A 72089-nucleotide genomic window follows, 5' to 3' on the forward strand; every position below is an offset into this window, starting at 1 on the left:
ATGTTGTGTGTGTTGAATATACGCCCTTCTACGAATAAGAGGCTGATTTTATATATAATGATTGCTTGGATTCAGTAATGAATATCATTTTACTTAAATTACATAGAGAAACTCTACGTTTCTACTTCTCTCCTACTACTTTGTGTTCTTATGCTCAAAGCTGCTATTTTCTATATTGTGTATCCACTTATATAAAAATAGTTACTGCATAATCTCATTTATGTGTGAAATCTAAAACTGTCAAATTTATAGAAGCAGAGAGTAGAATAATAGGAGCTGAAGGACATTAATTCTTATTACAATAAACATTTTAATATTTTCTTTCTTTTTCCTATGGGAATTTTTAATAGCAAAGTCTTCAGGTTTCTCAAAATATTCTCTGGAGGTTGAAAAGAGATTTTCTTTTTGTATCATAGGATGTGGAAGGTCATGTGGGCTGCTTCAGTGATGTTGTGAGCAGTGTTTGTCACCTGGCTGGGTTGTGAGTGTGGACGAGGGCTGGGGTAAGTTGCTTCAGAAGTTGACAATGAGGAGTGGGCTGGACTGGCTCAGCACTCCATCGCTCACTGAGATGCCATTCAAGTACTGCTTGAGCATCTCCCATAGCCTACCATTGATACCTAACACCTGGGCATGCCTGTACTGGAGGCTCAGCTGCTCCAATTTCACTTTGTCATACCTTTTCCAGAAATTTCCCATCCCTGTGTAGTCAGTCTGCTATCACCTTTGCCAGCTCCTCAGTAAGCTCTTCTGGGCCAGTTTTCTCCATCTCCTCCTGTTCTTCAGGAGTCAATGCTGATGAATAAAAAGGCAGTACTTTTTCTTCTGTTTCAAATTTCCTACATATTTCAGCAAGCTTAAGGATTTTTTCACCCTTATGGATAGTCTTTCTCAGGGCTTTGAGGGTGGCCTTACTCTCCAGGGTGAGGTCGATGAAGTTCTCCTGAGCTGTCCTCTAGGCCTGAGTCCTTTGGGTCTTAAGTTTTCACAGTTGTACAAGGGCCAACCCTTTGTCATTCTAAATGTGCTGGTTTTGTTCTTCACTCTCATGGCTGTGCACCATGATCTTGTCTTTTAAGATAACTATGGAATCCCATAGTCTGTGTGGAGCTCTTCTCAGCCTTCACCTTCAGGGTCTTGAAGGCAATCTTTCGATCCTCTGTGGCATCAATGTCATTCTTGAATGCATTCTGCAACCACCTCCACAAAATTTCTACATTTTCCTGTTGCTGTCTAAGAAAGTGCTTCTCTTTCAACTTCTTGTTTTTGAGATCATCCCACATGCCCTGGAACACCAGCTTGCTTTCATACTCAGAATCTATATGGTTCTGCTCCATGGCCATGAAGAGATCTTGTAGGTACTGAGTCTCTTTCTCGTATTGGCCAATAATTGTTTTCCTTTCTGTCCCAAACTCCTTGGTTAGGGTCTCCAGCTCCATGTTGTAATTTTCCTCTAGGGTGTTGAGTCAGCATCCCTTCAGGGCCAGCATGCTAGTGGTTGTGCCGGGCATGAGCATGCTGTCCTCAGCTGCTGACAAGTCCTTAGCTAAAGACATGTGTCACTTGCAGCTGCCCAAAGTCTACTGAGTTTTTTCCTCCAGGGTTTAGGCTTGATGATACTGTCTTTGCAGTTCACCACTCGTTCAAATGTTTGGCTAAGGATCTCAATATCCTTTTGAAGCTCTCTGGTCTTGACTTCTTGAAGATTGGTTCTCCACTGTGTATTAATCTTATTAAGATCAGAGCATTATTGTGCTCCTCCTTGACCAGCTTGTCCTGTGTGACGGAATAAATACACCTGCAGGAGGTCAGGGCTGCTCTCCCTCCTCCTCTGCCGTGGGTCGTGGGCCTCCATACTGAGCTTGCGATGCATGGACAGAAGGGCAGCGGTGCCCGTGGCGAAGGACGCTGCGACCTGCAGCAGAGGCGCGAGGGCGTGAGGGGGCTGATGGCTGCCAACGTGGCTCAGACCCCACTACTTTTCTGTAGCCTCCCTGCCTCAGCAGCAGGGCTGCCGCCACCACCGGACCTCAGCTGAGCATCTCAATTTTATTACTTTCTTACAGAAGAAACTTCTCCAGCAATAGCATGATGTCATACTTGAACATTTATCTGTATTTAAGTCCTATTTCCCCCTTCTTTTTTTATTAAAATAATGATCTTCGTAGTGTGGCTAGGATGGAAACTAACCAACTCAGATCTCTGGATACTCAGGATAGTGGTCACATTATAGTAATGGGTCTTTAATTTGCCCTAAATTACCATAATGAAAACTGTAACAGACAAAAATAACTGTAGATAGAACACACACACACGCACACACACACACACACTAGAAGCTTTACCTTCATTAATTCACCTGAACCTAATTATGTCTCAAAGTCCGCACTTCCTAATACCATTATGTTGAAGAAAATGGTTTCAATACATGAAATTTGGGGCACACAAACAGTCCAGAATGCATGCTCATATTTGTACATATGAGTTGTTTTGATGATTATGATAACAGGGAACAAAATGTTTGTTGCATCCACAAAAATACTAGTTCTTACCTAATTCGAGTTTGCTGATCTCAAATCTGACATTAGTTTTTCTCTGTAAGCTACAGTTTTTTTGCAATTCAAGATTTTAGATTTTCATCTTGTAAAATTTTCAACATTTAGTTTAACATAATGAAGTAGAATGTCTTCTTGGGCATCATCTTTGTGAAAATATAATAATTTATATAATGCAGTAAATACGTGAATACACTAAAAGATATGATTGCATCAAAATTTGTCTACAATTTCAAAATAAAACATATTAAACATATAAGTATATTTTAATCATAAAATTTGCGCAAAACTTATTTAAGTTCTATTTAGGCAAAAATTTGCGTTTGTAGCTCTTGTGTTTGTGTACTTGTTGAGGACAATCTCGTTTGATGTTCCAGCAGTAGTCTGCTCATCACTAACAGCTCCAAGATTTTTGGGAAACTTATCAAGGTGATGGTCAGGAAGTGAATCTTAACGCTCATGTTATATCCAATGTCGTGGAAAGCCAGCAGCATCCTTTGAACCAGAAGTTCATAGTTTTCTGCTTTTTTGTTGCCAAGGAAGTTCTTTGTAACTGCCATGCAAACATTAACAAAAAATAAAAACAAAAAAATAGGAAAGTGGTTGCGATAAAAAGAATGGAGATGTCCCAGAAAAGTTGCATCCACAAAAAATATTTACACCAAAGGAATTCTTAAAGATATTTCATGACATTTCAAATACAAAATATCCAATGTTGGAAGCCTGTTCAAACTTCGAAGTACAAAAGTTTGAGAGAGCATAGAAAAAGTGTTTGGTTAATATAGTAAGTTATATGACAAGAAGTCAACCTGTTCAAGGTACTAGATTCTTTTTAAAAAAAATTAAACAAAGCACTTGAATTCTCAATGTTTCTAATGTTTTAAATATATTCTAAAAAATATTAGTTGTGTTGGTTTTCTATTCCCTATATGTTTTTGAGGGAGAGTAAAAAAGTTTTCAATGTTTTGATAATAATTTTTAAAAGTTAAGCAACAATCATAGTTTTTACTCTGATTATTAGAATAATATGACATAGTTTTAGTTTGCACAGTCATTTCTGTCATTGTTTTACTGTGCAAAGTGAGGGCTTCCTGTATGGGAAATGAACCTTCATTCAAGTACTGTGGAAAATGTAAGAACAATGGGTGTGTTTCCCCAAATATCCCTAAGCAGTCCACAGGTAAACTTAGAAATCAGAAGTTAAGAACAGAAAAATTTATTTTTTTAAAAAGTGAGGGATAGACAGAGTCATTTTGTAGTACTGGAGACTGCATAATATACAAACCAAGAACCCATATGTTGTGAAATTGTCTCAGGTTTGAAATTTTAGGCATCAAAAATGGGGAGCATGGGCCTTTCCATTCTCTGCTTTGAATAGTTAGAAAGTGGGGCTAGCAAGAGCCAATCAGAGGTTGAATTCTCAATCTTCACTGTGCTCCAGCCAATCCCAGGCCGGTTGTTGCTTGCTTGGTAACCCTTCCTGCCCCAGCCTCTTAAAAGTGTCAGAGAAAATAGCAGTTGGAATGGGCTGCTGGTGGCAGCATCTGGACCAAGTACAGTCATGGACCTGAGCAGAAGATGTTAGATTGATGTGTTGTTTTTCCATTTCAGTCTTGCAACACCACTGTCCTAAAAAACTAATATCTGGGTTTCTTGCATGTGCACCACATATAATTAGCAATTCACAATTCATCCCCAGAATTATCCCAGCAACTGTGACCACCCATGAACTTCTCCATTATCATATGAGAAGTGGAGGGAATAGGGCCTGAGAATTTGGATGGGACCGAGGCTGTGGAGCTGGAGCCCAATAGGCCAGGTTAAGGGAGAAACAGATCCTGGTCTTGGAGACCGAAACTAAGCTTCTTGTTAATATCCTAGCATTATTTCTTGGTCCCAGTTTGCACCCTCAACATATATATATATATATATATATATATATATATATGGATAAATAATATATATTGTGATAATAATATATATATGTGGATAATAATATATATATTATTTATCCACAATATGATCTTTAAATACAACCTTACCTCCCATCTCTCCTGTTCATTTAGAAAAGGTGGTCTTTTATTAAAAAGACCTAGGTGTTGAGAATTTTAGCATCTAAGTTCATCAGGGATATTGGCCTATAGTTTTCTTTCTTTGTATTGTCTTTGCCTGGTTTTGAAATCAGAATTATGCTTGCCTTATAAAAGGAGCTTGGAAGTTTTTCCTCCTCTTGAATTTTTTGAAATAGCTTGAGGATAAGAATTAGTTCTTCTTTAAATATTTGGTAAAATTAGCCTGTGAAGCCATCTGGCCCAGGGTTTTTGTTTGTTGGGAGTTTTTTGATAACTGTTTTGATCTCATTTGTTATAATCGGTCTGTTTAGGTTTTTTGATTCTTTCAGATTAATTTTTGAAAAATTATATTTTTCAAGGAATTTATCCATTTCACCTAGGTTGTCTAATTTTTTTGGCATACAGTTCTTCATAGTATTTTCTTACAATCCTTTGTATTTCTGCTGTGTCAGTTGTTACTTCTCCACTCTCATTTCTAATTTTATTTATGTGAGTCCTCTCTCTTTTTTTCTTGGTGAGTCTGGGCTTTACTGCCTGTTCTCTTTCCAGTTCTTTTAGATGCAGGGTTAAATTTTTTATTTGACCTTTTTCTAGCTGCTTAAGTTATGCCTGTAGTGCTATGAACTTTCCTCTCAGGACTGCTTTTTCTGTGTCCCATAAATTAGGAGTTGTTGTATGTTCATTTTAATTTGTTTCAAGGAAATTTTTTACTTCTTCCTTGATCTCATTGTTAACCCACTCATTATTTAATAACATGCTATTAAATAGCATATTAGTGTTTGAGTGTTTTTCAGTTTTTCTATTGTATTTGGTTTCTATTTTCATGCCATTGTGATCTGAGAAGATGCTTGATATGATTTCAGTCTTCTTAAATTTATTGTGACTCATTTTATATCCTAACATGTGGTCTATCCTAGAGAATGTACCATGAGCACTTGAAAAGAATGTATATTCTGCTGCTTTAGGATGAAAGGTTCTGAAGATATTTATTAAATCCAGTTGATCCAGTGTGTCCTTTAAGTCTGCTGTTTCTTTGTTAATTTTCTTTCTTGAGGATCTATCCAATGCTGTTAGCGGGGTATTGAAATCCCCTACTATTTAGTATTGCTGTTGATCTCGCCCTTTATGTCCATCAAAATCTGCTTTATATATTTAGGTGCTCCTATATTAGGTGCATAGATATTTATAATGGTTATAACTTCCTGTTGGACTGCTCCCTTTATCATTATGTAGTGACCTTCTTTATCCCTTAGTATACACTTTGTTAAATAGATTTAATTTTGTCAGATATAAGTATTGCTACCTCAGCTTCTTTTTTCATTTCCATTTGCATGAAATATTTTTTTCCATCTCTTTACTTTTAATCTATGTGTATCTTTTGTTTTGAGGTGAGTCTCTTGTAGACGGCATAAGTACATGTTCTGTTTTCTTATCCATGCAGCTACTCTATGTTTTTTGATTGGAGCATTTAATTCATTTACATTTAAGGTTGTTATTGATATGTAGTTGTTTATTGCCATTTTATTCTTTAAATCAACATTCCTCTTTTACTAGATTTTTTTTTTAAACTTTACTGTTTAATATAATAACTACAATTGTTTGGCCAATTTACTCTTCTTATTTTTAATGTTTTCCTGTTTATAGAAGCAACCATTTTTAATCATGCAATATTAAATATACACAAAACTATATAAAGACTGACACAATAAACTTTAGGAGCCTCCTTTCTGAAGAAACAAAGCATTACTGATACACCTAGAAGGTCCCTTATATCCTTCTTCTTAACCCCTATCCACACCCACCCAGGAGGCAAGACTATCCTAAATCTGTAATTTTTTGAAGGGGAAGTCAGGTGCATTGAAATAAAAATAAGTATGATAGTGTCATTTCTTTAACTCAGCATGAACAGACATTTGCCTCACACAAAATTTAAGCTATGACTTCATTTGTTATTTAAAATTGCATAATCTTTTACTAGATTTTTTTCTTGCTTTGTTCTGTTTACAGGAGGCCCATTAACATTTCTTGCAACATTGGTTTGATTGTAATGAATTCTTTGAGGTTTTGTCTTTTTTTTTTTTTTTTTTGTCTAGAATGCTTTTTATTGCTCCTTCAATTTTAAACAATAGCCTTGCTGGATAAAGAAATCTAAGTTGTAGGTTCTTGTTCTGCATTACTTTGAATATTTTTTTTGTCATTCCCTTCTGGCCTCCAGTGTTTCTGTTGAAATGTCGGATGTCATCCTTATAGGGGCTCCTTTGTAGGTGATTGACTGTTTTTCTCTTGCAGCTTTTAGTATTTTTTTCTTTAATTCATTTTTTTAAAGACTTTATTTATTCTACTTTTTTAGAGAGGAGAGAGTGAAGCAGGGAGAGAGAGAGAAAGAGAGAGAAGGGGGAGGAGCAGGAAGCATCAACTCCCATTTGTACCTTGAACTGGCAAGCCCAGGGTTTTGAACCAGTGACCTCAGTGTTCCAGGTCGATGTTTATTCACTGTGCCACCACAAGGCAGGCATTCTTATGAATTTTTTAAATTTATTTTTTTCCGGCTTCTATTTTGAGAAATAAAGCTACTAGCCTCCATGGTCTACATACACATCCTACCAAAAACAGTGCTTAAAATTCAGCAGTCAAGGTGAGGACAAAAATGGCGACAGAGTAGGTGGACATTACAACTCCCACCTCCCAGAACCAAAATGGATTATAACTTAACTTAGAAACAATCATCTTGAAAAACCAACTTTGGACTCAACTAAAAGGGATCTGTAACCAAGCATCACTGAAGGAACCACACCGAGCTGCTAGGAAAGGCAGAGATGCAGAAAGGGCTGCCCCACTCCCAGGAGTGAGCAGTAGCTGGGAGGTTCTCTCACCACAGGGTGGGTTTCCAGGAGAGTTGTGGACCCTCAGCCCTAGGACCGGAGCCCCAGCCTAGAGCCCCAGAGACTAGAAGAGGTGTATGAACAATATTTAGTTGAAAGAAGAGCCGGGTTACTGTTTGCGAGAGGGAGACAGAACTCTCAGACCCAGGGACCATGCAGAAAACCTTGTTCACAGCCACTTACCCGGGGCTCTGGGAGCAGGGAGAGCCAAGAAGACTAGAGTTGTGAGAAGACAGTATAGTCTTGGAGGCACAGGGAGAAGCTGTGGGGGACAGCCACCTTGACCCCTGTACTGGGTCACTCCCCAAACCTAAAGTGCCTATTCTTCCTGGGAGAACCAAGCCAGCAAAGGGAAGCAGTTACCCCACACACCAGAGGCTCTCCCACTCCAGTCAGTGCAGAGAGACACTTAGAAGCAGGGAGCGCATCAGGAACACAGGATTTGAGTGCTGAGGTCTTCACAATACGGCTCTCCCAACCTGCTGAGTATGGACTACTCAACCATTGTGGGGTAAATGAGTTTGTAAAATTTGTCTTTTTTGAGTCTGCTCACTTTTACTGTTAAAAAATGGCTCTGGGCAGCCATGTGTGTGGTTGCCCTCAGAGCACGGCCTTTGATTGCAAATTGTGGATTGCATTTCTGCTTGGGAAGGGCCATTGTTTTGCTATTGTTTGCTGGAGGAGCAGTCTTTGTGGGCTGAGCCAGTTTTGCAGGGAGAGTGGAGAGAATGCAGGGTGCTGAAGAAGAAGCCAGTTTTGCAGAGAGGAGTGCAGAGGTGGAACCAGAGCTGAGGGGCTTTTTGAGCTCCATTGAGACTATTGGGGCCCTTGATTCTAGGAAGAACCAGAGAAGATTCTTCTGGTTGTGGTACCGGAGAATGAATCAGGGCTTTGGGAGCCCTGAATGAAAAGGAAGTGTTTTTCCTGCCTCTTTGCTCATCGGCTGTGAGACATTAATAAAGGAATGGCCCACCACTTTTTGGCTCCACTGTTTCTTTACCATCCGCCTGAATCCAATGAGAACCTGCATGGCTATGACGGTGGCAGCCTCTGGCCATACAACCACCAAATGGTCTTTTTTTGCAGACAGAGGAATTGAATTCATTCACCATCCCATGAATAAAGTTAATTTTACAGGTTTCAAATCATGGGAGTAAAAAGGTAAAGTTGATTCACTAGAATGAGTAGAAACATGTTTTAACTTTTCTTTTTATTTGATTATTTCTTTTCTTTTCTTTTTTTTTTACAGAGACAGAGAGAGAGTCAGAGAGAGGGATAGACAGGGACAGACAGACAGGAACGGAGAGATGAGAAGCATCAGTCATCAGTTTTTTGTTGCACGTTGCAACTTCTTAGCTGTTCATTGATTGCTTTCTTATATGTGCCTTGACCGCAGGCCTTCAGCAGACTAAGTAACCCCTTGCTGGAGCCAGCGACCCTGGGTCCAAGCTGGTGAGCTTTTGCTCAAGCCAGATGAACCCATACTCAAGCTGGCGACCTCGGGGTCTCGAACCTGGGTCCTTCCACATCCCAGTCTAACGCTCTATCCACTGTGCCACCGCCTGGTCAGGCTGTTTACTTATTTTATTTCAGGATTAACTGCAATAACTGTAACATATCCCCACATTATGAACTGTACAAAAGAATGGATTGGAGTAAGACAGAAGTGTTTTTGTTTCTCTGATGATACCAGAAACTGAACAGCCAGTAAAAGATTTTGCGTTTCACAGGGAGCAGAACTTGCTCAAATTGTTACACATAAAGATATGGTAAGAAAAGGGAATAGTTTTCAATCATACAGCTTAAGTTTGTATAAAAAGAGAGTAAAAATGGGAAAAGTTAATAGTTAATAACATAATCTTCAACCAATGCCTATGAAGTAAATATTCAAGTACCTCTCTTTTAAAAGTGAAGAAAGTGTTCTGTAACCTAGTCATTGTCACACAACCATAACTTGTTGAAGTGGGATTTGAACACAAGCAAGTTAGCGAGTGATATTATGTCCTTAATTGCAATGCACATTATTCATATAGCTAAATGTCTTTATTTAATGTTTTTAGATTTTTTTATTAAATATTTTTTGATTGATTTCAGAGTGAAAGGAAGGGAGAGAGAGAGACAGAAATATGGACCTGTTTCTGTTTGTGCCCTGAGTAGGAATCAAACCAGCACCTTTGTATAACAGAATAATGTTCTAACCAACTGAGTTATCCAGCCAGGGTTCAATGTTCTCAGATTATTAAATAGATTGCTTTTAATACCTTTACAATTATATTTTTCTCAAGAACAGCCTGAGCAAATGGAAACAAACAAAAGATATGGCTCTTGGAATTTAGAAATGAAGATGTAAAGAAAATCCATACAGTTTGAAGAACGAGACAGTGAATGGAATAAGTAAAAGAGGGTTGTATTGCAATAAACGGTGTTCAGAAGTAGTTAGATTTATGATTCTATGAAAAACCACAACAGCAATGACATTCTTATTCTGTATCTAGTCAAAGTAGTTTATCACTGAATTTTACTAGTTTAATAGTACTTATACTTTCAATCAAACCCTTTTCCCCCTTAAATTCTTATTTTATTATTTTTGAGAACAAAGATAGGCACAAAACAAAATGTAAGCCTTAATCTTCTGTTTCCTTTAAAGAACATGCTGTAGTAGTTTCTATAAAAACTGCTTAGCTACTACTGATTTTGTTATCCAGACAGATATAATCAGTTTATAGTCTTTTTCATCCACTCTGTGACTAAAACATAGTTTATGCATTAGAACCAGAGGCATGGAAGTCAAATGCTTTTCCAGTGAGACATAAAAGTTACCTTTGAAGACAATTCAAGTCAGGGCAGTCAGAGAGTTTCAATGACTTAATGAAAATCACTCTACTACTTAGAGACATTTAAAAGGTAAAAGAGTAAAGTAAAAATCTTTCTGGTAAAACTAAACTAAGCATCTGTGCTGGGTTTTTTTGGTTTTCTTTGTTTTGGGGGTTTTTTTTTTGGCTTTAGAAGAATTAAGACCTGCAAATTAGGATGTAAGTCATAAAATCTGGCAGGGATGAGAAGCATGTTTAGCAATGTGCTTTAAAATATTAAGTCAATAATGCCTTGGTTTTTGTGAAAGGAATTTTTGAAGAAGCACACAGGAATGTTTATGCAGTGAATTGGGTTGAGCAGAAAACAAGGAGGGTGTTGGAAATGGACAATGCTTGGTGAGTTTTAAATTTAGTAAGAAGGGTTTTATTCTGGTTGTACAAAAAAAAAATCAGTTTGAGTTGTGACACATGCTTTTCGCACTGAAACATACCTAGAGAAACCCATCTTTTTTCTACCTCATTAAATGACAGTGAAATTTTCCATTTTATTTTTGTTTCTTATTTTATTTTCTCACAAACTCTTGCTAATCAGCCCTCTTACTGCTAATTCAAATTCAACTATTTTGCAAATTCCAAGCCAAAGCATGTGTATTTCTTGAACCTTTTTTCCAACTACTTAAGTTTATGCAAGGTCTTTCTTCTTGAAATAGAGACTATATAGTTGTCTTTGACTTTCCAAATGTCCATCATAAGCAATATTATTTATTTATATAAGCATGTCTTGAGTGAGTGTTGTTTCCTCACTTATATACCATTTCACCTATAAGAACTGTACTACTTTTCCTTTGTATGCATGTATTCCTGCCTTAATATTTCATTAAGTGTTAGATAAAAATTAAATAAGTATTGAAATATGTGCAATAAGATAAATTATATTTATTACTAAAAAAGGGACATTTTGGCCATCAATAGAGCAAATTAATAAAAACAATATTATAATTAGTTTCTGGTTTTTATCTCAGTATGCTGTAAAACTACCAAATAAATACTTTTCTCAAAAAGGAACATTGGCTAAAAATATGCCAGGAAACTGTTTATTTATTTATTTACTTACTTACTTACTTATAGTTTTCAAGTACAGTTTCTATTCAACATGATTCTGTATTAGTTTTAGATACACAGTATAGTGGTTAGACAACCATGTACTTTTCAGAGCATTCCCCCAGTATTTCCAGTACCCACATGCCTCTACACATAGTTATTACTACACTATTAACTATATTCTTTATGCTGTGATTCACATTTCTGTGACTATTCTATAGGTCCCAATTTGTACTTCTCAATCCCTGAGCCTTTTCACTCACTCTCCCCACCCCCTCTCTCCCCTGTCAACCTTCCATCTGTTCTCTGATTGTCTATGAGTCTGAGGACACTGCTTTTTAAAAATATTCTAGAGATCTTTGGGTCCAACTCTCGACTGATAAATGGATAGGTAGATAGATGATAGATAATAGATAGCTAGATGACAGATAGACATAGATAAATATAACAATATAACTGTATCATTGACTTATTCATGTCTGTCTATATTTGTCTTTCTCCCTATTATTCTAAATAAGGTTAGAGATTACATTAATAACACATACTTACATTCAGCCTTATATTTCTTTAATGTGTACTATATATTTTTGTGTAGCATATGGTAATGGATGAGGATGGAGCTCATTGTTTTGTATGAACTGTTTCAAATCACTCTATTCTTAATTTTATGTTTGATTACAGCTATAAGTGGTTTCTAAACTGATTTTGGTGGTTCATTTTTTAGGTTTGAAATTAAGGGGAATGGAGTCTTTGCTTTTCTGAATGCTGATGGAGTCTCCAGGGGATTTGTTGATATCAAGTGGATTTGCAGCAAACCTAGATTTTAACAGAGCAAAAGACTGGGAAAAGATAATTAAAAACAAATTAAAAGCCTGACTGGTGCTGGCTCAGTGGATAAAGCACCCCAGGTCCCAGGTCTCAGGTCAAAACCTGGAGGTCACAGGCTTGAGCATGGGATCATGGTTGCTGGCTCTAGCCCAAAGGTCACTGGCTTGAGCAAGGGGTCACTGGCTTGGCTGGAGCCAAGGCATGTATGAGAAGCAGTAAGTGAACAACTAAAGTGCCACAACTACAAGTTGTTGCTTCTCATCTCTCCCCCTGCCTGTCTCTCACTGAAAAAAAAAGTAAAAAAATAAATTAATTAAAAGACTGAAGTCTTTTAAAGTTTGTTTTTCATTCTTTTGGCTGTGAAAATGAGACAAGATAGGAAGAAGTTAGGAAAAACACCCAACAAGTGGAATGAGGAAGTTGGAGCTGACATTAAAAGCCCGTAAGCTCCTAGGTGCCCTCATCAGATCTGACCTCCAGGTATGATTAAAAGGAAACAGTTTGTGGCAGGAGTTTGCTGGTGGTCACAGAAGTCAACAACAATAAAGATAGTTACAACCAGATCAATTTAAGATTAAAGAAAAATTGACCAGAGAATGATCCTAGAAGTTCTTTATATTATCATGATAATGAAAACTACCTGAATAGAACTTGCTTTTTGAGTTAAGAGCCTGGAGGTCCTGGACTGTGTGGGTGCAGGGCTACCTCAGAACTGGTGACAAAAGGAACTAAAAATTTGAATGAATGAATGAATGAATGAATGAATGATTGATTATGGCAAAATCTCATCAATTCAAAACACATAGCTGCCATTATGAGCACAAGTCAGGAAACTTCTAACAAGCAGGACCAAACAAAGTAACAATAAACTATTAGATGACCTATGACTGTGATGATGGTTATGAAAAGCAAATTGAAATCAATCTGTATTGACAGGTCAGCTAACACTTATAACTTTAAAGTTAGAAAAATATAAGTGTTTTATATGTGTAAATATTATAAAAGAACAACAACTTTGACTTTATCCTAAAAACAAGGGAAAACCAAGCAGGAAGGATTCTAATCACTAATAAATAATTAACATTACACTTTAAAATTACAAAGTTTATACTGTAGACCATAAACTAGAATATTGGACAAAACAATATATATATATATATATATATATATATATATATATATATATATATTTTTTTTTTTTTTTTTTTTTTTTTTTTTTTTTTAACAGAGACAGAGTGAGTCAGAGAGAGGGGTAGACAGGGACAGACATGAATGGAGAGAGATGAGAAGCATCAATTATTAGTTTTTTTCATTGCGCATTGCAACACCTTAGTTGTTCACTGACTGCTTTCTCATATGTGCCTTGACCGTGGGCCTTCAGCAGACTGAGTAACCCCTTGCTGGAGCCAGCGACCTTGGGTTCAAGCTGGTGAGCTTTTGCTCAAACCAGATGAGCCCGCGCTCAAGCTGGTGACCATGGGGTCTCGAACCTGGGTCTTCTGCATCCCAGTCCGACGCTCTATCCACTGCGCCACCGCCTGGTCAGGCAATACAATAAATTTTTGTAAAAATATAATTTTACAACTAAGAACGTGAAAGTAGGATGAGCTACTTTCTTTTTATAGGATGATACAAAGTATGACACTTACATGGTTGTATCATAAAATTCTAACTCTGCAGATCATGTAAACAATTACATCAAATCTGCGTTTGTTACATTAGCTTGAGTTTATTTTTTTGCCTAGGTAATTGTAATTTATGAGTGCAAGTAGGAATGTGAGTGTAAGGAAGAGATAGATACTGGTCAGGGTAATCTAGGAAAAAAGAGTTTTTAGGTTACAGGGCAAACACATTTAAATAAGCCCTTCTTTTATATCTTTAATGGAAGTTCAATTCCTTAACTGCACCTGAAGTTTTCTGATAAATGATTGAAGATTTTTTGAGCCCCCTCATCAATGTTTTTACTTGCTACGTTATGTGCATGCAAAGGATTTTTAGTAATACTGGTAAATGTCAGCATATAATCAAGTATGGACATATAACATCTTTGCATCATTTTGTAACCAAAAAAACTTGAAAATTATCATTTCTAGACATTATGTATATTATAGTTAGATGTATTAAAATTTGGTTCATAATATGTTTTATTTTTATTGTTAGTTCATGGTTACAAGTTAATTTTATTAATTGCTTTGCAATTTAAAATAATTCAACCACTTTTGTTGTCTTTCATTCACAATTACTAGGGTAAAAATTCTTGATGATTTAGAATGAATTACATGCAACTTCCTTAAGTTAAATAACTACCTCACTTATATGGTGGATACAAAACTGCTATATTTATTTTGAAATATATATTTGTTTTTAATAAATGAGGAAAAATTAAAAAAATACTTTTTATAGAATTTCAATTAAAAAACTAAGGGAGTAGGACAGTTCTCAGTATAGTATTTAAAATAAATTTTGCCTGACCAGGCGATGGCACAGTGGATAGAGCGTTGGACTGGAATGCGGAAGGACCCAGGTTCGAGACCTCCAGGTCACCAGCTTGAGCGCGGGCTCATCTAGCTTGAGCAAAAAGCTCACCAGCTTGGACCCAAGGTCACTGGCTCGAGCAAGGGGTTACTTGGTCTGCTGAAGGCCCGTGGTCAAGGCACATATGAGAAAGCAATCAATGAACAGCTTAGGTGTCGCAAGGAAAAACTGATGATTGATGCTTCTCATCTCTCTCTGTTCCTGTCTGTCTGTCCCTATCTATCCCTCTCTCTATAAATTAAAAAATAAATAAATAAATAAAATAAATTTTATTAAAGGAGAATAAATTGTGAAATCACATTAAAAACAAGATTGTATATTACTTGAAATAGACATCTTATGCTTACGGCATCTGAATACTTTTATTATAACTTGAGAATTTGATTTCTTTTTGATAAAAATTAAAAGCAATCAACTTGGAGTAAAAGCCCACTATGAAGGAAAAAATGGCATATCTGCATTTATGTGCCTGGGCTGTTACTCACCAAATGCTCAGAAAGAGTTAGGGACCAAGGAATGGAACATACATGGGGAATAGGCAAGATTAAGAAAAAATTAAATTTAATTATTTTTTAGACATTAAAACAATAAGGAATTATGTTTTCTGGTTTAAAAATAAATTATAAATTTTTATTTTGAAGACTTATTTCTGTATAAAATATTTAAAATTTTATATTTGAATAAAAAGAAAAAAAATTGTATTCCTCCAAAGAAAATGAATAGCCACTACTAACATCCATACACCTGTCTTCCACTTTTTAATTTTAATGCACAGATTTGCTTTTATTGTTCAGACAATCTCTCTGTCAAATGCCATTAAATCTGGAGTTACAGTCTTCAGAATACACTTGATTTCCTGTTATGGCAGCACAGCTCATGCTATCAGTTGGTCCAATAATCAAAAAACTAGGAAATAAAAGACAAATCTTTGAGAATTTATCTTATAATAATAGTAGCATTTATTAAAGATTTCTCCAGCTATAAGTAAATCCTCAGCAGTCAACATATTGCAAGGTTTTCAAATGGACCATTCTATTCTTGCCAATGACTATATTTAGGCACTCTTGATTTGCTTGCCCTTTAAGCCCTCCCCTCAAACTCTTGAAAGTCTCCCTTATTTGAGTAACATCATAGAAGCAAGAATAGAGGCATCCCTGTCTCTTCCTTTACTCTCAATTCTTGCTTCACATATACCAGCAAGTCCTAGGTATTCTATCCCCAAGTAAGTCCTCATATTCATTCATTTCTAGCTCAGGCTACTGGTACTTCTCTCTTATCTTTAGTCATTGTCTGCTAACCAAACTTTAATTTCAATTTTGCTTCCTATATATTAATTTTCCATATATTAACATAAAGAGTTTTCTTAAAGAGTAATTAGATGTTAAAATTAAAGTTTTGGTATATGCTGCATGTTGATGAATATATCAATGGAAGCTACAAAACCAGAAAAAAAAGAATTTCTATTTAAAGTTAAAGTAAAAACTGTTTAGCTTACTATTCACTTCCTTGTTTAACTTCCATGGTATGATAGGGTTAGGGAATATGTGGATAGAATATTTTTGGAGAAAGCTATTTTCTTAAGTATTATTTTAGTTGCTGATTATTGTTTAAAATACCAAAACTAAACACAATTATAACCATCTGCACATATTTTTTTAAAAAATAATTAAATAAAAACTTCTAATAGATGTGTTTCCCTAACATGTTGGTTTTCAAATACAATGGAAGAGCCTACATATTTCATACTAATTTTTTTAAGGATTATAATCTTTAAAAAAATTGGTTCAAAAATTTAATAGTACTTCCTACATTAGTTCTATATTCATGAAAGAAAACAAAAAATTTTATATAAATATCCAGACTGAAATGAACTACCACTCTGTGGCCTTTGCCCTAACTTCTCAGGAGCTCTAGTAGTATAGTGTGTAAAAAAATGAGAGGCCCAGAGGAGAACATGCAAACATATATGACACTTAAGAATTTTAAAAGATTCTTTCAGTCATTACCTTATGTTATTCACACAAGAACACTTTGTGGAAAGTTTCATTCTTTTTTTCATACAAATGAACCAATTGATATCAACAAGTTTGGGAGAATTTTCTAAGGGCAAACTTTTTTTTCCCCCCCTAAGGGCAAACTTTTAAATTCATACTTTCTGATATCAGCTCAAAACATAATTTTACACTATTATTTATAAGTGAATTTTATTTTTGCATTATTATAAAGGAAATATTTGTTTAAAATTATTGGAAATGAGCTTCAAGTCAGCTCATATTTTTTAAAAATAATCAGTTTTTAACAATAATTTCCAAATGCCATAATAAACACTTTCTAACCCTATTTCTCAACATTACTAAATGTTAAAAAGAAAATAAAAATAAGCAAAGAAGAAAAGGAAGAAATAACAGAAGTAAAAGATGAATAACAAGAAAAAAAAGAGAAAAATAATTTTTAAAAAAAGGAGACAAGAAAGAAGAAAGATTAAAAAACTAGGAAATCAAGGGAGCTTAATTAAAAAAGTAGTTTTCTATAAATAAAACAAAATCATTACACCATCATCCTTCTCCCTCAAATAACTGCTCACATTTTTTGTTCCACAAAAGGGTGTTCATCTATCCATATCCATTGCTTTCTTGGGGATATAATGCATAGTCCAGTCCAACTAAGGTGTCTGGGTTTTAAATTCTTCTGTATAAATTCCTATAGAGGAAATAGTATATTCATTTATTCAAAAATATGTCAACGCCTTCAATAGAGTAAGGCACTGTGCCAGGCATTGATGAAGAAATAAATAATCATTGTTTTCACAAATGATATATATTTTTTTACCATAAACAATATTAGTTAAATGTATTAGGGCTAATGAATGTTCAAATCAATGACTATAAACCATCTACACTTTTTAGAATTGTACCTAGCAGTTTTCCCTTGGACACTTTCTCTTTTCTTCTTTTCCAAGTGAGAGGAGGGGAGACAGAGAGACAGACTCCTACATGCTCCTGGAGTGCGATCCACCTGGAAACCCCCTTCTGGAGCCGATGCTCTGCCCAACCTGGGCCATGCTGGCAATCGAGCTATTTTTAGCACCCAAGGCAGAGACTCCATGGAGCCATCCTCAACCAATGTACTTGAACCAATTGAGCCATGAATGCAGAAGGTGAAGAGTGAGAATGAGAGAGAGAGAGAAAGAGGAAGGGGAACGGCGGAGAAGCAGATGGGTGCCTCTCCTGTGTGTCTTGACCAGATATCAAACCCAGGACATCTACACTCTACCACTGAGTCAACTAGCCAGGGCCCCCTTGGGCACTTACATCCTGGTTTCGAGTACTCACCATCTCTTTCAAATTGTGAATCACTGGCAAATGTGCCTGGAACTTAGTATAATCACATTGACTCTCATCCCAAGTTTTAGAAGAAGTTGAAAACTTGTAACACTTTTCTTAGTTTAATAGCCAGCTATTTGGGCACATAGAATTATTTTCTGGAAAAAAATGTAGAAAAAAGTTAAACTCTACAGTCAATAGAGAAAGTGTGAATAGTATCAAATATGATTGACTGGTTAATAGGCCCTTGCCAACTCAATTTTTTTTTGTGATTAAAAAGCAGCTTAATGAAATTAATTCATTTATTTGTGCATTACCTAGACTGGGAGCAGGGTTTTGGGTGATGGGTTGGAGAACAAATGTTTTGAATTCTGACTTCCATAATTAAAGTAAATAAATATATAATATTTTCATTGCTTCTTACTAAATGAAAAAATAAAAGCCTGTTGTTTATGTTCCTCCACTATTGGTTCCAATTCCTTTTATTCAAGGTTGTCTTTACAATGGGCACTTCATTTCTTTGAGATTACTTACCACTACCATTACTTATTTCATTGTACTGGATACTTTCATCTTCCTAGTGTTTTTCCTTTGCAGAGTTTCTTTAGCCTTAAATGGCCTTCCTTTCCTTTTGTATCCTCTAAATTATATTTATTTTTTAATGTTCAATCATATATCCACTTCATAAAATAAGCCTTTATATGTATATATTGTATATCACATTGACTCTCATCCCAAGATGTATATATACAGAATAGAATATTAATGATAAAGAATGAAATCTTGCCATTTACAACAACATGTATGGATCTAAGGGTATTATGTTAAGTTAAATAAGTCATGCAGAGAAAGACAAACATTGTGTGATTTCACTTATATGTGGAATCTAAAAAACAAAACAAAACAAAAACATGGAAACATAGACTAAAGGGATGATTACCAAAAGGAAGGGTGTGGGAGGATGATTAAAAAGTATAAAAAGAATTTAGTTAATAATATTGTGATAAGTTTACAAGGTGACCAATGATTACTAGAATTAGTAGTGTGCCCACATTGTAAGGTACAAAAATGTTAAATCACTATATTGTACACCTGAAACTAATATGACCAATAAAGGGTTGTGTACCAACTACACTTAAATTAAAATAATTTTTTAAAAAGCCTTTAACCAGTCATAATTTCTGCTGCCTCTAAGACTCATAACATGTAAGTATGATTTAGCAAAGGATTGCTTGTCTATATCCTAGTCATTTACAATTATCTCCATGTCTTTTACTTGACTAGATGGTTCCTCAAGTGACTGCCATATTCATCTTTGAATCTCTTATTATGTAACACTTTGATTACCGTGTTAATGATTAAAATAAATATCCATAAGTAAAAGATGTCAAAATTTTCATTGCTAATATTTTCATCTGTCATCTCTATGTTTAAAATTATGATAAGAAAATGAATATATATGTTCACCTAAGATGGGAGAAAAAAGTAACATCAGCAGATATCACTTGAAAAAGACTACCATAAACTAATTTTCAATACATAAAACTTTATGTGTGTGTATCCTTACTTTATTAATATACTTTGTACCAGGTCAAGAGTTGTCAATCTTGAATAGTTATAATTTTGCAAAAAAATATTTAAAGACTCAAGATCACTGAATTTTAATTTTAGCTGTACAAGTACACAATCATGTGTTAAAAGGTATAAAATGGCCTCCAATATCTCTCCCAATTTAAAATTAGAAGAGCTATTTATTTACTATTATTAGTGAGAAAGAGTCATATGGACCAAGTGATTCCATTAAGTGAATATTGATAAAAAGGGTCAATAAAGTATAGCTAAGAGCTGTAAAACACATTAAAAATAGTCCAAATAATCAGTGTAATAAATTAAAATACCAAAACATGATGCAAAATGTAAACAGCAATTTTCCAAAGAGTTATTACAGCTTCAAGTGCTATCTTCTATAAGAAGAAGAAATATTATGGGGATTATGTTTTACATAATAATAACAAACATACAGCCATTATTGTGGGCAAGGCAGGTTTCTAAGTATCTACCATATATTTAGTTTTTAAAATAACTTTATAAAATAGTAGAACATGTTAGATGACATGATGAAAATATAAACAGAAAAATATCCAGAATATGAGATATACAAAAGCATGACCCATTTCCCCCCCCCAACAAATATATGGTAAAGAGGAAATAAATGAAATAAAGAGGATCTAAACATTAAGAGATTCAAGAGACATTGAGATATTTTAACCAAATACAATTGTGGTTTTTCTTCTGATTCTGACTCTAACAAATCAAAGGAAGAAAATATTTTTTTAATGCTGATTAGATATTAGATAATATTTAAAAAGTTATTGGTAATTTTGTTAGGGATTGTGGTGGGCAGAACTCTAAAAATGGCCTCCAAGATTCCTGCCCGCTGTGTACATGATCTGTGTAATTCCTTTTCCACAAGTGTGAGTCAGACCTGTGAAAATGATGGGCTATCACTTCCATGGTTAAATTTTATTATATGGCAAGGGAAAGGATTTTGAAGAAAAAAGAAAAATTCCCAGTCAGTTGATTTTGAGTTAATGAAGGGATATTATCCCAAGAGGGTTTGACTTAGTCAGGTACAAGACCTTAAAAGGGGGACTGGGCCTTTCTTGAAGAGAAAGAGAATTTCTATTGGCTTTTGAAAAATTTAACTTCCATGTCTTAAGAGCTGTGTAAGAGTACAGATGGCAAGACAATGCAGGAGTTTAAAGCAGCCTTAGATGAAAGCCAGCAAAAAAAGATAATGATCTTGGTCCTACAACCACAAGAACTGTATTATACTAACAACTACATAAGTGTGTAGGAGAAACCTTAGCTCCAGAAAGGTGTGTGGTCTGGCAAACACCTAAACTACATTCCATGAAACCATGAACAGAAGACCTAGTTAGGCTGTGCCCAGGCTCCCAAACCACAGAGGTTGAGTATTAAACAATTGTTGGTTTAAACTACTAAGTCTGTTACATATCAAGAGAAATCTAACACAGGAGTTATAATAATGTTGAGATTGTGTTAAGCAAGAAGAGCCCTTAACTGTAAGAGTCATTCACAGGGGATCCTCAGGTTATGACACAGTTCTGTTCCTATGACAGTGACATAACTCAAATTTTGGTGTAAGCTGAAACACATCTTAGCCTAACACAAATGGAACATGTGAGCTTTTAATAGTCCAAACTGGCGTAGGTAAGTGTACTGGGGAATGCCAACCACAACACTGTGTATTCTCAACCATGGCAAACAAATTAGTTTGCCCACATAGTCCATAAGTACAATGCTAACAGTGTAAGCCAAAACACTCATGTCTCAATTTTTAAAAGTTTTTTATTTATTCATTTTAGAGAGGAGAGGGAGAGACAGGGGGGGGGGGGAGGAGCTGGAACTCCCATATGTGCCTTGACCAGGCAAGCCCAGAGTTTTGAACCGGTGACCTCAGCATTTCCAGGTCAACACTTTATCCACTGCACCATCACAGGTCAGGCCTCAATTTTTAAAAGTTTTAAGAGAGTTAGCATTGTAAACTCGAAACGTCATATGTTGAGACTGTCATAACCCGAAGACCCCCCCCCATACTGAAGTATTTAAATATTAAATGGCATGATATCTGATAATTGCTTTAATAGGTTGAGAGAGTGATAATGGTAGAGATATAGATGAAATAATATTGATTGTGTACTAACAATTTTTTTTTTTTTCTGAAGCTGGAAATGGGGAGAGACAGTCAGACAGACTCCCGCATGCGCCCGACCGGGATCTACCTGGCACACCCACCAGGGGCGATGCTCTGCCCACCAGGGGGTGATGCTCTGCCCCTCCGGGGCTTCGCTCTGCCGAGACCAGAGCCACTCTAGCACCTGGGGCAGAGGCCAAGGAGCCATCCCCAGCGCCCGGGGCCAGCCATCTTTGCTCCAATGGAGCCTTGGCTGCGGGAGGGGAAGAGAGAGACAGAGAGGAAGGAAGGGGGGAGGGGTGGAGAAGCGAATGGACACTTCTTCTATGTGCCCTGGCCGGGAATCGAATCCAGGTCCCCAGCACGCCAGGCCGACGCTCTACCGCTGAGCCAACCCGCCAGGGCCTGTACTAACAATTTTTGATGTTGTTTAAAAGGTAACTACTTTTACTTCTAGTTTTCATAATAAAAATCTAAGAATATAATAGAATAAAATCTTCAGAAATAAATTGTATTATCATCACAATTTATAGATGACAAATGAAGTCATATATTGTATAATTTTTTTTTAAAGTCATATAACAGGTAAATATTAGAGCTAAAATTCCAACCCAGGTTGACTCATAGCCAAGTTGACACATAAAATTAACCATCACTGCTGGTTTAAACTGCACTAAATGTTCCATGATGCAGTTATTATATCCCAATTTGAAAGTTTTAAAAAACTGATATTTAATTTGCCTAAATTTATGGGAACAGTAAGTTGAAATATCTTGCTTCAAACATAAAATAGCATATTACAGATAAAAACAAAAACAAAAATACATTACCTGCTAGTCTGCTGACATTTACTTTCTGTGAGAAATCCATTTTTTTAACTGTACTCAGTGCAAAGAAAAAATTTAATGATAACATTTAAAAATAAATAGCAATTTAGGTATATGAGAATAAAAAATACTATTACAAAATAAAGATATACAAATAAAAACTGAAAATATTTCTTTTCTACTAGGCTTCTATTCCTTTACTTACCCAGAATTAGACACTTTTTATCATATTTATTTTTATTCCTTTGAGTGTTAACCATAATTTAAATATTGATTGTAATGCATTCTTAAACTTTATACTATTACTTTTTTGTATATTTTCTTTTTTCAACTAAACTTTTTTGTTTGTTTATTCATTCTCAAGTGCACCACATACTGGTTAGACAAACATATTCTTTATTATGTGATACCCTTATATTTCAAATACCCACTATGCACCATATATAGTTATTGCAATATTATTGACCATATTTCTTATGCTGTACTCTACATTCCCATGAATATATTTTTTAAATTTTTATTAATTTTAATTTATTGTGTTAACATGGATTCAAGTGTCCCACTCAATATAACACTCTCACCCCCATCCCCATGTCCTCCCTTTGCCTCCGTCTCCCTAACTCCCTCCCCTTTCCCTCTGGGATTTGCTGTCCTGTTATCCGTATTTCTGTGTTATGTATATATTATAATTTAACTATAACGGAACAGAACAAAAAACCCAGAAATAAACCCAGAAATAAACCAGAAAGAATCAATTGCCTTTATGGTCAATTGATATTTGACAAAGGAGGTAAGAGCATACAATGGAGTAAAGACAGTCTCTTTAATAAATGCTGTTGGGAAAATTGGACAGGTACATGCAAAAAATAAAAATAAAATAAAACTATACCACCAACTTACACCATTTACAAAAATAAATTGAAAAATTAATAAAATACTTAAATGTAAATCATGAAACCATAAACATCTTGGAAGAAAACATAGGCAGTAATAAACTCTCTGATATCTCTCATAGCAATATTTTTGCCGATTTATATCCATGGGCAAGTGAAATAAAGGGCAAAATAAACAAATGAGACTATATCAAACTAAAAAGTTTTTGCATGGCAAAAGACACCACGAACAAAATAAAAAGACGACCCACACAATGGGAGAACATATTCACCAATATGTCAGATAAAGGGTTAATAACCAAAATTTATAAAAAAACTTCTAATACTCAACACCAGGGAGGCAAATAATTCAATTAAAAATGGGCAGAGGAATTGAATAGACACTTCTCCAAAGAAGACATACAGATGGCCAATAGGTATTTGAAAAAATGTTAAGCATCACTAATCATCAGAGAAATGCAAATTAAAACCATGAGATACCACCTCACACCTGTCAGAATGGCTCTTATTAGCAAACCCAACTAAACTTTTAAATTTGTTATTTCTTCTTGTTTTTCAGATACCTCCCAAAACAACTTCTTTTTACTATATCAAGTGTCTTCAGCTTAGCTGCATTATTAATAGACTGTTTTCATACAGACTGAATTAATGCTTTCTAGAAACACAGAACAGTACCCCTACGCCTTTATTTGTTCCAAATGAGTATATGAAAAAAATTATTGCTTGATTACTCTTGTTTTGAAATTAAGTTAAATCAAGTTTGAAACTTTGAAGGCATTACTACAATGATATCTTTTTATATACTTTTAAAAATGTATTTAAACTAACAAGAAGTCATTTGCTCCTAAATGTTAGGAGCTTTTCAAAAAGTTTTAATGTTACAATATAGTCAATTTCCTAGAATTACTGGCTAAATGGTGGCTACATAGATAAACTCACAAAAATTAATAGTCAACTAATATTGAATACTAAAGAGGTGGAGAATTTCATATTTTCAGTAATTGATTTCAATGTAAGGGTTAAACATATCTGAGGGATATGATTGGTTGACAACTTCTCAGACAAAATGTTGTTCAAAGCACAGAACAATTATCTTAAGAAGAACATTTATTTGGTCTTAAACAAGTTTGACATTCCATTGTTGTATTAGAAAAAACCAAAAATATATAATTGCTCAATAAAAAATAGACTTTTTAGTTGTCTCTCTTAGAGAAGTTGCTCATCTGTATCTAAATATCTCATTGCAAAGGCCCTCAGTGTTTATGTTTTGATGTCAGCATTATGTATGACAGTACCTATTTTAACCCCACGTTTTCAAGAATCACAGTTTCAAGAGAAATACAGAAAACTGTAGAACGGATCCATGCATTGGTCTGGTTATATAAAAAAAAAATGAACACAGAATACACACATTGAATACCACTTCAGCAAAAGAAAGGTATAGAATTCATCTAAAATGTTTTGAAACAGGCCCTTTTTTTAAACTAGCACATTCTTTCATTCAAATTATTACCTTTCCAAGTGATACTAATGAGTACATAATATTCTGCAAATATACATCACTAATTTTTAATAAAATAATCAACCTTTTACTGAAAGTTTTTCAAAAGAAAAGATACAGAATAAATGTTTATTTTATATTTGAGTGTTTCTTAATTTTTCTTAAATTTAAATAATTTTCTACCATGACATATAGCTGGGAAGTTTAATTTTTTGGACTACATTGTGGAGCTGATCTTGATATTAAGAAGAACTGAAATCAATTGATTTTCTGAAAGTGCAAAAATAAATAAAAACTCCATACTCACCTGAAAAGTTCAGAATAATCATTGTTATCATGAAAATAAGAACCCCAATGCATTCAAATACTAGAAAAATGCAATAATCATGTGGACACAAGGAGAAATCTGAAATGTTGAGATTTTTTTATGAATTTTAGAAATGTTGTGATTATTCACTTTGAGTACATTTTCCTGTCTTGTTTGATAATTATTTGGTTATGTTTTTTATAACAAAATTACTTATTAAAATATGCATTACATAAATATACTGCTTACAAAAATTAGGAGATAATTCAAAATGATTATGAAGCTATGAAATATCCCCTAAGTTTTCTGAGCAGTATACATATAATTTATCATGTATAGCTATATATTATATATTAATATATAAATAATGTAATTATATTAAATTTACATTATGTTCTATATTATATATTTAATATATAGAAAAATAAATAATACTATATAATATATAAATATATAATATATATTCTATATATACTACATATATAGAAAAATAGAAATTATATATAGTATGTGATACATGCTGTATAGTGTTATTATAAAGGGAATTCTTCTTAATTCAATTTTTAGATTGTTCAATGCCAAGTGTATACATATTATATGTATTATTTATTTTAATGACTCACTGTAAGAAATAAAATATGGAAAGGAACATTTATTGAAGTTTTTTTTTTTTTTGTATTTTTCTGAAGCTAGAAACGGGGAGAGACAGACAGACTCCCGAATGCACCCGACCGGGATCCAACCGGCACGCCCACCAGGGGGCAACGCTCTGCCCACCAGGGGGCGATGCTCTGCCCCTCCGGGGCGTCATTCTGTTGCGACCAGAGCCACTCTAGCGCCTGGGGCAGAGGCCAAGGAGCCATCCCCAGCGCCCGGGCCATCTTTGCTCCAATGGAGCCTCGCTGCGGGAGGGGAAGAGAAAGACAGAGAGGAAGGAGAGGGGGAAGGGTGGAGAAGCAGATGGGCGCTTCTCCTGTGTGCCCTGGCCGGAAATCGAACCCGGGACTTCTGCACGCCAGGCAGACGCTCTACCACTGAGCCAACCGGCCAGGGCTGAAGTTTTATTATATGCCAGACACTATACTAGGAATATTGACATATCATTTGGTATGTTATATGGGGTGAAAAAAAGTAGGTTTACAGTTGTTCATATGGAAAATAATATAATAATTTTAAATAATATTACAAGAATATACTGTTTTGCATATTTACAACTATAAAGCTACTTTTATCCTACTGTATCTATCCTTGGCTTTGACAGTTTGGACAGAAATCAGTGTCAACTTATGCAGCATAGATCTCCAATTAATGCTGCTTATATGGAACTTTTGCCACAGTACTACTTTGGATCAGAGCTGGTAGGAATGGTTTCTTTAAAGAGGAATAAATGGAGAACCTCCAGATATACAGAAATATTATTTAATATGCTCATAGAAATATTATTTCAATCTAGAAGCATTCTAGCCAATTAACCTTGATAGAGCCAAAGACAAAGTCAAGTAATTTGATACTCAGATAATTATTCTCTTGTTTTTATTGGCTTATAAATAGGCATATACTTAATTTCATCAACATAGTGATACATTTCACAAATAATTCTAAGTCAACAATTTTCAACAAGTGTGCCTCAAGAACTTTTTAAGTATGCTATACCTGACTATTTAGTCAGGGACACTGACCTGTTTTCTCTTAGACTGTCAAATAAAAAAATGACAACAGCCAAACAACAAGAGCCATTTGGTGTGAAAGAGTCAAAATTATACCACTATTATTTTGCCATATCAGGGGAAAATTTTTTTTTAAGTATGCTGGAGAAAGTATTAGTGTGTGTGTGCCATGAAATGAAAAAGGTTGAAAATTACTGTCTGTAAGTCATGACAAAATAAAAAGTTCTTTTTCTCAGATATGGATAGTGTCTGGATGTTTTATTTCAATTGCTTTATGGACTTAGTGCACCTCTTTATTTCTATAATACATAGTTATATAATAGAATGTGCTGTGTGTTGTAAAACTTTTGAAATTTACTACCTGCTGTATTTCCTCATGTATAAAACACTGTGTTTTTTTTAAAAAATTGGGGGTCTAAAAATTAGGTGCGTCTTATACAGTGGTTATAGAAGTGTGGCATTTCAAATGCCACAGATGGAACTGAGGCGAGGCAATATATGAAGACAGTGATTTGTCATTGACACAGAGGATGACAAGCTAATGGATGGTAGTTTTGACAGTGATGAGGAGTTGTATGAATTTTATGATGAATAAAACTTGAGTTCAACAATTTTATGAAATACATATTTTTTCAAATTTCTGGCCCCCAAATTAAGGTATGTCTTATACAGTAGAGGGCGTTATATATGGTAAAATACGGTAACCGTCCGTTACAAAATAAATCCAAAGTAAGTTCCTATATTTTTTTCTTGTCTGTGGGTATTTCTTTACTCAAGCAAAAGTAGAAAGACTTCTACTTAGCTACAAACACTCAAAATGTATTTCTGCTAGTAATGAGGGACTACCTATCTTAGGCATATTTATCTGCAGTTAACTGGTTCCATTCTTACCAGAAAAGAAAATTTTAAACTCATTGCTAAATCATATTATAGCTATAAATTAAAAATGAATATTTTTTAAATCTAAGCTACAATGTACATACTATATCAAACCAGGTGAATAGAAAGATTAGTATTGACCCATTTCATAATTGCTCAATGGGATGGCATTGGTATCCGTGGGACAATAATAAAAAAATTGTTCTATGAAACCTGTTATGTATTATCACTACAGTAAGAACACTAATTGTATTATTTTATCTGCTTTGTGATAGGAACTTTTTCTCTCTGGATTTAGGAACAAGATTAATTACATCAACCTTTTTTCATAACTGTATTTTTTTTTTTGTATTGAGAAAATATATAATTGTGATAAGCGCTAGTGAGGAAATAACAGGAACTGTGAGAACAGCAATCCTTATGTTGCTCTCTAAATAATGTTCAAGTTGTTAATTTGTCCTAATGGTTAAGCGTGTTTTATATAGATCAAATCTCCAATTTCATCCCTAAACTACCAGCTGTCTTTTCAACTTCAGCTCTAACTTTCTATGACCATCTTCTTTTAGATATATCATTAATACCAAAAGTATTTTTGTAAAGTCTACCACAAGCAACCACTTACATCCATTCGAGAACTTCCATGTTCACTGAAAGCTGTAAGTGTTTTTCTCCTCTTTTCTCTGTCCTCAACTTTAACCTCAGACTTGCTAATTCTCTCTGACCTTTTTCCTGATCTTGACTTTGGGTTTTATTCAGTTCTTATGCTTTTCTAATCTTGTTTCACTTCAGATCTTGTTCTGTTAATACTTTTAGTCTCCTCCCATGGTAGGTATGATTATATCTGTTTTAAGGAATTGGTCTAACTGTCCTACAATGTGTGTCAAATAACTGGTTTGGGTTACCTTTACTCATCAGTTACAAAGAAGCTTAGAAACAGATTTGTGACAGGCAAAAAAATATTTACAGTATGTGATTTTTGCTTAATCATGGGCTTAATTTATGTTTCTAGCCCTATTCTTCTTTTACTCCTAATGTAATGTTATCTTGTATTTTATGTACCTACCTCAAATTTTATATATTTCTATAAGGTGGTTTATAAATTGCAGAAAAAATAGTTAATAATTTAGTCACTACATCTGTGAGTTCAGAGTCCAATTCAGTCAATTTAACTCCCACGATCCTAGTTTTTACTATAACGAAAGAAGGTACTAATGAAAAAGGAAGTGTTTGTTTCCTGATATTGAGACCATGTAAACGACCTTGAGCCTGAGAGGATAAGAAAATATCATGTTTTTATTTTTATTTTTTTATTTTTTTGTATTTTTCTGAAGTTGGAAATAGGGAGGCAGTTAGACAGACTCCCGCATGCACCCAACCGGGATCCACCCGGCACGCTCACCAGGGGGCGATGCCCTGCCCATCTGGGGCATCACTCTGTTGCAACCAGAGCCATTCTAGCGCCTGAGGCAGAGGCGACAGAGCCATCCTCAGCGCCTGGGCCAACTTTGCTCCAATGGAGCCTTGGCTGCGGGAGGGGAAGAGAGAGACAGAGAGGAAGGAGAGGGGGAGGCGTGGAGAAGCAGATGAGTACTTCTCCTGTGTGCCCTGGCCTGATGCTCTACCACTGAGCCAACCGGCCAGGGCCAAAATATCATGTTTTTAAAAAAATTATTTTTGCATTTGCTAGATGAAAACTGGCATAGTACATGAGGATATTCAACAAGAATACATATGGAGAGCTGTATTTTTTTCCAGCAATTCTAAATTGCTGACCCATGGCATCCCAGCTTCGATCCTGACTATTTCAACAGGATTATTTTAAAAGTTTATTTTACACTTACTGAATTTAGTCATTGTACATTGTATACTAAACTTATCAATAAAACCTATAACATATCTGAAAATGAAACAACCTTGACCAGATACAGCAGACTTAAATAGCAAAGCTTTGTGTTTTCTTTTATTTTGCCCTCTCTTTTCCCTAATGGGCTATTCTGCCACTCCCATGGCCCTTTGTGGCTGATTAATAAGCTACCATATGTAAACACAAAAATGCTTGTTTTAAAGTATAAAACACTATAGGAGCACTGCTACTCCCACCATTAAGACTAGAGCTTTCCCTCTGGTATAATAGGCATATTCATACAGAAACCATCACCAAATAGTTGTTTTTACTTTCATATTCTTATTACCACATTGAAGAGATTATATATTATCCTATTAACATTTATCTTGCCCAAGGTTGCAAAAAATATGTTTTTGTGTGTGTGTTTTGTTTTGTTTTTATTGTGGAAGCTTACAGGGGTCTAAATAACCTACTATAGACAACTTATAACCATTTTTTAAAAATTCCAGAATATAATTTTAACACTTTGAATTTATTCAAAGAGAATAGCCTTCTTAAGAGAATAATATAATTTAAAACTGAAGTCTGCCTGACCTGTGGTGGCACAGTGGATAAAGCGTCGACCTGGAAATGCTGAGGTCGCTGGTTCGAAACCCTGGGCTTGCCTGGTCAAGGCACATATGGGAGTTGATGCTTCCAGCTTCTCCCCCCTGTCTCTCTCTCTCTCTGTCTCTCTCTCTCCCTCTCTCTCTCCTCTCTAAAATGAATAAATAAAATAAAAATTTTAAAAAAATAAAAATTTAAAACTGGAGTCTGAGTGAAGAATAACACTATTCTTACCATTAGATCTCTGATGGGATTTGAAAGGATTCTTGCCCTTCAGCATCATGTAGCCATCTTCAGCTTCCATCTCCTCAAATGTTTCCATGTGATAGTACCCCGAAAAGAATAAAAGAAAATGGAAAACAGTTTCAGCCTTGGATACCTGCATGTGAATGGTCACGATGGCGGTGGCTTCTGACCTTCCTCCCCCTTTTGAATTTATGATAGAATGCTGTGGCATATTTCAAATTTTAGGATCCATTGGGTCAAATTAGTCACATAAGATAGGTTCTTGTTGGTGAACAGTATGGCCTATAGTTGCCACTGTCGTTGCTGCCAGGCAGGTGAGGTTCCCATTAGATTCGGGCCGATGGTAAAGAAACAACAGAGCCATTCTTTTATTCTAGCCTTGCAATGGCCAGTAAGTAAAAACACACAGGGCACCAAAACCCACTCACACATTCTCTGGTTCCACAACCAGGAGAATCTTTTTCAGTTTTTCCTAGAATCAAAGGCCCCCACCAGTCTAAGTCTCCTCTGGTTCCTTATCTGCCAACATGGCTTTTTACTCTGCAAAACTGGCTTCTTTCTCTTTCCCTTCCATCTTGGCTTCTTTTCCTTCTCCTTCCTCCTTCTAAAAAACTACCTGAGCCCACAAAGACCTCTTCTCCAGCGTACATTAGCATAACAATGGTCCTTCCCAAGCAGGAAGGTAATTAGCAGTTTCACATGGGCAGTGCCATTTTTAACAATAAAAGTGAGAAAACTCAAATAACACAAATTTTACAAACTTATTTGCCCAACATGAAGAAATATCATACTAAAGTTATGAAATATTTATTGTTTTTCTTCTCCAGATACAATTAGCATAATATCATCAATGCAAGGAATCTATTTTATATAATAGAGTCTAAGCTATTCTAAGACATGTTAAGATGACCTAGTTCTCCTTAAGGTATCTTATGGTAGAGATCAGGAGAACTGACATGTACCTGGGCAAGACAGTAAAAAAATATTTTTATGAAATTTTATAAAAAAATATTCTGCAAATGGTGGAATGTATTTTTAATATGTATATCTGACAAAAGGATTGTTTCCATATTATTTATACATTACTTTACAACTCATTATATAGATATATTTATATATCTTATAACTCAAGAAAACAGTCTTATAAAAATGGGCAAAATATTTAAATAGAGTTCACAAAAATACACATATTAATTTCCATAAGCATATAAGAAAATGCCCAACAGATCATTAGAAATGTGCAAATTAAAACTACATTTAGATATTATCACAGCTTTATTTAAATATACTTTATATACAAAACACTGCACATCATATTTAATGTGTGCCATTTGATGATCTAGACATATGCAAACATCCTCGATACCAACACCACAACCAAGGTAACAGATACTTTTATCAACTAACAGAAATGACTAGAGCTAGATATTTGGAGCCACTCAAAAGAATTTAATCCTGCACTTCTTAGTCTCTTCACATTTTCTTTTTACTCTTGTGCTCTACCTTCCTCTGTTCTCATTTCCTTTCTCTTCAGAGTGTCCCAATCAGAACAACTGCTATATTAGTCATGAGGCAGCTTATGAGACATCAACTATTTTTCTTTAGTTTCCTTTTTTTACATATATGTATATATAATATTTAGGGGGATTTGAAATAATTTGGAAAATCAGATGAGGGCAAATTAAAAAAAAAAATTGTGTCCTGGTGCAGGCCATTTAGAGCATTCTCCGGATATGCAGTTTCCAGATCCCCAGTCAGGGCACATACAGAAACACAATGATGTTTCTCTCTCTCTCTCTCTCTCTCTCTCTCTCTCTCTCTCCCCTCCCTTCCTCTTACTCTAAAATCAATAAATATAAATTTTAAAATAATTAAAACTGTGTTCTGTTAACATAACATCATGTTGGGCAGATAAAATGTATTATGCTCACTTTGTTAAAAATAGGCACTGCCCACGTGAGGCCGTTACCCAGGTGATATTATTGTGTGTTGAGACTCCTTGTAGCCTGGGGCTTGGTTTTGGGATTAAGCCTTTCCCACCCTTTTTTGATGTGGGGTGGTACAATCCAATCATGCCTCAGAGAAGTGACTTTGTATTAGAGACTTCCCTATTTTGTATATTGGATTAAGAGTTTGGATTTCTACATTATAAAATAGGGAAGGAGCAGGAGCTTGCGCTCTTGGTTCCTGGGATGATTAGAGGAGAGAGTAGAGCCAGCAGCAGAAGGAGGCCACGTGGAGGAGGCCAGGAGAAGCAGCCAAGATGGCGGAGTGCTGAGTGAGATGCCAGTTTGTGTAGAGTTTGTATTTGGGATAAGGAAGGAAATGGGGAACAAAGGTGAATAAGTCTGGTGAGATAGAAACCTTTGATTCTAGGAAACTCGGATAAGTCAGTGGCTTTGTGAGCACTGAATGTGATTGGGATTTGGAGCCCAGTGTGTATTTTTACTTGCCCGCTGGGTGCAAGCTAGAATTAAAGACTATGGCCCATCAGTTTTTGGCTCCATTGTTTCTTTACCGACTGTCCGAATCCAATGCGAACCTGCATGAGCCGGCCTGCTTTGATGCTGGCCGTGCCTCCTGGCTTTACATTCATCATCTCAGTACTTTTTAACTACCTTTTTCTTTTTCTCTGTTTTTTCTTTACATATGTGTGTGTGAGAGCATGTTCTTCTTTACATGATGTTTGCATTTGAAAGAGGAAGTGATTTTTTGCTCTTGTTTCAGTAACCACTTTAAAGCATAGCTTTTTGTTTTTTGCTTTTAACACCTTTAAGGTGGACTTTAACACATGATAATTAAGTGATAACATCCTAAACTGTGCCTTTTAATTAATTAGCATTTTTATCTCCTATGGTCTGGAAGGACATTAGTTGAGTACCACCCTTGGGAGAATTGAAAGACTTTCCACTTGAGTATATTTTCAGATGTGTATTCTCTATTGAGAGATAAGAATATATGAGATCTAACAGCCACCCAGGAGAAGATGACCACCCCAAAAGTGTCTGGGCTCTCCTGGCAAGTGGGAGGCTTCAGTACATTTGTGGTCAGGCTGTTTTTTAAGTTTCTGAGGTACCTGTTCATATATCTGGTATGGAAAGTCATTGTACCCATGCTCTTTATTCCGCCACATCTAATCAGAATAAACTGGAACAGATAGATGAAAAAGGAATTGTTGAAAGTAGCACAAATCTTGAAGAAATCTAATATAGCTGCTTCAGTTATGAATCCCTATGCAAAGCGTTCCATTAAAGTGAAAAGCTTAAGTGACATTGTTAGGTAATATAGATAGCTATTAGGGGAGGGTCAAAATCAGGGTTTATCTCACCCACTGAAGAGGGAGTCAGCAGTCCTAGGGTCTGCCAAAACAAAAGCACTAGATGTTCAAACGGCCTTGAAACACTGTATCTTAGTCCCAATATCAGAGAAAGGAAGCCTTGTAACTAAAGTATATCACTGCTAAGCCCCCAACAGGTGAAGTGCTCAGGCTAGCTGAGTTGCTCACTGTGTCTTGTACCAAGTGTATAGCTTTGATTAATAAACTGCTTGTTTTGCTTCCACACTGCACCCTGTCTCTCACTTGAATTCTTTTTCATGAGCATGACAAGAACCGAGGAAGGAGAAGTCCCCTTGGACTTGGGATTCTGTTATGAAAACATGATCACAAAAGAGAAATTTTCTTCATCATGTCTCATCTGTTCAATTTGCTTGCTGAAAATTGTCGCTTGAACAGTAGTAGCTTTGGAGTGATTTCTGCTTTTTCTACTAAAATGAGTGTATACCATGGAAAAGTGCCTTCTACAGTTATTACTGCATCTCTTTTTTTTTTTTTTTTTCTACAGAGAGAGAGAGAGTCAGAGAGGGATAGACAGGGACAGACAGACAGGAATGGAAAGATGAGAAGCATTAATCATTAGTTTTTCGTTGCACAGTGACACCTTAATTGTTCATTTGATTGCCTTCTCATATGTGCCTTGACCTCAGGCCTTCAGCAGACTGAGTAACCCCTTGCTCGAGCCAGAGATCTTGGGCTCAAGCTGGTGAGCTTTTGCTCAAACCAGATGAGCCCTCACTCAAGCTGGCGAGCTTGGGGTCTCGAACCTGGGTCTTCAGCATCCCAGTCCGATGCTCTATCCACTGCGCCACCGCCCGGTCAGGCTTACTGCATCTCTTTTAGATGAAGGCATTTTTTTCTGAATTCAAGATGATCTTGAAGAGCTTCCTAAGTAAAAGCCAAATATTGAAATGGGAAGTTAAGCTTGATCTGTCAATCATGGGAGGAATGATAGTCTATATTGAAGAGAAATATGTTGATATATCTGCAAAATCCAAGATTCAGTAGTTGAACAAGTTTATGTGGGAAGCTTTCTGAAAGTGTTGATTTTCTTTCAGTGAAAACTCTTAAATTTGAAGCAGCAATTAAATGCTTCTTGAACAAGAAAAATAAAGAATATATGAGCACCTTATTATTTGCTTTACTAGTTTTTGTTTTACTGAACTTCCTTTATATATATTTTTCTGTTGTTGCTGTTACTTCCTTTCTACTTTTTTTTTGTTACTGACTTCCTTTCTGCTTTTTTTTTTTTTTTTTCACAGCAAGGCGAAGTCTGACTCTTCCTAATCATATGGTTACTTTCGTTTTGAAAAATACTACTTACCAGTTTATTTTCTTTTACAAAAGTAGCATAGCATGGTTTAAAACTGTTGTGGAAATAGTAATAACATTTTTGTTTTACAGTAAAAACTTGGAAGAGAAGTTTTGGAAGATATGCCACAAAACACCGTCTCAGCAGCCTTGTCTGAAGTGCTGCCAGGAACCAATAATAACAACCAAAGTACTGATTCAGAAAATAATGGTAAGACCACTTTTAATTGTTCAGAATGAAGACTATTTAGTGAAATGATGAAGCATAATGTTAAACAAAAATCTTAGAAGACATGAAATGGGTTTTGTAGTTTTTTTTTAAGGCAGAAAAATATGATTTTTTTTAACATCTCCATAAATGAAAATTAAAACAAAATTCAGATTTATAATAAACTATTTTGTTCTTTCAATTCAGATTCATTTTGCCTTATCTTAATTAATAATGGAGAAGGATTAACCATAGCTTAAAACTGTTCAAGATTGTTTCACTTTAACTTAGTATTTGATGATAGCTTTACTAGAGAAGATGTTACATATAATCTACATACTTTTTCAATGCCCAGAATATACACAAGATATGGAAAAATTGATCCATATTTGTGTCACTTAAAAATATTGTTTATGGGCTGTAAAAAAGTCAAGATAACTAAACTTTAGAGTTACTTAATAACAGAAAGATGATCTCCCTATCTCACTCTTATTTAAGTAATTGCGGGAACCCTGAAGAAAGTGTACTTAAAAAAAAAAAAAGGCTTGAAAAACAACTTGGTATTACTGGATGTATTAAATAACAAACTCTGAGTATAAAAGATCCCAGTTCTAAATCTAACAGGAAAATCTTTTAAAGTTATTTCAACAGGGTTCTTTATTGTCAAACTATGGTGAAGGAAGGAGGGAATGAATGGGAGGTAATGAAGCTAAAATGCATTAAATACAACAACCCATGGTTTAGGAACTATAGCGAGTTTTAAACATTCGCCATTTAATTTTATTTCAAACTACCAGCACATGTAAATCAAAAATTATGATGAAGTTCATATCAGTACACAATTGTATGATTTGTTTCTCTCTCTCTCTTTTTAAATCTTTGCTACAGTGGAGGCAGGGTCTTACCTAGGAACAATCTTTCTATTTGTACTTCAGACTACAACCCTTTTAGTCTAGTCTGTGCAAGAGTTCTTTTTTTAAAAAAAAAATCTTTTTAATTTAACGATTCTATCCCTCTCCTACCTGTGTCAGCAATCCATCCCTTTTACATGAAATTATCCTCAAATGCATAGAAACATTATTTGCTATGTCTGTTTTCCCTAATGTGGCCTTTATCATTAAATTTTTAAAAAATTTTATTGATTGATTTTTTAGAAAAAGCAGAAGGGAGGGGGAGAAAAAGAGAAAGAGTGAGAGAGAGGATCATCTATGTGTTCCCTTATGTGCCTTGACCAGGGATCACACTGGTAACTTCTGTGATTTAGGATGATGCTTTAACCAGCCAAGCTATCTGGCCAGGATTATTTGCTATATCTTTTTACAAAATCCTATTATAACCATTCATCTCATTTCCCAACTCTTCACTTGTTTTCCATTCACATAGCAAAGGTTCTCTGAGAGACCACTGAAGAATTTCGCTTTCTTACCTCTAGCAATCTAACTTCCTTTCACATTACTCTGTAAAACCACTCCAGCAAAACACGAATGACCTCCATTGGATTTATTTATCTCCACTGCTATTATAATATTCTTGTTTAGCACAACACTATATTTTGATTGTTTAACATTATAACCTTGTAAATAGTCTCTCCACCCCATAGTCATAAAATTCGTTTTTTAGAGTGAAAGGGAGAAGCACTGATTTGTTGTTCCACTTATTTATGCATTTATAGGTTGATTCTTGCATGTGCCTTAACAGAGGATCAAACCTTCAACCTTAGTAGATAGGGACAATGTTTTACCAGTAGAGCTACCCAGCCAAAGCCTGTAGCGAATTTTTAAAAACATGGATCTGGTAATGCCAAATACCCACTAAAAAAATATCCAAAGGCTTCCCATTATACTTACAAGAAAATAAAGTTTTTTTTTAGAAAGCTTAGCATCGTTTTGCTCCTGTACTACCTCTTATCTAGTCACACTGGTTATAATTTGCTACATGTTTATTTTAATGGTATGGCCATATAAAAGACAAGTATCAGCCATTAAATTGTGATATGAAGTTACACATTTACATGAAGGATAAACTTATCTCTTGCTCTGGATGAACAGCTACCCCAAAGTTTTCATGGCATAACACAACAAATTATGATATTGCTGGTGGTTCTATGGGTTAGGACTGTGGACAAGATTCATTGGGAATTGTTCTTTTCCTCCATGTGATGCCAGCTGGTACACTTGGGCAGGGACTGAGGATCCACATGTCATCTCTCACAGATTTAAAACTTAGTGTTTAGATTCAACTATTTATCCTCTATATTTTCTCTCTCACTCCTCCTCTCTCTACTTCTTTAGGTGATGGCTTCACTCCAAATGAGTGAAAGTAGAAATTGCATCTATTCAAGCCTGGGCTCTAAAGTCCCAGACAGTTACTTCTACCATATTCATTGGTCAAATCAAGGCATGTTGGGCAAATGAGTATGTTAGGCTTGCTTGCTTGTGCTTTGTCTGGTGCATAAGCACGTGGCAGCACCACATATGTATAGTCTATGTAAGGCTGCAGGTGCTTGCCCTCAGGGCGGCAGATTGTAGATTGAGGATTGCCTGCTACCATTGGGAGGGGCCATTGTTTGCTGGAGAACAGATTTTCCCCCAATCTGTATGCTCATCAACCCTGAGAGAGAGAAGCGGTTTTCCCTGCTTGCTTTCTTGTACATTATGAGACTTTAATAAACAGAATGGCTTATCATCCTCTGGCTCCACAGTTCCTTTACCATCTGCCTAAATGCAATGTGGACCTGCATGGCCACAGCCACCAGCCATACTAGGCATAAGGCCAATTCATATTCAAGTGTCCAGAAATACAGTGTACCTCCAAATGGGAGCAGTAGCAAGATCATGTGTGTGAGGCACAGTAGACACAGGGAAGGCATAATTCACTGGGAGCAACCTTTCACAGTGTGCCGAACATGGGAAGACCAATCTGGTAGCTATAAACATTAGACTACAGAACAATGGGTACATGATAATTGTACTCATTTAAAATTAAGTGTATTTAGGAGAGAAGTTATATATGTGAAAATAGGATTCAAGAGATACATAGATGGAAGGATGTTAACCCAAATGAGAATGCTGTTTATCTCTAAGTAGAGTAAATTTGGATGCATTTTAAATATTGTTTCTTTAATACATATAGTATGAACAAATGTATTTAACAAAAGAATAGTCCTTTACTAGATGAAAAAGATAAGAATGATAAACATTCTCAATAAGTTCATAGTCTACTTTAAAATAACTTTTATAATTTCTTAAAAATTTTTAAGGATAAATTATTTAAAATAACATAAAATAAAAATCTTTTATTTCAGAAAACTTATGTACTATTTTTTCCCAAAATGAGCACTGATAAAAGAAAAAAAATTTCCAGCTAGAGATGAATTCTGTTCTACTGAATTTGCAGACAAGGAAATAACAGGACCAGAAAAAAAAGAAAAAAAGACTATTGCTGGTTTGTGGCAAAAATCTTAATCCCAAATCTTTTGATTGATTATTCTATGACCTTTCAAATATACTATACCATCTATCATTTAAAATAACCTTTTTATTTTTAGAAAGTAGATTTTCTTAGAAACAGTCAAAGACTATTAGGATGTGCTCATATTTCATCAGAAAGGAAGAGTAGTGAAGGTTGGTGGTGGCTTAAAGCCTGAGTAAATTCTACATATTTGAATCCTTAGAATGTGACAGTAAAATCCATAGTAACACTAGGATTGGATATAAGAATGTCCTGAGAAATTTCAACCAACAGAAAAAGTTTTTTTGTGTGTCATCTCCTGTGAAATACCAGAATAAAATTGCCTAATAAAGTTTGTTAGATACAGTTATGGATGCGAATTTTAGCTTTTCTTAATCTAACTGTATTCGTTTTTTTTGTTTTTCAGGTATTGACAAGTGTAAGATGTCTATTATATTAATAACACTATCTGAACTTATTGTTTTATTAGTTCTGTTAGGTAAGTAAATTACATGCTTTATTTCTTCTCTTTTTTCCCCTGCTCAGAGTTTCCTGTTGTATGATTCTTTTTCTTTCAGTCTCAATCATGATCTTTTCTTATTATTCTCACTCCTTTCCTATTAGTTACAATATATAGTTAAGGGATATTAAAAAATAAATTATTATGAAATATGTGACCTATGTGAGGCATTGGGAGATGCAAAGATTAAGACAAAATTGTTCACACTGATAATGGAAAACACTATTTTGAATTCTGTTGTATAGGTCAGTTTTGTTCATTCAAAAAATTTATGTAAGCCTGACCAGGTGGTGGCGCAGTGGATAGAGCATCAGACTGGGATGCAGAGGACTCAGGTTGGAAACCCTATGATCACCTGCTTGAGTGCGGGTTGATCCGGCTTGAGCGCCAGCTCAACAGATTGAGTGCGAGGTCGCTGGCTTTCACTTGGGGTCATAGATATGACCTCATGGTGGCTGACTTGATTCCAAAGGTTGCTGGCTTGAAGCTCAAGGTCACTGGCTTGAGCCCAAGGTCACTGGCTTAAGCAAGGGGTCACTCACTCTGCTGGAACGCCCCCTGTTCCCAAGCATCAGGGCACATATGAGAAAGCAGTCAATGAACAACTAAGGGGCTGCAACGAAGAATTGATGCTTCTCATCTCTCTCTCTTCCTGTCTGTCTGTCCTTATCTGTCCCTCTCTCTGTCTCTGTCATGATAGATTAATAAATAGTAAATAAATAAATAAATAAATCACATAAATAAAATTGTGCAATTTGCATGAATCTTTTGCATCTCATTTTTTTGTTTCACATTATGCCGTGTTATTCTTCTAGTTATACGTGTGGAATTTCATTGATTCATTCTTGTAGAAGGGGACTGGAAAATTTTTTATACAAAGGGTTACATAGTAAATAATTCAGGCTTTCCTCTGTGTTGTAACACAATTGAACCTGAAAATTTGAATGTCATATAAATTTTATGTGTCACAAAATATTATTCCTCTTGATTATTTTGACTAATACTTTTGATTGTTTTTATTATTTTAAAATGTGATAAGATTTTTAGCTCTGAATTTGGTCTCAGGTATAATTTTCAAATTCTTTATGTAGAGTATTTTATGCTATATATCATTACTAATTTTACTTTTGATGGATATTTAGATTATGTCACATTTTGACTACTGCAAATTGTGTTGCTCTGAATATTTTTATAATTTTGATCTCTTAGTAAATAGTTGATATTATTTGAAATATACTTATAAAAGGGATAATTAAGCTTTAAGGTATACATTAGTCAGATTTACTAGAAAATGCAAAGATAGTAGATAATCCAACTCAAAGTTTTTGAAAATGTAAGTTGCTGATCATACTTGTCAAAACTTTATTGTCAGTTTTGTTTATTTTTATTATTCTGATAAATATTGTGGTAACTTATTGTGATCTTAATTAGAATTTTTCTGATGTCTAATACTATTAAACTTCTTTTTCATATTTATTGCACATATAACCACAATATTTTGTGATGGTCATGTTTAAATACTTTGCCTATATATATATATATATATATATATATATATATATATATATATATATAGAGAGAGAGAGAGAGAGAGAGAGAGAGACAGGAAGGGAGAGAGATGAGAAGCATCAACTCATAATTGCAGCACTTTAGTTGTTCATTGATTGCTTTCTCATATATGCCTTGACCGAGGGGTCTGCAGCCAAGCCCATTGCTCAGGTGAGTGACCTTGGGCTCAAACCAGTGGCTTTTGGGCTCAAGTCAACTACCATGGAGTCATATGTATAATCCCATGCTCAAGCCAGCAACCCTCTGCTCAAACCTATGTCCTCAGAGTTTCGAACCTGGGTTGATGCTCTATTCACTGTACCACCACCTGGTCAGGCTTAATTGTGTCTTTCTACTTTGCTTTTAATTTCCCACTCCTACTAACATTTGAGGTAGATCATTCTCTTTCTAAAAAGTTTTCCTTCTTTTTTAAAACATAAATTTAAATAAAAATTTTCTCTAACCTTTTAAGAGAATGTTTTATGTTCTATAAGTTTAATTGTAGCTTATAAGTTTTGATATTATGTACATATTACATGTATGAAAATATATGCAACATTTTTTAGTTCAAAATATTTTTCAGTTCTCTTGTTTCTTCTTTGATTCATAAGCTATTTAGCCTTGTTTTACTAAATTTATAACTTGTTGATATTTAATTTTTATTTTTGGTATTGATAAATGGTTCAATTTTACTGCAATCAGGTGACATACTGTAAATGTCTTCAATTTTTAAAAATTTGTTATTACCACTTTATTGTTTTTGCATTTTGGTAAATGTTTCATGTACACTTAAAGAATGTACATTATGTAGTTGTTGCATGTAGTTCTCTATGTGTGTCAACTGACTTAGTTTGGGTAATTATGGTTTTCAGATATCATTGTACTTAAAGTTTTTGCACATTGTTTATCAGTGGTTATACTCACTGAGAGGGGTGTTATGAGCACTTGACATCAAGCGACTATAGCTGATAATTTAGCCAATTGTTTTACTTTGGTGCATCTTTAACCACTAGCATCCCATTCACCACTGGTGATTAGATTAATGCCTTTAAAGCTAATGACATTGGAAAATCAATATGATGATATTTCATCCTTAAGGTTCCGTTTCTTTAGAACCACTTTTGGTGCAAAAATTTGATTCAGTCTGTGTGTGTTCAGAAAAGCAGAAATTATAAATGTTTCAAGACCAGGACCTTAATAAAGGAATTAGAGATAACATGATTGCAGGAGGAGCTGGAGAGTGACCATCTGGAAACTCTATTATTGAAGAGGAAATAGTCACTAATAATTTTGGCTTACAGCACTAATGTGTTTGGAGAACTCAAAGGTTAGATGAAAGTCTAAAAAGTAAACACATCTATGTGCCAAATTACATAAGGGACACTCATGAAAAGGCCTGTGAACTTCTGATGCCCAAATTCTTTAAGAATAATGGCATCTGCTTCACTTTCACCTTCTAAATCTCATGTGGGTTCTTTTCATTAGTTAACCCAGAACCATACCAAAATGGTAGTACCTACTTGACCACAGGCAATCCAACACATACTTTGTTAGTTTTATATTCTATTTGTTATTTCCAATGCTTCCCTATAGTTTAACTTTAACACATTTCCTAGATTTTTAAGTCTCATATAAATTAGTATTTTTATTACTTGCAAAAAATGTTAATATTTTATTATATTTCATTTGCTCAGAAATGCCAAAGTTGACTTAACACAAGTGAAATTAAGACAGGTAACACTGTTACTATGGAATGCCTGTGTATCACTGACATTACAGTTGAAGGAATATGAGTGTCCTGTTAAACACTGAACTACTGTCACTTAAGATAACATACATTTTTTAAAAAAATTTGTTATGTGATAGATATGAAATTCTAATCAGGATCATAATCTTTTACATCACAGTCTTGTCTTACTTTAATAATGTCAAATACAAAAGCATATTATTTTATCTGGTTCTGAAAATATGCATTTGTCTCATTTCCAGTTATACAACCTTCACCTACTCAATATTGTTGTCCAGATTATTGGATTGGTTTTCAAAATAATTGCTATAATTTTTCTAAAGATGAAGGGGATTGGAATTCAAGTAGAAAAAACTGTTTGACTCAACATGCTGACCTCACTGTGATTGACACTAAAGAAGAAATGGTAAGTAATCTAATACACATTCCTTATGAATTTTTATTGTGTGGGGGCATTGGAAATATTTGAATTTCGTTATGATTTTTAAAACTTCTGCACAGAGTTTTTAAAACTTCTGTTTACAGAATATTGAAGGTGTTCATAGCATACCTTGGATGGTACCTGCTGGTGTTTTTTTTGTATAGTGTAACACATCAAGTAGTAGATTTGATAGTTATCCTTATATTTTAAGGATTATAAATAGAAGAGCTTGATATTATTTGAAAACCTTTTAAAAGCCAATGGTCCACAAAGAGAAATGCCTTAGGAAGGATGAGATTCTTCATTCCACCTTCTTCTGACTTCTCAGTCTTGCTTTGCCAGCCATGTCTGAGGTCCCGTGGCATCTTCCATCTCAGCACTCACTACCAATAATGCAATGGGTGTGCAGTTGAATGTTTTCACCCAGCCTGGAGTATGAGATTCCAGTGAACAGATGCTATGTTTTATTCAAAATTGTATTTTTTGTTGTAACATAAAGGCAGATAGAAATAAAAGCTTAATGGATCTTTGTTGAATAAGTATTAATTTACATGGCTAAAATTTTATGAAGAAAGAGAATTTCCAAGAACTTTAAAAAGAGATTATGAAACTCTGTAGCTTTGTACATATGAAATCTGTTATTTCCCCTTGTCACTTCTGTGGTAAGCATGTTTTTGCTTTTGTTTAAAAATCTCTTTAAAAGGGTCAATATAAGAGATAATGTAACTTTATGGATAATGTACAATTAAGAAGTAATTGAAATGTAAAAAGTACAGCACAGCAGTGAACATTGTTAAAATTGTGTTATTTCTGTGGTGAACAAAGTGTATTTATGTAATCTCCCTGAAGATTGGTTTAAATTTAAATGGATGTGAAACAGGCTAGGACAATTTGTAGTTCAGCGCAAGGAAAGTAAATTATTTTGGAAGCAAATAAAGGTATTGGAAATCTGAATAAAATGTGAAAAACTAGATATTGTTAAGAGCAGACACAATCAAATGTGCAACCTCATTTAAATGGGAAAAGCTTCTGTGGTGAACAGTTTCACCCCTGAATTTTGCAAGACTTTTGCAGTTATTCTGATGACTCTTTAAATTGCCTTTTACAGTTCCTCTTGGGGAAAAAAATATAAATTAGGAGTAAGATGAAAAAATAATAAACATTAATAAAATTTGGGGGAAATAAAGAGATAACAAGGCAAACCATTTTTAAACTCTTCACTTGCAAGAAACATGATGGCAAAAGCTGAAAAAAAGAGTGAATATCATGGAACTCAAAGAACAGAAGTACACAACAATAATTAATTTTGAGCTTAAAAGAAGTCATTAAACATATCATCTAAGAATGATTGTATTGTTTGGTTAAGAAAAAGATTGGTCATGTAATATCTTGATGCATTTTGAAGTTTGTAGATGAATATTATGTACTACACAATCTGGGGAAAAATTTAGGTAACAAACAGAATAAAGTAAAGTTGTCAGTGAAGAAGTGATAAAAGTATACAAGAATTTTAAAAGACTGTATATTTGAAATATATATATTTACTTAAATTATAAAGTGTTTTCTTAGTTAAAATGAGATATAACATGCTTCATGAGATATGTTTTGTATTTATTTCTACCTTCTTTAAATTATCTTGCATTTTTGCCTGACCAGTGATGGCACAATGGATAGAACGTTGACTTGGGATGCTGGGATGCTGAGGTCTCAGGTTCAAAACCCGAAATTTGCTGGGTTTGAAAGCAAGCTTGTCCTGCTTGAGCACAAGCTCACTAGTTTGAGCATGTGGTCACTGGTTTGAACACGGGATTATCCACATGATCCCCAGGTAACTGTCTTGAGCTCAAAGGTCGCTGGCTTGAGCAAGGGGTCACTGTCTCAGTTGGAGTCCCCAGTCAAGGCACGTATGAGAAGCAATCAGTGAACAACTAAAGTGATGCAACTATGAGTTGATGCATCTTTCTCTCTCTCTCTAAAAAAAAAAAAAAAAAAAAAAAAAAAAGATCTTGCATTTAACAAAGGGTTACATGGACATTCCTTTGTTGAAAAAGTAGAAATTAATATTTTTCATAAGACAGGTTCTAGAAAATGCACCTTCTAGTTGCCTGCCACCAAGACCCAGCTACTGAACATTATCCAGTTTTCCCTATTGTCCAATAACATAAATGTATGTATATATAATATCCTGCCAGTTTCTAATATATTTATCTTTTCTTATATATATATTTTGCCTTCAAACAAGCTTCTTGCTAGGTCAAGACTATGAATGTCCTTTTTTCCCTTGTCCTCTATATTTATTATAGAATCTTCCATTCCTGATCTACCTCTTAGACTCCCATAAAGACCAGATACTTCTTATAAATTCAAATTTCAATTTGTATTTATTATACTCATTATCTTCTCCTTAGGTAGTAGGATATTTTCTAACTCTATATATACATAATTTTTCTCACTAAATAAAACCCTTTGAATCCAGGGAGAATATTTTCTTAATCAGTTCCCTTGTAATCCCAAAGCTTATCTCAATGAATTAAAATTTAAAAAAATGAACTCATAAATTCCTGCAGAAGATGATATATTAAAATGCCAAAGGTTACTAGTGTCATTGTTATTAGATAAAAATGGACCATAAGTGTTATGATCTGTTATGATTTCTTTATATTTATCATAAAATTGAAACATAGAGTTATATATACTATAAAGCTTATGGTTTTCCAGGTATTTAGTAGCAAAGGAGACTCACTGACTTTCTACATATAACATAATTCTGTGGGAAGAACGAGCTCTAAGTTAGCAAGAAATTTCAACATTGAAAAATAAGAAAGAGAAAAGGAGAAATTTCAGGGAAGATTATAGTTTCTTCTGAATGATGCCTTTAAAAATTGAAATATTTGCAGAAAATACAATTTGGTAGTTAGATTCTGAAAGAACTAGCATATTAGTGGCTTGTGAGCATGTGTGTGGATTGTGTGCATATGTGATAATTTTTGGAAAGAAGTTGAAGTAAAATATAAAATTGAACTCAATCTAGTAGTAATTAGTAAGAATAGGAAAACCATTATAGTAAATATCTGGTGATTAAAAAAGAGCTTCATGACAAACTCTGGCTTTCCATAAGTTTTAAGTTCTTTATTTTGTTTGTTTTAGATTTTTAAAAATTTCTTGCTTTTTAGAGAGAGAGGAGAGAGAGACGGGGGAAGGAGCAGGAAGCATCAACTTGCATATGTGCCTTGACCAGGCAAGCTCAGGGTTTCAAACTGATGACCTCAGCGTTCCAGGCCAACACTTTATTCACTGCGCCACCATAGGTCAGGCCAAATTTTAAATGTTTAAAAACCTAGAGGTGGCCCTGGCCGGTTGGCTCAGCGGTAGAGTGTCGGCCTGGCGTGCGGGGGACCTGGGTTTGATTCCGGCCAGGGCACATAGGAGAAGCGCCCATTTGCTTCTCCACGCCCCCCCTTCCTCTCTGTCTCTCTCTTCCCCTCCCGCAGCCAAGGCTCTATTGGAGCAAAGATGGCCTGGGCGCTGGGGATGGCTCCTTGGCCTCTGCCACAGGCGCTAGAGTGGCTCTAGTTGCAGCAGGGCGACACCCCGGAGGGGCAGAGCATCGCCCCCTGGTGGGCAGAGCTTCGCCCCTGGTGGGCGTGCCGGGTGGATCCCAGTCGGGCGCATGCGGGAGTCTGTCTGACTGTCTCTCCCCGTTTCCAGCTTCAGAAAAAATACAAAAAAAAAAAAATAATAATAATAATAATAAAAACCTAGAGGAATAGATTTTTATATTGAATATCAATTTGTAATCAAAAAGTATCTTAAAGAACTATTATCTCATGTTTTTGTTTCACAAATAAGAACACTGAGGGTCAGAAAGTAAAACATGCTGTAGCTATTCTCTGTGTAGCCAGGACTTGGACATTTATCACCTTTCTCTTTCACAGTAGGTTGCACTAAAAAGGGAGAAGTAAAATTATGAAATCTATTTTATCTCTAAAGGATTTTCTAAAACTACACAAGTACAATTCTGATCACTGGATTGGTTTGCAGATGACAGAAAATCAAACAGGAAAATGGGTAAATGGAAACATATTTAACAAATGGTGAGTTTCTTTCTTCCTGGGATTATTTAAATTTAGATAATGCAACCAAAAGAACCCATGCACTAGCTACACTTCTTTAGAGCCCAATGACTTGAGCACATGATGAAAAGATGGAATGAGGAAAATTAATATGGGATTAGTTCCAAGAGTCAACCAGACAGATTGGGAATCAAGATATAAGGGAAGATCTCTCCTAATTGGTTATTCTGAAAATAAACACCTAAGATTCATAAACACAGCCCCCTTCCAAAAATTAAACATTTGCCTGATTCTATCTTATTTTCTCCAATTCCATATCTTTTATTCAATCTTTATGCTGTTTGCTGACATCTTTTATAGTTCATGATAAATTTGTTATTTTAAACTGATTTTGTTTGTATTAATAACACAATTTATTCTGGGCTTTTTATCTTTAATTTTACAAGAAGAAAAATGGAATCTAAAGACCTGAGTTTGGCCCTGGCCAGTTTGCTCAGTGGTAGAGCTTTGATCCGGTGTGTGTATTTCCTGGATTTGATTCCTGGTCAGGGTACACAGGAGAAGCAACCATCTGCTTCTCTACCCCTCCCCCTCTAGCTTCTCTCTCTCTTTCACTCTCTCTCTCTCTCTCTTCCCCTCCAGCAGTCATGGCTCAATTGGAGCAAGTTGACCTGAGTGCTGAGGATGGCTCTATGGCCTCTCCTCAGGTGCTAACAAGAGCTTGGTTGCTGAGCAATGGTGCAATACCCCAGATGGGCAGAACATTGCCCACCTAATGGGCTTTTCAAGTGGATCCCAGTCAGGGTGCACATGCAAGTCTGTTTCTGCCTTCCCCTCTCTCACTGAATAAAAACAAACAAACAAACAAAGGCCTGAGTTCACTGCACACATGATCTCAGTATAACCACGCTAAATGATGACTGCCAGTCATTTTACCACTTAATTTATGTTAGAATTTCTCAGTAACACAACTGACAAATTGGACTGAAAATTTTTGGTTGTGGGAAGGAGGCCATTTCTTGTGCATTGTAGGGTGTTAGCTGGCATTTACTGACTCCGTTTGTGACAACCAAAAATGTCTTCAGTTATTGCCAAGTGTCTTTTGTAGGGGGCAGGAGGTAGGCAAATCGCCTTAGGTTTAGAGCCATTGATTTATATAAACTGGTAATTCTAATGATTACATGTAACTAACTTAATGTCATTTTAACAAATACAAATTCTTGGAAGGCAGACTCTTATAGTCTATTTTGGCACAGATAGCTTAACCTTTTCAAGAGAATACTCTGTCATAGCATTCCTTTTTAAGACTCTGTACAGATTTTTTTTAAAGGTGTTATTGGGCAAAGGAGAAATGACAGGACTCCCTAGTACATAGTGTATAATCTCTCACTATTGTAGGTTTACTGTGAAAGGAAATGAAAAATGCACTTACCTCAGTGATGATGGTACAGCAACAGCTAGATGCTACACAGAAAGAAAATGGATTTGCAGGAAGAAAAAAAACACATAAATTTTCTGCTGAGGGACTACAAACCATAGGTAATATAGTTTTAATATTTGTAATCATTTTTCCCCTCTATATAACTTGTCATTTGTTAAAATAATTTTTTTCACTTTTTAAATGGCCTGGATCTTTGCTTTTCTATATCAATTTTAGAAGAATCTTGTAATTTTACAGAATCTACAAGTCAGTGTTAGGAGCGTTGTCTTTATAACATTATTTTCTTATTAATTTATACTTGTACTGATTTTTGTCTTCTTATGTAGCTTGTAATTTTGTAAACAGTTACTGAAAATTATTTACTATATGTATCCTTATTATATGTATCTAGTTTGTTTGCTATTGGAGTTGTGTCATTTTATCTTTAAAAATAGTTGTTTCTTTATAAAAATGTGACTGCTTTTGGTTATTCTTCTGTTCAACATCCATGCTGGAAGCTCTTATAATTTCTAATAATCTGTGTATTATTTTAAATGCTGCAAATATAGCATCTAATAATGTTTTATTTTTTTCTTGTTTCATACTTATTGCTTATTTCTTATCTAATTAAAAAGGGTAAGATTGCCAAGAAAATATTGATGGTTAATATTCTTGACTTGTTTCACATTTTAAAGAAAATGTTTCTAACATATCAACATTAATAATGTTTTAGTTTATTTAAAATATAATTTAAATTAGTTCTTTATATTCTTGTTAGCTATTTTTTTCTTTCTTGTCAGCTTAAAAAAGCGAGGAAAGATTGTCCTCTTCGGCCATTTGAAAGAACATGATCCAGCAGAGAGCTTCATTGTGAACAGTTTCCAGAAAGTGGACAATAAATTTGGATTCTAAACTGCCTGATTTGTGATATTTTTTTACTGTATTACTAACAAACTAAGACATTGTATCATCAAGATCAGTTTATTTTTATTTCAGTGTTTTATCTTTCTCAGATACAAGTTTGAGCTAGAGTGTCCCTTTCTTTTTTTTTTAATAATTTTATTTTTTTAATGGGGTGACATCAATAAATCAGGATACATATATTCAAAGATAACAAGTCCAGGTTATCTTGTCGTTCAATTATGTTGCATACCCATCACCCAAAGTCAGATTGTCCTCTGTCACCTTCTATCTTGTTTTCTTTGTGCCCCTCCCCCTTCCCCTTTCCGTCTCCCATTCCCCCCTCCCCCCCATAGCCACCAGACTCTTATCAATGTCTCTTAGTTTTACTTTTATGTCCCACCTACGTATGGAATAATGCAGTTCCTGGTTTTTTCTGATTTACTTATTTCGCTTCGTATCATGTTATCAAGATCCCACCATTTTGCTGTAAATGTTCTGATGTCATCATTTCTTATGGCTGAGTAGTATTCCATAGTGTATATGTGCCACATCTTCTTTATCCAGTCATCTATTGACGGGATTTTTGGTTGTTTCCATGTCCTGGCCACTGTGAACAATGCTGCAATAAACATGGGGCTGCATGTGTCTTTATGTATCAATGTTTCTGAGTTTTTGGGGTATATACCCAGTAGAGGGATTCCTAGGTCATAAGGTAGTTCTATTTTCAGTTTTTTGAGGAACCACCATACTTTCTTCCATAATGGTTGTACTACTTTACATTCCCACCAACAGTGGATGAGGGTTCCTTTTTCTCCACAGCCACTCCAACATTTGCTATTACCTGTCTTGCTAATAATAGCTAATCGAACAGGTGTGAGGTGGTATCTCATTGCTGTTTTGATTTGCATTTCTCTAATAGCTAAAGAAGATGAGCATCTTTTCATATATCTGTTGGCCATTTGGATTTCTTCCTGGGAGAAGTGTCTGTTCCTATCCTCTTCCCATTTTTTTATTGGATTCTTTGTTTGTTTGTTGTTGAGTTTTATGAGTTCTTTGTATATTTTGGATATTAGGCCCTTATCTGAGCTGTTGTTTGAAAATATCATTTCCCATTTAGTTGGCTTTCTGTTTATTTTGTTATCAGTTTCTCTTGCTGAGCAAAAACTTCTTAGTCTGATGTAGTCCCATTCATTAATTTTTGCCTTCACTTCTCTTGCCTGTGGAGTCAAATTCATAAAATGCTCTTTAAAACCCAGGTCCATGAGTTGAGTACCTATGTCTTCTTCTATGTACTTAATTGTTTCAGGTCTTATGTTTAGATCTTTGATCCATTTTGAGTTAATTTTTGTACAGGGGAAGAGACTGTAGTCCAGTTTCATTCTTTTGCATGTGGCTTTCCAGTTTTCCCAGCACCATTTATTGAAGAGGCTTTCTTTTCTCCATTGTGTGTTCTTGGCCCTTTATCAAAAATTATTTGACTATATATATGTGGTTTTATTTCTGGACTTTCTATTCTGTTCCATTGGTCTGAGTGTCTATTTTTCTTCCAATACCATGCTGTTTTGATTGTCATGGCCCTATAATATAGTTTGAAGTCAGGTATTGTAATGCCCCCAGCTTCATTCTTTTTCTTTAGGATTGCTTTGGCTATTCGGGGATTTTTATAGTTCCATAAAAATCTGATGATTTTTTGCTCTATTTCTTTAAAAAACATCATTGGAAGTTTGATGGGAATTGCATTAAATTTGTATATTGCTTTGGGTAATATAGCCATCTTGATTATATTTATTCTTCCTAGCCAAGAACAAGGTATATTCTTCCATCTCATTATATCTTTTTCGATTTCCCTTAACAATGGTTTATAGTTTTCATTATATAAGTCCTTTCCATTCTTTGTTATGTTTATTCCTAAGTATTTTATTTTTTTTGTTGTTGCAATCGTGAAGGAGATTATTCTTTTGAGTTCGTTCTCAATTGTTTCATTGTTGGCATATAGAGAGGCTATTGACTTCTGTATGTTAATTTTGTATCCTGCGACCTTACTGTATTGGCTTATTGTTTCTAGTAGTCTTTTTGTGGATTCTTTGGGGTTTTCGATGTATAGGATCATATCATCTGCAAAAAGTGATACCTTTACTTCTTCTTTTCCGATATGGATGCCTTTTATTTCTTTGTCTTGTCTGATTGCTCTGGCTAGAACCTCTAGTACCACATTAAATAAGAGTGGAGAGAGTAAACAACCCTGTCTTGTTCCTGATTTAAGGGGGAAAGCCTTCAGTTTAGTGCCATTTAATATGATGTTAGCTGATGGTTTATCATATATGGCCTTTATCATGTTGAGATATTTTCCTTTTATACCCATTTTGTTGAGAGTCTTAAACATAAAATTGTGTTGTATTTAATCGAAAGCCTTTTCTATGCTGACTACAAGACAGAAAAAGTACTCAGAGACAAAAATGGTCATTTCATAATGATTAAGGGGAAGTTGAATCAAGAAGACATAACAATCCTTAATATATATGCACCAAACCAAGGAGCACCAAAATATATAAGACAGCTACTTATTGACCTTAAAACAAAAACTAACAAAAATACAATCATACTTGGAGACCTCAATACACCGCTGACGGCTCTAGATCGGTCCTCCAAACAGAGAATCAATAAAGATATAGTGGCCTTAAACGAAATACTAGAACACCTGGATATGATAGACATCTACAGGACACTTCATCCCAAAGCGACAGAGTATACATTTTTCTCTAGTGTACATGGAACATTCTCAAGAATTGACCATATGTTGGGCCACAAAGACAATATCAGCAAATTTAGAAAAATTGAAATTGTACCAAGCATATTTTCTGATCATAAAGCCTTGAAACTAGAATTCAACTGCAAAAAAGAGGGGGAAAAACCCACAAAAATGTGGAAACTAAACAACATACTTCTAAAAAATGAATGGGTCAAAGAAGAAATAAGCACAGAAATCAAAAGATATATACAGACAAATGAAAATGAAAATACGACATATCAGAATCTCTGGGATGCAGCAAAAGCAGTAATAAGAGGAAAGTTCATATCACTTCAGGCCTATATGAACAAACAAGAGAGAGCCGAAGTAAACCACTTAACTTCACACCTTAAGGAACTAGAAAAAGAAGAACAAAGACAACCCAAAACCAGCCGAAGAAAGGAGATAATAAAAATCAGAGCAGAAATAAATGAAATAGAGAACAGAAAAACTATAGAAAAAATCAATAAAACAAGGAGCTGGTTCTTTGAAAAGATCAACAAAATTGACAAACCCTTGGCAAGACTCACCAAGGAAAAAAGACACAGGACTCAAATAAATAAAATCCAAAACGAAAGAGTAGAGATCACCACAGACATCATAGATATACAAAGAATTATTGTAGAATACTATGAAAAATTATATACCACCAAATACAACAATCTAGAAGAAATGGATAAATTCCTAGAACAATACAACCTTCCTAGACTGAGTAATGAAGAAGCAGAAAGCCTAAATAGACCAATCAGCAGGGAGGAAATAGAAAAAACTATTAAAAATCTCCCCAAAAATAAAAGTCCAGGCCCAGACGGTTATACTAGTGAATTCTATCAAACATTCAAAGAAGACTTGGTTCCTATTCTACTCAAAGTCTTCCAAAAAATTGAAGAAGAAGCAATACTTCCAAACACATTTTATGAGGCCAACATAACCCTCATACCAAAACCTGGCAAGGATGGCACAAAGAAAGAAAACTACAGACCAATATCTCTAATGAATACAGATGCCAAAATACTAAACAAAATACTGGCAAACCGAATACAACAACAAATTAAAAAAATAATACATCATGATCAAGTGGGATTCATCCCAGAATCTCAAGGATGGTTTAACATACGCAAAACGGTTAACGTAATACACCATATCAACAAAACAAAGAACAAAAACCACATGATCTTATCAATAGATGCAGAAAAGGCTTTTGATAAAATACAACACAATTTTATGTTTAAGACTCTCAACAAAATGGGTATAGAAGGAAAATATCTCAACATGATAAAGGCCATATATGATAAACCATCAGCCAACATCCTATTAAACAGCATAAAACTGAGGACTTTCTACCTTAAATCAGGAACAAGACAGGGTTGTCCACTCTCTCCACTCTTATTCAACGTGGTGCTAGAAGTTCTGGCCAGAGCAATCAGACAAGACAAAGAAATAAAAGGCATCCATATCGGAAAAGAAGAAGTAAAGCTATCACTTTTTGCTGATGATATGATCCTATACATCGAAAACCCGAAGGACTCCACAAAAAGATTATTAGAAACAATAAACCAATACAGTAAGGTCGCAGGATACAAAATTAACATACAAAAGTCCATAGCCTTTCTATATGCCAACAATGAAATATTAGAAAACGAACTCAAAAAAATAATCCCCTTCACGATTGCAACAAAAAAAATAAAATACCTAGGAATAAACATAACAAAGAACGTAAAGGACCTATATAATGAAAATTACAAAGCATTGTTAAGGGAAATCGAAAAAGATACAATGAGATGGAAAAATATTCCTTGTTCTTGGATAGGAAGAATAAATATAATCAAAATGGCCATATTACCCAAAGCAATATACAAATTTAATGCAATTCCCATCAAAATCCCTATGAGATTTTTTAAAGAAATGGAACAAAAAATCATCAGATTTATATGGAACAATAAAAAACCCCGAATAGCCAAAACAATCCTAAGGAAAAAGAATGAAGCTGGGGGCATTACAATACCTGACTTTAAACTATATTATAGGGCCACAATAATCAAAACAGCATGGTATTGGCAAAAAAATAGACACTCAGACCAATGGAACAGAATAGAAAGCCCAGAAATAAAACCACATATATATGGTCAAATAATCTTTGATAAAGGGGCCAACAACACACACTGGAGAAAAGAAAGCCTCTTCAACAAATGGTGTTGGGAAAACTGGAAAGCCACATGCAAAAGAATGAAACTCGACTACAGCCTGTCCCCGTGTACTAAAATTAATTCAAAATGGATCAAAGACCTAAATATAAGACCTGAAACAATAAAGTACATAGAAGAAGACATAGGTACTAAAATCATGGACCTGGGTTTTAAAGAACATTTTATGAACTTGACTCCAATGGCAAGAGAAGTGAAGGCAAAGATAAATGAATGGGACTACGTCAGAATTAAAAGTTTTTGCTCAGCAAGAGAAACTGATATCAAAATAAACAGACAGCCAACTATATGGGAACTGATATTTTCAAACGACAGCTCAGATAAGGGCCTAATATCCAAAATTTACAAAGAACTCATAAAACTCAACAACAAACAAACAAACAATCCAATAAAAAAATGGGAAGAGGACATGAACAGACACTTCTCCCAGGAAGAGATACAAATGGCCAACAGATATATGAAAAGATGCTCAGCTTCATTAGTTATTAGAGAAATGCAAATCAAAACTACAATGAGATACCACCTCACTCCTGTTAGATTAGCTATTATCAACAAGACGGGTAATAGCAAATGTTGGAGAGGCTGTGGAGAAAAAGGAACCCTCATTCACTGTTGGTGAGATTGTAAAGTAGTACAACCATTATGGAGGAAAGTATGGTGGTTCCTCAAAAAACTGCAAATAGAACTACCTTATGACCCAGCAATCCCTCTACTGGGTATATACCCCAAAACCTCAGAAACATTGATACGTGAAGACACATGTAGCCCCATGTTCATTGCAGCACTGTTCACAGTGGCCAAGACATGGAAACAACCAAAAAGCCCTTCAATAGAAGACTGGATAAAGAAGATGTGGCACATATACACTATGGAATACTACTCAGCCATAAGAAATGATGACATCAGATCATTTACAGCAAAATGGTGGGATCTTGATAACATTATAAGGAGTGAAATAAGCAAATCAGAAAAAAACAAGAACTACATGATTCCATACATTGGTGGAACATAAAAATGAGACTAAGAGACATGGACAAGAGTGTGGTGGTTACCAAGGGTGGGGGGGGGAGGGAGGACATGGGAGGGAGGGAGGGAGAGAGTTAGGGGGAGGGGGAGGGGCACAGAGAACTAGATAGAGGGTGACGGAGGACAATCTGACTTTGGGCGAGGGGTTTGCAACATAATTTGATGACAAAATAACCTAGACATGTTTTCTTTGAATATATGTACCCTGATTTATTAATGTCATCCATTACCATTAATAAAAATTTATTAAAAAAAAAAAAAAAAAAAGAAAGCCTTTTCTGCGTCTATTGATAAGATCATGTGGTTTTTGTTCCTTGTTTTGTTGATATGGTGTATTACGTTAACCGTTTTACGTATGTTGAACCATCCTTGAGATTCTGGGATGAATCCCACTTGATCATGATGTATTATTTTTTTAATATGTTGTTGTATTCGATTTGCTAGTATGTTGTTTAGTATTTTAGCATCTGTATTCATTAGAGATATTGGTCTATAGTTTTCTTTTTTTGTGCCATCCTTGCCTGGTTTTGGTATGAGGGTTATGTTGGCCTCAGAAAATGTGTTTGGAAGTATTGCTTCTTCTTCAATTTTTTGGAAGACTTTGAGTAGAATAGGAACTAAGTCTTCTTTGAATGTTTCATAAAATTCACTGGTATATCCGTCAGGGCCTGGACTTTTATTTTTGGGGAGGTTTTTAATGGTTTTTTTTATTTCTTCTCTACTGATAGGTCTGTTTAGGCTTTCTGCTTCTTCTTGACTCAGTCTAGGAAGGTTGTATTGTTCTAGGAATTTATCCATTTCTTCTAGGTTGTTGAATTTAGTGGCATAAAGTTTTTCATAGTATTCTACAATAATTCTTTGTTTATCTACGGTGTCCATGGTGATTTCTCCTCTCTCATTTTGGATTTTGTTTATATGAGTTCTTTCTCTTTTTTCCTTGGTAAGTCTTGCCAAGGGTTTGTCAATTTTGTTGATCTTTTCAAAGAACCAGCTCCTTGTTCTATTAATTTTTTCTATAGTTTTTCTGTTCTCTAATTCATTTATTTCTGCTCTGATTTTTATTATCTCCTTTCTTCGGCTGGTTTTGGGTTGTCTTTGTTCTTCTTTTTCTAGTTCCTTAAGGTGTGAAGTTAAGTGGTTCACTTGGGCTCTCTCTTTTTTGTTCATATATACCTGAAGTGATATGAACTTCCCTTTTATCACTACTTTTACTGCATCCCATAGATTCTGATATGTCATATTGTCATTTTCATTAGTCTGTATATATCTTTTGATCTCTGCACTTATTTCTTCTTTGACCCATTCATTTTTTAAAAGTATGTTGTTTAGTTTCCACATTTTTGTGGGATTTTTTTCCTCTATTTTGCAGTTGAATTCTAGTTTCAAGGCTTTATGATCCGAAAATATGCTTGGTACAACTTCAATTTTTCTGAATTTGATGATGTTGTTTTTGTGGCCCAACATATGGTCAATTCTTGAGAATGATCCATGTACACTGGAGAAAAATGTGTACTCAGTCACTTTGGGATGAAATGTTCTATAGACGTCTATCATATCCAGGTGCTCTAGTGTTTTGTTTAAGGCCACTATGTCTTTGTTGATTCTCTGTTTGGATGACCGATCTAGAGCCGTCAGCGGTGTATTGAGGTCTCCAATTATGATTGTATTTTTGTCAGTTTTTGTTTTAAGATCATTAAGTAGCTGTCTTATATATTTTGGTGCTCCTTGGTTTGGTGCATATATATTAAGAATTGTTATGTCTTCTTGATTCAGTGTCCCCTTAGCCATTATGAAATGGCCATTTTTGTTTCTGAGTACTTTTCCTGTCTTGTAGTCAGCATTATCCGATATGAGTATTGCTACACCTGCTTTTTTTTGGATGTTATTTGCTTGGATTATTGTTTTCCAGCCTTTCACTTTGAATTTGTTTTTATCTTTGTTACTTAGATGAGTTTCCTGTAGGCAGCATACAGTTGGATTTTCTTTTTTAATCCATTCTGCTACTCTGTGCCTTTTTATTGGTGAGTTTAATCCGTTTACATTTAGTGTAATTATTGATACTTGTGAGTTCCCTATTACCATTTTATATTTTGCTTTCTGTTAGTTTTGTGTCTTGTTTTATCCTTCTCTTTCATTTTTCTATCTTTTGTTTTTATTTGGTTGTATTCCATACATCTTTCCACTGTTGCTATCTTTTTTATCTCATGTGCTTCTGTGGTGGTTTTTTCAATGGTGGTTACCTTTGAGTAATGAAAAGGGTCCCTACCCTGTTCATTGTAGCAACTATTTTGTGAGTACTTTTGCACTCCATTGTCCTTTGCTACTGTTAATCTCCATCTTCTCCCCCTCTTTCTTTTTGTTATTGTCACAGTTTAAATTTGGTTTTATTGTGTTCTTCTTGGAGCTTTTACTTGTGGCTCTGTTTTTTTTGTTTTTTGTATCTGATTGGAGAACCCCCTTTAGTAATTCCTGGAGTGGGGGTTTTCTGATGATAAATTCCCTCATCTTTTCTGTATCTGTGAATGTTTTTATTTCTCCTTCATATTTGAAGGATAGCTTTGATGGGTATAGTATTCGTGGCTGAAAGTTTCTCTCTTTCAGGACTTTAAATATTGGGGTCCACTCTCTTCTAGCTTGTAGAGTTTCTGCTGAGAAATCTGATGATAATCTAATGGGCCTTCCTTTATATGTTGTATTTTTCTTTTCCCTGGCTGCCTTGAGAATTTTTTCTTTGCTGTTGGTTTGTGTCAATTTCATTATGATATGCCTTGGATTAGGTTTGTTGGGGTTAAGAAAACTCGGTGTTCTGTTTGCTTCTTGAACTTGAGGCTTTAGTTCTTTCCACGGGCTTGGGAAGTTCTCATCTATTATTTGTTTGAGTATGTTCTCCATTCCATTTTCTCTCTCTTCTCCTTCTGATATACCTATTATTCTTATGTTATTCTTTTTGATGGAGTCAGATAATTCTTGTAGGGTTATCTCATTTTTTTAAATTTTTGAGTCTCTTTCTTCTTCTCTCTGTTGTGCCTCAAGTTGCTTGTCTTCTATTTCACTAATCCTCTCTTCTATCTGACCTGTTCTATTAGCTAAGCTTGTTACTTCATTTTTCAGCTCGTGAATTGAGTTTTTCATCTCTGTTTGATTTGTTTTTATAGTTTCAATTTCCTTGGACATATGTTCTTTGTGTTCATTGAGTTGTTTTCTGAGCTCCCTAAATTGCCTTTCTGTGTTTTCTTGTATATCTCGGAGGATTTTTAGGATTTCTATCTTGAATTCTCTGTCATTTAGCTCCAAGGTTTCCAATATATTAAATTTTTTCTCCATAGATTTTTCCTCATCTAGCTGTGTTACCTCTCTTTCTTTTGTATCCATGATATTCGATTTTCTCTTCCTTAATGGCATCTTAGGGTGCTTTTGTTGATAGTATTAATGAGATTTAATAAAGAATAAAAAGTTAAAAAAAATAAAAAAATAAAAAGAGTTGTTTTTTAAAAAAAAATTAATAATGAAATAAAGAAAAATAAAATAAAATAAAAATTTTAAAAAAAGGAAATTATTCCCGCCCTCCTTTTTTTCTCTCCTCTACTCTCCCCTCTTTCTTGAGAAAATCTTGTGGTAAACTGTGAATTATAAAAAACAATGCCTGTGATGGAGGGTCTGAATTGGGGAAAAGTAATAAAGGGGCAAAAAAAAAAAAAGAAAAAAAAGGAAAAAAAGAAAAAAAAGAGGGTATGGACCCAGAAAAAGCAAATAAGGAAAACATTTGGGTCAAGATTAAAATGATTTGCTTTTAGGTGTTGGTTGTCTAAGAGTTATGATGAGAGGAATAAGAGGAAAACAGAAAAATGGGGGGACAAATTAAAAAATTACTATTGTATTTAGTGGAACAAGAACTAGATAAAATGGAGAGCCAAGGATGGGAGCACTGCTAGTGAGTTAAAAAGGTGAAGTAAGAACCCCCCAAAATGCCACAAACATAAGTTTGAGTCCCAGATAAGATAATTTGTTTGTTATTGAGGTTTGAATGAGAGGAGATGTAAAGGAGAAAGGAAGAAACTAATATAGAGGGAGAAAAGAAAGAGAGAGAGAGAAAAAAAGAGGGAACCACTAAAAGAAGAAAAAAGAAAGGAGAGAGAGAGAGAGTTAAGGGTTTTGGAGTGCAACCCTCATAGAGAGAAAGGAAGAGGAGAGAAAAGATAATGGGAGATGTAACACTTATGGGTAGTGTAGTTCAAGGAGAGGAGAGAGTAAGACCAGCAGAGAGTTAATCGGCCAAATTGGAGGAGGAAAATAAGTATCAAGAATGAAGATAAGAGAAACAAATGAACAAATATAATAAAATGGGATAGGTTATAAAGTCTGCAGATTATTCTTGATTTTAAGAGGTTATCTTCTTGCTTTTTCTTTTCTCTCCCTCTTCCTGGTCGGTGACTCTGTACCCCGGGTTCTGCCCCTTTGGCACGCTCAGGTAGAGGTTTGCAGTTGATAAGTCTCTATGGCAATGTCATGTATTGTGCTTTAGTCTCGTTGGCAGTCGAGGCTCATTAGCATTTATAGGCTCCGACAGTGAGAGAGTCCGTGTTCCTGGAGCCTTTCTCCTAGTCTTTCCTTCCTCAATTAGTAGCCTGATAATCCAGCTATGGGGTTGCTGCTGCCTCTGCCTGGATAGTAAGAGGCTCAAAGAGCTGGCAACTCCCCACTCTATTTCCACTCAGCACAGGGCTCTGGGTAAGGCTCAGTCAGTCAGAGCTGCTAGCATAATCAGGCAGGCTTTCTGCCCACTCAAAGACCTCTGGCTCTGCCACTCTGTCCGGTAACACAGGCGGGCGCCCACTTCTGGGGCGCTTGGAGGAAACTCTCGCTCACTATCTGCATGCGCAGACCAGGATATCCGGCCAGCAGTCTCACGCTCTGAGTGAAACCCCAACCGCATGGCAAAGTTGCAGCGTTGGAATTGGCTCTCGCTCCGTCCCCGTGCGTGGCTTTTGCAAGGCGCGGGGGTGGCCGGAGATTCCGCTTTGGCCCACACAAAGGCTCCTGACTCTGCCCCTCTGTGCGATAACATGGGTGCGCACTGCCGAGGCACTCGGAGGAATCTCTCACTCACTATCTGCGCGCGCAGACCAGGATATGAGGCCGGCAGCATTTCCCTCTGAGTGAAACCCCCACCAGCACGGAAAATTTCCACCGTTGGAATTAGTTCTCGCTCCCTCCCATGCGCGGCTTTCCCAGGGCGCTTGGGCTGCCCAGAGATTCTGCTTTCGGCCCACAGAAAGGCCTCTGACTCTGCCTCTCTGTGGGGTAACACGGGCACCCACTCCCGGGGCTTAGGAAGAAATCTCTCGCCCACTAACTGCGCACCGACCAGGAGATCGGGTAAAATCGCTTCCCCTCCTGTCTTTCTGTGTTTGGGTTTGGCGCGAGTGTTAGCTTCTATTGCCCGGGTTGCCACAGGATCAGTTTTTTCTCGGCTTGGATCTCCGTGCCACAGCCTGGTTTGGCCGTTTGTGCCGCGGCCTGGATCTATTCACCCCCTTTGCCAGCCTCAGTTTCTATATTCACAGTTACCAGAGAAAGCCGCCCTGTTTAGGTTAGTGAGGAAGGTGGAGCATTTCTTACTCCCTATTTCCTTCGGGGTTTGGTTATATATTTAGCCAATTTTTCACTTGACCATACCTTCGGGTGTATTGCGAAGCATCTGGAGGCTCCAAGTATAGGTTTTTCTGTTTCTGGTTGAAGATCTTGTTGAGTTTTGGGGGAGATTTATCGGTATTGCTTCCTACCCCGCCATTACTCTGACGTCATCTCTGAGTGTCCCTTTCTTGTTTCAAGATTCTTCTTTAATTTTAGGAAAATATATCCTGCAGGCATCTCAGTCTAGTGCAATCTAGTTTTACTTATCAAGCCACAGAAGTGCACAAAGACCGTGCTGACCAGCCACCCTCAATCAGTATAGCTGTATCCAGTGGACTGCTTCATTTAATAGCCCTTGTGTCCTCTCAAGCAGGATTTAACATTTATCTATTTCCTTCTTTAAATACTGTCTTCCAAGAATTCTGTGACACTATTCCCTGAGATTCCTCCTTACTCCCTGACTTCTCTGTTCTTTGTGATTTTAGGACACTTTTTTTCATTTGTCTCCGCCATACACATTAGCCTGCCTATTGTTTTAGGACTTCTTCTCTTGTCCCTGTGTACTCTTTCCTAGGCAATCTGCTTTCTACGTGTGGGCTCAATATCTACTCTAATGGATCCCAAACTTACATTTTAACAAGGAAACTTCCTTTGAGTTTCAGATTCAAAATATAACTGCCTACTCCACTTCAGTGTTTCAATTATATCTTAACCTGAATGTCTAAAATTTAATTTATAATCATTCCCAAGATAAGGCCCTCATCAGTGCATTAAATGGAACCATTATCCAACTAGTTGCATACAAACAGAAACTTGGTATTTTCCTTAACATTGCTTTTTCCCTCATCTGACATTTCAATCAATAACACCTATTAATATTTATATTTTAATGTAGTTCTCTTTATCTTCAAGGTTGTTATGCCAGTACATCATCACTTGCCTAACAGTGGGTGCTCTAGGTATCCACCTTCTCATATTCCTTTTCCCATACTGCAGCCAGAGCAATGGTTTCAAAACTCAAAACTCTGCTAATTGGCTTCCAATTGCTGTTTAAATAAAAGTTAAAATATTTACATGGCATGTTTGATACTTCATATTTCCCACCCATATTTTATACCCAGCATATACTTTTTTGACCTTTACTAATAGTAACTTTCTTTACCTTTTTTTTTTCTTTCTTCATTTCCAGGTGAGAGAAGGGGAGATAGAGAGACAGACTACCACATATGCCTTGATTGAGATCCACCAGCAACCCTTGTCTGGGGCCGAGGCTTTGCCCATCTGGGGCTATGCTTGCAGCCTAGCTATTTTTAGCACCTGAGGCAGAGATTCCATGAAGCCATCCTCAGCACCCAGGGCCAATGCGCTTGAATCAATCAAGCCATGGCTTCAGGAGGGGAAGTGAGAGCGAGAGAAAAAAGGGGTGAGGGAAGGGTGGAGAATCAGATGGTTGCTTCTCCTGTGTGCCTTGACTGGAATCAAACCTGAGACATCTACTCTCTGGGTCAATGCTCTACTACTGAGCAAATCTTTCAGAGCCTCTTTGCCTTTTGTTAAAAGCATAACATACTTACTAAACTCAAAAGATTTTTTTTTCTTTTTAACCTATTGGTGCTTTAAAGGAAGTCTCTCAGAAGGATTCCCCCTTCTTCTACTTAATTCTACTCACTCTAGATATGAGTTTATTGATCATGTATTTAATAAAGTATTAGCTGAATTCAGTGACAACATCATATATTTCTACTTTATATTTTCATATCATACAATTTTTATTTATAGCATTTATCAAAATTGATTCAACCAATTATTAAACACTTATCATGTGCCAGGTATTGCTTTAAATAATAATCGTGCAACAGATATCTAAACAGGATAAAACCTTTGCCCACATGGAGCTTTAATTCTAGATAAGGTGACATAATAAAATATAATATTTTAAAGATACAAAGAAAACCAAATTATTTAGAAAAAGAAAGCTTTATTTTTACCTTTATCTGGCTAATTAGTTTATTAATGTTTATGAATCAGGTTAAAACAGTAATTTTCAACCTTTTTCATCTCATGGAACACATAAACTATTCACTAAAATTTTGTGGGACATCATAAAATTTTTATATTTTTGCTGATCTGACAAAAAATAAGTATAATTTTATTTCATTCACACTGGATGGCTATTGTTATGTTGGCTGTTGTTATTTTTTAATTTGATGATCTAAGGGAAAAGAAGTTAATGCCTCTGACTCTGGGGTTTTGGGGGTGGGCACCTTTACAGAGGAGAATTGAGACAAAGTCTCAAGGGAGAAAAGAGAACCAGGCTGTCTCTTCCTAAGGGTGTTGTGGCATGACCAGAATCATGGGAAAAAAGCTGTGAACCCTCATGAGTCCTAGGTCTCTATAAGGACTTCTTTTAATTTTCTCAATATACACTCAAAGTTTATAACAGTCATTTCGGACTCAGAGAGAAGGAACACATGGCAACATACAAGTTAAAAAAAAAGTTGTCAGTTCCTCTGACTAAATAATCAAGTCCTGAATGTTTTAAAAATTCTCATGGCATACCAGTTAAACATGGCTTGGTTAGAACATAAAGGCCAGTTCAAACATTGACAAAAATGATTACTGGTATTCTGCTGAAGTTATCACCATTTAAAAACAAAACAAAACCAACAAACAAAACTACATTCCAGCAAAGGATTGTGGAGATCAGGGACACAGATGTCACCTTGAAGAGTTAATGTCATGATTATGTTTGGAGCAATTTGATGATGAAAATAGGAGATTATGATCCATTGTACAAAATGTGAAAACGTAAGTCCACAAAGGTACAAATACAAAAATGAATAAGTTGACATTTTAATGATAAATGGAATAATTACAAAATTTAGAAGTAGCTCCTGTCAAAGCAAAAATTGCATGGAACAATCTTACACAAGAAAGAAAGACTTTTTCAAAGCTATTGCAATAGAAGAGATAGGATAGAACTCAGTCTGAACTAAAATTTGCTGAACCAAAGGATTTTTAAGATCTGGGCTGAGGGGGAAATCATATACCATCTGTATCTGTTACATGGTTTTACCCAAAGGAAAATTGAACTTTTTCAGATCATAATAGGAGGTACCATATTATGAAGGATAAGAACTAGGCACCTACTGAAATTAGGCTCCTACCCTCCCAGAAAGTGAGAAATAAGCAATATGCATGCTTGATGATTACATTTCAAAGGAATGATTCCCAGAGAGGAAGGCCAGGAGTCAGGTAGAATGAAACTTGTCTAAGGTTTAGTCAAGCTGAGGGGAATGTTAAGGCTATCTTGGTCATTCCCTACAAGATATTAATCACAAAGGGAATAGAGTGATTTTACAGTGAAATGTAGTAGACGCCACATTAATTATGTAAATAAAATAAGTATGATCAATAATGGAACAAACCAAAGTGAGTACTCTCTGAAAGGATGCAATAAGAAGAACACAGTTTCATTACATCCCTTTCCTGCTCTTTCTGCCAAGAAGATATAACTTGAATATAACCATAAAAAATAATCAGAGAGATTCAATTGAAGAACATTTTATAGAATAACCAGCTTGTGGTATTTAAAATGTCAAGATCATGAATGTTAATGAAGGCTAAGGAACTCTTCTTCTAGCTGGAGGGAGATTAAATAGACATCTGAACTGGAAGTTTTACTCTAAAGAACATTATTTTGATAAGTGGCAAACCCTGAAGATAATGAGAATTAATTGGCAGTATTGTGGCAATGGGAATATTGATTTTGACCATTGTATTGTAATTAAATAGCATATTATTATAGGAAATGTGCACATTATTTAATGATACTTGAAATTTTATAATGAAATATATCAATTTGGCAACTAATTCTTAAGAGTTCAGAAAAAATGTTTAAGTTCTTTTTTCTGTACCCATAATCTTAAATGTCTATAATAGTTTCTAAGTTTAGATAAAATTTTATAAAATCTAAAGTAAACAAACAACATGTTTAACACTTTTACCAGGAATTTCCAATTTTAAGGTTTATATCATAGAAATAAAGTGTTAGTATTTAAGAAAATATTTGGAATGTTTATTGAAGCAAATTCATATAAGCAAAATCCTAGAAACAAAGTTAATACTCATCAACAAAGAAACAAAAATATCTATAAATCCACACTATAAAGCAACTCGGAACTACATAAAATTTGTATAGGATATTATTTTTTTATTTTTATTAATTTTAATTCATTGTATTTACATGGATTCATGTCCCGCTGAATATAACACCCTCACCCCCCACTCTTGTGCTCCTATTTATATACCCTTTGTCCCCTTCTCCCTTATGCCCTCCCCCCTTCCCTTTGGGATTTGTGGTCCTGTTATCTGTATCTCTGTGTTATGTATATATAATTTCATTAATTCCTTTACCTTTTCTGATCCCGTTCCCTCATCCCCTTTCCCTCTGACAGCTGTCCCTCTGCTCCCTGTGACCCTGCCTCTGCCTCTATTTTGTTCCTCAGTTTACTTTGTTCAGTACATTTCACATATATGTGAGATAATATGATATTTGTCTTTCTCTGCCTGGCTTACTTCACTTAGCATAATAATCTCTAGGTCCATCCATGTCATCACAAAAGGTAAGAATTCCTTCTTTTTCACGACTGCATAGTATTCCATTATGTATATATGTACCGCTGCTTTTTAAGCCACTCATCCACTGATGGACACTTGGACTATTTCAAAATCTTGGCTATTGTAAACAATGCTGCAATAAACATGGGCATACATATCTTCTTTTGAATCAGTGACTTGGTATTCTTAATATATGTTCCTAAAAGTGAGATAGCTGGGTCAAAAGGCAGTTTCATTTTTAGTTTTTTGAGGAATCTCCATACTGTTTTCCACAGTGGCTGCACCAGTCTGCATTCCCACCAGCAGTGCAAGAGGTTTCCTTTTTCTCCACACCCTTGCCAAAACTTATTTTGTGCTGTTTTGTTAATGAGCACCATTCTGACAGGTGTAAGGTGGTATCTTATTGTGGTTTTAATTTGTATTTCTCTGATGATTAGTGACATTCAACATTTTTTCATATGCCTGTTGGCCATCTGTATGTCCTCTTTGGAGAAATGTCTATTCAGTTCCTTTGCCCATTTTTTAATTGGATGGTTTACCTTCTTGGTGTTGAGTGTTCTTTATAAATTTTGGTTATTAACCCCTTATCGTATTGGTGAATATGTTCTCCTATTGTGTGGGTTGTCCTTTTATTTTGTTCATGGTGTCTTTTGCTGTGCAAAAACTATTTAGTTTGATATAGTCCCATTTGTTTATTTTGTCCTTTATTTCACCTGTGCATGAAGATAAATTGGCAAAAATATTGCTACGAGAGATATCAGCGAGTTTACTGCCTATGTTTTCTTCCAATATGTTTATGGTTTCATGACTTACATTTAAATCTTTTATTCACTTTGAGTTTATTTTTGTGAATGGTGTAAGTGGGTGATCTAGTTTCATTTTTTTTGCATGTACCTGTTCAATTTTTCAAACATTATTTATTAAAGAGACTGTCTTTACTCCATTGTATGCTCTTACCTCCTTTGTCAAATCTTAATAATAATAAAGCAAAATACAGAAAAGCCAACATAACTTAATATCATTTTCTATAAGTGAAAACATTGAAAATCCTGAATATAAACACATGGATTTACACTAGATTTTATTATCGCATTAAAATATTGAGAAGGCGTATCTTAGATTGTTAACAGGAATTATTCTGAGACAAGGATCAATATAGGTGATGAAAGAAAAATGAGGGAAAATGGTGTTTAATTGCAGCTTTAAATTTTTATTCTTGAAGATTAATATTAGAATACAATAAGCAAAAAATTTTAATCATTGATTATTCCATTATTAATTTTTTTAAAATTCTAACATTGGCAAATCCATTTCAGAACACCACTGCAGGTTTCAGAGTAAATTTTATTTCCTTTGATGGCAGCACAGCTGTTTTCTTTCGCTGGTCCTTTTATAGAGAATCTACAGAAGAGAGAATATAAACTCATTGTTAATCACTGTTGTTGAAGAAATCCATTTGTACTTGTAGCTAGAGGCTGTCATGATTATATCATTTGGAACTCTGTGTTTATCCTTACAGCTTCTTCTTTGGCTCTACCCTTATTTTCTCCCTCTTGTAAGGACTCATGTTTACATTGTGCCCACCTGAATAATCCAGGGTAATGATCTTATCCCAAGATTATTAATTGAAGCACACCCTTGAAGTCTTTATTGCCATGCAAGGTAATACATTCATAGAATTTAAAAATTATGATATGGAAATCTTTGGGACCATTACTCTGTTTACCAACATAGGGATAAGATTTTAATTTACTGATTTTACTATTTATATCTCTAATTAAATATTGTGTTATAAAATTAATATAAGCACACAAATATGTTGATACAGTTTTTTAAAAACCTCAATAATTTCATACAATTGCTGAAAAAATTGTATTGTTTTGTTCTGCCTTGTATTACTCATGTCTTAATTTTGTGATAATCACTATAATACAAAAATAATACAAAAAATGTACAATTTTTTTTAATTAGTAAAGATGGCTGAAGTAAACACTGAGAATTTTGAAAATAAGAGTACTTTGGTTTAGTCCCGTGATGGTGAACCTATGACACACATGTCAGCACTGACATGCGTAGCCATTTTCGATGACACGCGGCCGCATACCAGAGAAGTATGGGGCCGCATGCTGAGAAGGACGTTTCAACCTCGGCTACTGCACGGCCAGGTGCAGTAGCTGAGGATGAAATATTTGCTGTAGTGTAGACACTCTTTGCTGGAGGTCTGTAGACCAAAACAACAGAACTCCGGCACAGAGCGTTTAGTTCTGGGACTTCTGGTTAGGCCGTTAGGGGATCTTTGACCTCACATTCCGGCCGGTGGAGCAGGAAGGAGTGGAATGCCTCAGGGGACACATCTCTGGGGACCCTGTGATTGCCATTACCAGCAACCACATAACCACAGCAACCATCATCCAATCTACTGTTCTGGGGTGTCGTGGATTTCTAATTGACCATCATTACTGAGATATGTGAAGGGGAGGCTGGGAGAGTCAAGGGCCTGTGCTATGGGTGCTGTTTCCCACCACTAGAAATAGCGGCAGCCATCTTAATTTACATAAGATGCAACTTGCAGAATTTCAAGACAGCATCTGGGTTTAGGTGTTTGTCGACTTGAAGTCAAAGCTTGAGAATCTGGAAAGGTGCCGCTTGGAGAATCAAGAGGAGTGCCACTACAAACAGGAAATTTGGAGTGCCTGGAACTGATTAACAGACACTTTTAGCACCCTAAAAAGTATAGCAATGGCTTTACTCACAATTTTTCCCTCTATGTAGTTTTGTGAGACCTTATTCTCAGCGTTAAATAATACCAAAACCAACAAAGAAACGGATTAACAGATGAAGTTAGTAGTTAGTAGCGCTTGCTTAGGCTTGAAGTGTACAAAATACCAACCTTCAATTGAAGATTTAGCCAGTGAAATTCAGCAACAAAAAAGTTACTAATAGCAGATTAGTTAAAGAATTCCCCCTCCCCCTCACTTATCTTAGTTCACGGCACCCCACACAAGTTAAATAATATCAAGACTACAAAAGAAACCGACTGACAGATGAATAAAGAAGTCACTAAGCAGGTAAGTTAAATAATTAGTTTTTGGTTTATTAAATACAGTTATATATTACAATTATACATTTTTGTTATGTAAACTATAAATATCACAAAATTATGAGTTTTTTCTCGAAGTGACACACCACTCAAGTCATGCTCGGTTTTTTGGCAAAGTTTGACACACCAAGCTCAAAAGTTTGCTTATCACTGGTTTAGTCCATCTATCCATATAAATTATGAGTAGTTTTTAAAACAACAAATGTACAAACATTATTTTTTTCAGTACTTTTGCTTTGAAAACTAAAATGTTTATCATTGTTCCAGTAAACATTATTTTTATCATTTCAAATTTTTAGTATTAAGAATTATTTCAGAATTATGATGGACTTAGAAATGTTTTATGAAGATAATTTTTACAAAAGACAATAAATCAAACTGTGTTTTAATAAAGACTCACATCTCTGAAGCTAATGGAGAACCATCTACCCATTTCCACGTCCTCTTCTGGGAGGTAAAGTTCAGCCCAATCCACACATAGTTTGATTGTTTTAGGTTTTTCTGTATAAAATCCTAAAAAGCAAGTAATGAATAACTAAATGAACAGAATATTTTAATAATTCAGACATACTAAATACTTTAGAATTTTATTAAACTACTAACACTTGGCATGAGGTTTCTTAGCTTAACTAATTTATTTCTTATTTATACACATCACATAATATATATGTACACATATTCTACTTGCAACTTTAATACAAGGATTCACATCGGGACAAGCATAAGTGAAAGTGAGGCACTTGCTTTGAGCAAAAAATTTAAGAGGGCTCCCAAAAATTCAGTAATCAAGATAAATGATAGTTTAGTGGAAAGTTGGGAAGAAATGTGAAGAAAGCCATTTTGAACTGTAAAGAAGCTAATGCTATAACCATGATGCTAGACCATTTACCATTTCAAGTTGGTCCTGAATGATTAGTAGATGAGATTTTCTTCCAGAACAGTACCCATAACTGTCATTCCAACTTTTTAACTCATTAGAGAACCAATAATACTTTTCTTGATATTTGAGCCATTCTGATGGGCATAATCCTATAAAGGAATGGGAAAAACAAAGAAAAATTAAAATCATGTGTATCTTTTGCAGCAAGAATACTTACATAAATAAGAGTGTTATATGAATAAGAGTGAAGCTATTATAAAATCACTCATCACTGTGTTCAGACCTACAGTGTCAAAATGCAACTAATAATTCTTGAATTTAAGAACATTATTTTAGTAAAATAAAGCAAAACCTATATATAAAAGATTTTTTAATACTATGATCTAATATAATTATTAAAATAACAGGAATGAATTATAATACATATTATATTAATGCTATTTGAGATATAAGATATAATATAATAATCTATACCATTCTTTTAGAATTTATCCATATAAAGTTTTAGAATCTCTATCTTTATTTAATGTGTGCAATTTCTTTTAATTTCTTCCTTTTGACATTAAATAATATTGAGATCAATTTTCAACCTCTGTAATTATAACTTCATGAAGTCCTTTGATTTTCTTAAATTAAAATTATATTGAAGTCTGAAATTGAAAATATCTGAGACATTTTAGCATAATAATGATGGGCCATAAAGTATATATAATAGGAAATTGCTATCTTATAGTAATACATAGTATTTAGACTGACTTTAATGAATCTGTAATGGTGGTTACATGATTCTATATTTACCTATCAAAGGTTCCTTACCTCTGAAAATATTCCATTATAATACCCAACACAATGAGAAATTAGCTAATCAGGGTGTGAAATATGTAGTAGAGTTACAATATTTTAATTGGTTTGGGACATGTAAATAAGAAACATACAGAAAATCCTTTGATAAATAGTTATAAAATAAATTAATCTGTAGCTTATCACATATATTATAAAATAAATGTCCAAGGTTCAAAGAGTTGTGTTAAAAATTAAATTTAAAAATTAAAAGTAAAAAAATTTTCTAAAATTCTGAATAATTGAAGTTCTAAGCTTATCATAATGAATAATTTATTAGCTATAACAGTTCTTATCTATTTTGAATTTCAAAAAAAATAAGCAATAAAAATAATCATTTATATATAACCTTATTATAAAAAAGTTTTCATATTTATATGTCTCAACTTGATTTTATTTTATATTTTAAGTTTATTTATTAATTTGAAAGAAAGATTGAGAGAAATAAAAAAATTGATTTGTTGTTTGACTTAGTTGTATATTCTTTAGTTGCTTTTTGTGTGTGCCTTGTCCAGGATCAAACCCTCAACTTTGGCATATTGGGTCAGTGCTTTAACTAACTGAAATACCTGGCCAGGACCTAAACTTGATTTTAAATTTTAGAGGGGAGAGCCTATTTTTAAAATTTTTATTTTACAGCTCTCTTTCCATTGCAAAAAATGTATATGTGTCTGTACATATATATATATATATGAATAAAGTTTTGACTGAAAAGTAGATTTATACTAAATCTTTATTTAGTTTGTTGTATATGTGTTCAAAAAGTTTTCAAACTTAGAAGGTCCAAAAGATTAAAACAAACATAAGCCAAAGCCTTGAAAAATACCTCTATGGTCTGTAGCACTTGAAACAAAGTGATCCATGCCTTTATTACTTATATTTCCTCTTGTGTCACTTGTCATTTTCAAGTTTCCAATATTATCATGTTGAGTGATATTTGCATTATTCCTATTCTGGTATTTTAGCAACACTCCTTGAGAAACTTGAAAACAGAATTAATTTAATGGAAATTGAAAAATGTTGGAGTAGCAATACTTACATCTGACAAAATAGATTTTAAAACAAAGGCTATAATAAGAACAAAGGACACTACATAATGATAAAGGGAGCAATCCAACAAAAGGCTATAACTCTTGTTAACATTTATGTACCCAACATAGGAACACCTAAATATGTAAAAAAATATCTTGATGGACATAAAGGGAGAGATTGACAGCAATACAGTAATAGTAGGAGATTTTAACACCCTATTAACATCAATGGAATAATCTTATAGACAGAAAACCAACAACAACAAAATGGCAATCTTAAATGACATGCTAAATCAGCTGGATTTAATTGACATTTTCAAAGCATTTCACCACAAAGCAGAATATACATTGTTTTAAAGTGCACTGCAACATTTTCTAGGACAGACCACATATTAGGACACAAAAACAAGACAAGAAATTTAAGAAAATTGA

At 34.9% G+C, this 72089-nt stretch overlaps 3 protein-coding genes and 3 pseudogenes across 5 annotated transcripts in view; 3 read left to right on the forward strand and 3 right to left on the reverse strand.

Moving 5' to 3' along the window:
• Positions 1–410: 410 nt before the first annotated feature.
• LOC136319283 (dynein regulatory complex subunit 2-like) lies at positions 411–8539 on the reverse strand (annotated as a pseudogene).
• Positions 8540–9137: 598 nt separating this feature from the next.
• LOC136319284 (C-type lectin domain family 2 member A-like) lies at positions 9138–12250 on the forward strand (annotated as a pseudogene).
• Positions 12251–15550: 3300 nt separating this feature from the next.
• KLRF2 (killer cell lectin like receptor F2) lies at positions 15551–30675 on the reverse strand. The gene is given in 6 exon segments (XM_066252606.1): positions 15551–15692; positions 17371–17486; positions 18119–18267; positions 22658–22705; positions 25356–25454; positions 30588–30675. Coding segments are annotated over 6 exon segments (642 nt in total).
• A 2910-nt stretch (positions 30676–33585) lies between these two features.
• Positions 33586–34941, forward strand: LOC136320003 (ATP synthase subunit O, mitochondrial-like; annotated as a pseudogene).
• Positions 34942–35184: 243 nt separating this feature from the next.
• CLEC2B (C-type lectin domain family 2 member B) lies at positions 35185–49544 on the forward strand. 2 transcript variants are annotated; one of them, XM_066253153.1, is made up of 7 exons: positions 35185–35227; positions 35338–35455; positions 39330–39401; positions 42960–43123; positions 47129–47232; positions 48610–48750; positions 49432–49544. In XM_066253153.1, exons 2-6 carry the CDS (start codon positions 35368–35370, stop codon positions 48719–48721), a joined length of 540 nt encoding a protein of 179 aa, XP_066109250.1. In that variant the 5' UTR covers positions 35185–35227; positions 35338–35367; the 3' UTR covers positions 48722–48750; positions 49432–49544. The 2 variants fall into 2 exon arrangements, with proteins under 2 accessions (XP_066109250.1, XP_066109249.1); XM_066253152.1 differs by having other exon boundaries at positions 35205–35455.
• Positions 49545–67050: 17506 nt separating this feature from the next.
• KLRF1 (killer cell lectin like receptor F1) overlaps positions 67051–72089 on the reverse strand; it is a 12388-nt gene continuing 7349 nt past the window's right edge. Inside the window, exons 3-6 of one of the 2 annotated variants that reach the window (XM_066253154.1) lie at positions 71453–71608; positions 69796–69935; positions 69307–69419; positions 67051–67207 (exon numbers count right to left, since the gene is read on the reverse strand). In XM_066253154.1, the coding sequence (XP_066109251.1) occupies positions 67099–67207; positions 69307–69419; positions 69796–69935; positions 71453–71608 (518 nt within the window). In that variant the 3' untranslated portion in view covers positions 67051–67098. The remainder of the gene's footprint in view (positions 67208–69306; positions 69420–69795; positions 69936–71452; positions 71609–72089) is intronic. The other variant, XM_066253155.1, reaches the window with a different exon arrangement.

Source organism: Saccopteryx bilineata, chromosome 1 (assembly GCF_036850765.1).
Source record: "Saccopteryx bilineata isolate mSacBil1 chromosome 1, mSacBil1_pri_phased_curated, whole genome shotgun sequence".
NCBI classification, from domain to species: Eukaryota; Metazoa; Chordata; class Mammalia; order Chiroptera; family Emballonuridae; genus Saccopteryx; species Saccopteryx bilineata.

Bases quoted from the DNA above. Each gene is read 5' to 3' on its own strand.
- CLEC2B (XM_066253153.1), top strand. From the start codon at position 35,368: ATGCCACAAAACACCGTCTCAGCAGCCTTGTCTGAAGTGCTGCCAGGA. The intron at 39,402-42,959 runs GTAAGTAAATTA...TCTCATTTCCAG, and splicing joins TGTTTTATTAGTTCTGTTAG to TTATACAACCTTCACCTACT. The intron at 47,233-48,609 runs GTGAGTTTCTTT...TCACTATTGTAG, and splicing joins GGAAACATATTTAACAAATG to GTTTACTGTGAAAGGAAATG.